General features: G+C 45.8%; 1 protein-coding gene across 7 annotated transcripts; it reads right to left on the minus strand.

Annotated features, from left to right (window-relative positions):
* Positions 1-288: 288 nt before the first annotated feature.
* On the minus strand, positions 289-17,089 carry hopx (HOP homeobox). Of its 7 annotated transcripts, none has more exons than XM_072495472.1 (3): positions 17,040-17,089; positions 5,234-5,435; positions 289-776 (listed from the first exon to the last, which is right to left on the minus strand). In XM_072495472.1, exons 1-3 carry the CDS (start codon positions 17,072-17,074, stop codon positions 699-701), a joined length of 315 nt encoding a protein of 104 aa, XP_072351573.1. In that variant the 5' UTR covers positions 17,075-17,089; the 3' UTR covers positions 289-698. The 7 variants fall into 7 exon arrangements, with proteins under 7 accessions (XP_072351573.1, XP_072351572.1, XP_072351571.1 ...); XM_072495471.1 differs by lacking the exon at positions 17,040-17,089 and adding an exon at positions 6,485-6,558 and having other exon boundaries at positions 5,234-5,432; XM_072495470.1 differs by lacking the exon at positions 17,040-17,089 and adding an exon at positions 6,485-6,558.
* Between the last annotated feature and the right edge of the window lie 55,000 nt (positions 17,090-72,089).

Raw genomic sequence — 72,089 nt, forward strand, 5'->3', positions numbered from 1 at the left:
ACTGTGGGAGGAAACCGGAGCACCCGGAGGAAACCCATGCAGACACGGAGAGAAAGCGGAAACTCCACACAGTCACCAGAGGTTGGAATCGAACCCGGGTCCCTGCTGCTGTGAGGCAGCAGTGCGAACCACTGTGCTGCCCCATATAATAAACCTCATGACTCATAAGAGTAAATCTCATGGATCCTTTCCTCAGGTGTCCCCCTTAACAATCCCACATGTCCCGCCAGAGACTAGGCCAATGCCGATCTTTGTGACAGATAGCCTTTGTCACCAAAGTAGACTTGGTAAATGAAAACACAAGACTCATTTATTTAAAGGACATGAAAGATTTACAGTGCTCATCTTCAGTTTCAAGTTATATATTATTTAATGTCACACAGATAAATGATTTGATAATTGCACTTAAACCCCCAAAAAAATTCACTCACCTAATAATCACAATAAACTGAAATTAGCATGTAATTAAATGCAAATGAATTGGCCAACAACAATGGCACTCAATAAATTTTAAGCGAAAAATAAATCAAATATTCTTTGAATTCATAAAAAATAAACCAAAGTTACTGAAAGGAGGTATTATGATCAGATCCTAAACTAGGAGACATTCGTGCTGAATACAGCCTGTGAATTGAAAGGAGCTCTCTGCGTTGTGGAACGAACTCCATGGCGATGCTTTTTGCAACATGTACCAGTCTTCAGTCTTTGACAGATCCACATTGTGGAGGAAATCCTTCTGATTGTCTCCACTTTGCATAGCGCTGCTTAAACCATTGCTAAAGAGATACAAACAAAGCTGTGAGGTTGTCTTCAATCAACAACTTATATTCAGAGAGCACCTTCAATGCAGTAAACCATGCGAGGCAGGATGTTATCAAACAATATTTGACATTGAGCCACACAAAGGAGATACTAGGGCAAATGACTAAAAGCTTGGTCAGCTAGGTTTTAAGGAGCATTGTAAAATAAGAGAGATGAAGGAGGGAATTTCACCATTCAAAGGCCTTGGTAGCTGAAGGCACAACCATCAAAAACCATTAAAATCAAGGATGTTCAAGAGGCCAGAATTGGAGTAACACAGATGAGGACTGTGGGGCTGAAGGAGATCAGAGTGTAAGTACATGGAGGGATTTGAAAACAAGGATGATTTAAAAAAATATATTGAGACATTACTTAACTGGGAGTCAATGTGGGTCATTAAGCACAGGGTGGGGGGGGGGGGGGGGGGGGGGGGAATGAACAGGACATGGGCAGCAGAGTTTTAAATGACATCACGTTTGTAGAGGGTAGTGCGATGTGGGTAGGAATATGTTGGATTGGACATGCAGAGGTGACAAAGGTGTGAAACAGGCTTTCAGCACCAGATGATCGGAGGCAGGAGCAGATTTGGGCCGTGTTAAAGGTGGAAATAAGCAGCTTTATAGTGGCAATGCAGATAGGTGATCAGAAGCTCATTTCTATATCAAATAAGACGTCAAGTTTTCAAACACTCGTTCAGCTTCAAGTGATAATTGCTAGTGACTGAGGATGGAGTTTCAGGCCTTCCGATACTTAGCAGGAAAAAATACTCCCCACTCGGCCCTGGATGTCAGATAAGCTCGGCCCTGAATGTCAGATAAGCATTGTACAATTTACAGATAACAGTTGGGTAAAGAGAGGTGATGGTCAGGTATGGTTGGGTGTCATCCATGTACATGATGCTATGTTTTAGGGTGATGTTGCTGAGAGGCAGTATGTAGATGAGGAATAAGAGGGTGCCAAAGGTACATCCAGTGGTGGGGCAATGGCGGCAACAGTGCAAGGGCAGGAGGCGGAGTCTTTGCTGGTGATTCTCTAGCTTGAAATGGAAGAGTTCAATCCAACCTACCTAAATAATAGGGAGGTTCTGCAGGAGGATAATTAATGATTTATGGTTAATTGACAGCTTGTATTAGTTAGCTTCAGCAAATTGAGAATCATCACTTAATTGGCATTTGGATTAGACCATACAATAGAGGCCAACATCACCAGGCATGTCGTGAAGTCTACTAAAGCAGAACCGAAACAAGTTCTTTGCATGTCAAAGAGGATTATGCGTAACAGTATATTGTAATCAGGTTCAGAATTCCCATAAAATGAAGCAAATTACTGCAGATGCTGGAATCTGAAAGGACAACAGAAAATACTGGAAAAAGCACAGGCCTGACAATATCTGTGGAGAGAACACAAAAGCTAAGGTTTCAAGTCTGGGTGACTCTTAGTCAGAGCTGTGTTCCTATGTCGAAAGGTTAAACAGGAATTTAAAATGGTTTAAAGTAGGAGGCATTGCTAGGGTTAAGCAAGGATCGATAATAGTTGGGTGTGCATGGCACCAAAGTGGCTGCTGTGGTAAACCACGGAGAGAAGTTCAGGCTCAAACAGTTCTCATCTCTAGTCTGATTTCGGAGTTACAACCCAAGACACCTGCAAAACTGGATCATCTAAAATATAACCAGTTTGCTTATCTGTTCTGAGCATCTATTGCTGTTGCCATGATCTGCTATTTAAGATTTTCTGGGGAGCTTGATCCTCCATGGATCAACTTCCATTGGCAGTTTCCAAACTTGATTCTCCTGGGAGATGTGCAGACATTTCTAATCTCATGGCTTTATTAGTTGTATGCATCATGCAAGCGCTTGGTGCCACCTATTGGGATGATTCAGTGATCTGGCAAACCCATCTCAAAACACAAAGGAGGCAGGCAACCTATGATTTTCTGTCCATCATCAAAAGAATGTATTAAAAATTTGTGGACAGAAAATTATAACCTGGGTACCCTGAAATTCTTCAGATATGCTCCCCACGAATGGCAAAATCCACATTCCTATTTATTGCATTGCTCATAGCAACAGATCTTGGTGTTCAGCAAGAGTATATATCCAACAAGGAAGTAACAAGTTTTTTTAATAAGTCTAAAAAAATCCTTTCCAAAACTAGTGCAACACAACATTCAAAGAACACAAAACCATCAAACCAAAAGAAAAAAAAAGTAAAGGACGATTTGATGGAGGTGGACAAGGAAGACTAGGAGAAACTGTCCCTATTGGCTGATGGTCCAAGGTGTAGAGGACACAGATTTAAGGGGCGAAATTCTCCGGTATCGGCGCGATGTCCGCCGACCGGCGCAAATCAGTCGGGCATCGCGCCGCCCCAAAGGTGCGGAATCCTCCACATCTTGGGGGGCCGAGCCCCAACCTTAAGGGGCTAGGCCCGCGCCGGACTAATTTCCGCCCCGCCAGCTGGCGGAAAAGGCCTTTGGTGCCCCGCCAGCTGGCGCGGAAATGACATATCCTGGCAGCGCATGCACGGGAGCGTCAGCGGCCGCTCACGGCATCCCCGCGTATGCGCTGTGGAGGGAGTCTCTTCCACCTCCGCCATGATGAAGACCGTGGCGATGGCGGAAGGAAAAGAGTGCTCCCACGGCACAGGCCCGCCCACGGATCGGTGGGCCCCGATCGCGGGCCAGGCCACCGTGGGGGCACCCCCCCGGGGCCAGATCGCCCTGCGCCCCCCCCCCCCCAGGACCCCGGAGCCCGCCCGCGCCGCCTTGTCCCACCGGTAAGGTAGGTGGTTTAATCTACACCAGCTGGCCAGGCATTCTAGCAGCGGGACTTCGGCCCATCCGGGCCGGAGAATCGCCAACCGGCACGGCGCGATTCCCGCCCCCGGCGAATATCCGGTGCCGGAGAATACGGCAGCCGGCGGGGACGGGATTCACGCCAGCCCCCGGCGATTCTCCGACCCGGCAGGGGGTCGGAGAATCTCGCCCAAGGTTCTGGGCAGGAGATACAGTGGAATGAGGGGAAGCACAATTTGTTTTAATGCAGCAAGTGGCAATGACCTGGAACTCTGTCTTACGAAGCTGGTGGGAGCAGAGACAATCAACGATGCCAAAAGAAAATTCACTTGCAGTGGCAGGATTAAAGAGAGGGACTGGAACTGACTGGATTGGTGTACGGAGAACCTGTGTGGACTGAAGAGGTCAAATGGCCTCCATTGGTGTTGTAATAGCTCTATAAAAATATATATACAAAATAGAGAGTGTATTTATCCAGGTCTTGCAGTCAGTAAGCAATAGTTTTATATAGTCATTAATTAGCAAGGTCAAGAGGGCTAGAGTACAAGAGCAGGGATATACTGCTGAGGCTCCATAGGGCTCTGGTCAGACTCCATTTGGAATATTATGAGCAGTTTTGGGGTATCTAAGGAAGGATATGCTAGTCTTGGGAGTGGGTCCAGAGGAGGTTCACAAGAATGATCCCAGGAATGAAGGGCTTGTAAGATAAGGAGCAGTTGAGGACTCTGGGTCTGTACTCGATGGAGTTTGGAGGGGGGGGGGGGGGGGGGGAGCGGAGATAAATCTTATTGAAACTTACAGAATACCAAGAGGCCTAGATAGAGTGGATGTGGAGAAGATGTTTCCACTAGAAGGAGAAACTAGAACCCAAGGGCACAGCCTCAGACTGAAGGGACGACCCTTTAAAACAGATGTGGAGATGCCGGCGTTGGACTGGGGTGGGCACAGTAAGAAGTCTTACAGCACCAGGTTAAAGTCCAACAGGTTTGTTTTGAATCACAAGCTTTCGGAGCGCAGCCCACCCGAGGAAGGAGCTGCGCTCCAAAAGCTTGTGATTCGAAACAAACCGGTTGGACTTCAACCTGGTGTTGCAAGACTTCTTACTTTAAAACAGAAAGGAGGAATTTCTTCAGCCAGAGGCTGAAGATTCTGTGAAACACATTGCCACAGAAGGCTATGGGAGGCCAAAATCACTGAGCGTGTTTAAGACAAGAGAGAGATAGGTTCTTACAGGGAGAGATTCTTACTGGGAGAGGGCAGGCGGATGGGGATGAGAAGCACATCAGTCGTGGTGAATGGCGGAGTAGACGCGATGGGCCGAATGGCCCAATTCTGCTTTAATTGCTTCAACGTAGCTGGAGATTCTGAAGACCAAAGAATCGGTCACAATGAAATGCAGAATGGAATACATTTAAATAAAATCAGCAGAGTGCCTGCCTCTGGGCGACACCCAAGAATCGCAAAGTGCTAGAAAAAAAGTTGGTTGACGTAAAGCCAAATTCCTACTTATATTCAAAATTAAGAGGGTTTGGCGGTGGGGGGAATAGAGCGGTGCCTGTGGCAGGGGGAGAGGGGAGGGGGGGGGGGGGAGGGGGAGAGTTTTGGTGTCAGCTCCCGGCGCGAATGGGCTTCACCTACCGCTGCCTCCGCCTCTGACAGCCCGCATTCCGCCGCAATCAGCATCAGGGACGAGCCGTCCGGCTGCTTCATCCGGGAGAAATTCTCTTCCAGCAGCTGAATCTGATCGTCTTTCAAATCCAAAGTCGCCAAGTTGGAGCCGGCTCTGTTGTCGCCACCCCCCTGCTCCATCGCGCTGGGTCCCGAGAGAGAGAGTTTGCTGCTGACAGGAATAGGCGGGAGAGAGGGAGGGAGGCTGGGATGAGTATTTAATGAGTCTAATGCCACCGCCTTAAAAACACACGCCTGCCTCTGCCGAAAAAGTCCCAACGCTAACAATTATCACACTCTGGTGAAATAGTTTGTCTCACGCATCTGTGCTGAGAGGTATTGTGGAGCCACCCTCCCCAAGCAAAGACTGCCAGAGGCATTTCCTCGTTACACAGTGAATTTAACAACTTACCTGACTCCGCCGTTTAATTCTGCAATCACCCACAGCTGACTCCATAAACACAGACAAATGTGGGAGGGGGAAACTCGCCGTCTGCAGTTGCTTATGTCCCCAAGAATGAAGGAACAAGGTAATTAATGGCGATCTGTCCCTTACCCAAACCTTTTGCATCCAAAATTAAAACAACAGCCTTCACTCCACGTTGCTAGGCACGATGCAAAGCAGCAGTGGAGAATTGGAGGCCACCAGTTTCCTGAAGCAATTCCCAGGTCGTTCTGGTTACCATGCGGACTGATTATTTGCTGCAAACCTTCAACATTGCGAAAGAGAGGGAGAAAGGGGGCGAAAGAGAGAGGGACACCAAGTGAAAGTACAGCACGATATGGCAGGTACAGGTAGTGTTTTTTTTTCAGAGTCAGTTCAGGTTTATCAGATATTGGATCTCGTCCAAAACAAATGGCACAAGATCAGATGTCAATTCATCAGAACATTGTTTTCCCCCAGTGGCACAACAATGATAGAGTAACCTGATAAAGTGAAGGAAGACTTCAGTTACATCAGTGTTTTTCAAACTTTTTTTTCCAGGGACCCATTTTTACCAACCGGCCAAGCTTCGGGACCCAACCCGGCCGACCTTCAGGACCCACGCCAGCCGACCTTCGCGGCCCACGCCGGCCGACCTTCGCGGCCCACGCCAGCCGACCTTCGCGGTCCTCGCGGGTCGTCTTTCACGGCCCACGCCGGCCGACCTTCGTGGCCCACGCCGGCCGACCTTCGCGGTCCTCGCGGGTCGACCTTCGCCACCCACCATTTTCTCTTACCTTGTTTGCTGCTGACAAAATGGAGGAAATGGTTTTGGGTTCCTTCGGCCCTCGTACATACTCCTTCAATGGAACCTTGGATGAAGGTGAAGCCTTTCGGTGTCGGAAAGTATGGGGTCTCCATCTGTCCAAAGTTAAGCTCCACAGCACAATCGTGGCACAGAACACATGCAGAAATAAGGCTCTGTCAGCACGACTGTTTTTCCCAATCTTTTTAAAAAAATATATTTTATTAAATTTTTCAAACAAAAATATTTCCGTTTTTACAACTCAACAAAGGATTATACATTAACTGGTAGATAACATTATTTAAATAATATAGTGAATTTACAACAAAAACTAAAAAGAAAAAACAAATAGCAAAAACACAGAATAGTGCTCCCCCCCCCTCCCCCCTGGGTTGCTGCTGCTGTCATTTCTATCTTTTCATTATCGTTCCGCGAGATAGTCAAAGAACGGTTGCCACCGCCTGGAGAACCCCTGAGCCGATCCTCTCAACGCAAATTTTATTTGTTCCAATCCTATGAACCCTGCCATGTCGTTTATCCAGGCCTCCACGCCCGGGGGCTTCGCTTCCTTCCACATGAGTAGAATCCTACGCCGGGCTACTAGGGACGCAAAGGCCAAAATATCGGCCTCTTTTGCCTCCTGCACTCCCGGCTCTTCTGCAACCCCAAATATAGCTAACCCCCAGCCTGGCTTGACCCGGACCTTCACCACCTTTGAAATTATCCTTGCCACACACCCCCAGAACCCCTGCAGTGCTGGACACGACCAGAACATGTGTGTGTGGTTTGCCGAGCTTCCTGAGCACCTCCCACACCTGTCCTCGACCCCGAAAAACCTGCTCAGTCTTGCTCCCGTCATATGTGCTCTATGTAGAACCTTAAATTGAATCAGGCTAAGCCTGGCACACGAGGACGAGGAATTTACCCTACTTAGGGCATCCGCCCAAAGCCCCTCCTCAATCTCTTCCCCCAGCTCTTCTTCCCATTTTCCCTTCAGCTCCTCTATCATCGCCTCCCCCTCGTCCCGCATCTCCCGGTATATTTTGGACACTTTGCCCTCTCCAACCCATGCCCCCGAAATCACTCTATCTTGGATCCCCTGCGTCGGGAGCTGCGGAAATTCCCTCACCTGTTGCCTCATAAATGCCCTCTCTTGCATATATCTGAAGGCGTTCCCTGGGGGCAACTTATATTTTTCTTCTAGCGCTCCCAGACTTGCAAACGTCCCGTCTATAAACAGGTCCTTCAGCTTCCTAATTCCTGCTCGTTGCCAACACTGGAACCCCCCATCCATCCTCCCTGGGACAAACCTGTGGTTATTCCTTATCGGGGACCACACCGAGGCACCCGTCACTCCCCTATGTCGCCTCCACTGCCCCCAGATCCTCAAGGTTGCCACCACTGGGTTTGTGGTGTACCTTTTCGGGGAGAACGGCAGCGGCGCCGACACCAGCGCTTTTAGGCTCGTTCCCTTACAGGACGCCATCTCCAGCTTCTTCCACGCTGCTCCCTCTTCCTCCCTCATCCACTTACAGACCATCGACACATTGGCGGCCCAATAGTAGTCGCTCAAACTCGGCAGCGCCAGTCCCCCTCTGTCCCTACTGCGCTGCAGGAACCCCCTCTTTACTCTCGGGGTCTTTCCTGCCCACACAAAGCTCGTAATGCTCCTATCTATTTTTAAAAAAAAGGCCTTTGTGATCAGAATGGGGAGGCACTGAAACACAAAAAGAAACCTCGGGAGGACCACCATTTTAACTGCCTGCACTCTGCCCGCCAGCGACAGCGGCACCATATCCCACCTCTTAAAGTCCTCCTCCATCTGCTCCACCAGTCGCGTCAGGTTAAGTCTATGCAGGGTTCCCCAGTTCCTGGCCACCTGGATCCCCAGGTATCGGAAGTTCCTTACCACTCTCCTCAGTGGCAGAGCATCTATCCCCCTACCCTGTTCCCCGGGGTGCATTACAAAAAGCTCGCTCTTCCCCATATTTAGTTTATATCCCGAGAACTCTCCAAACTCCCTAAGTATCTGCATTACTTCTGGCATCCCCTCTACCGGGTCCGCAACGTATAGCAGTAGATCATCTGCGTAAAGCGACACTCGGTGTTCCTCTCCCCCTCTAAGCACCCCCCTCCACTTCTTAGAATCCCTCAGCGCTATGGCCAGTGGTTCAATTGCCAACGTGAACAGTAACGGGGACAGGGGACACCCTTGTCTTGTACCCCTATGTAGCCGAAAATACCCCGATCTTTGCCGGTTTGTGACTACACTTGCCATCGGGGCCCCATATAAGAGTCTGACCCATCTAATAAACCCCTCACCAAACCCAAACCTCTTCAGCACCTCCCACAGATAGTCCCACACCACCCTATCGAATGCCTTCTCTGCATCCATTGCCGCCACTATCTCTGCCTCCCCCTCCGGTGGGGGCGTCATCATCACCCCCAGCAACCTTCGTACATTAACATTCAGTTGTCTCCCCTTTACAAACCCTGTCTGATCGTCATGCACCACGCCTGGGACGCAATCCTCTATCCTTGTCGCCATCACTTTGGCCAGCAGTTTGGCATCTACATTTAGGAGTGAGATAGGCCTGTATGACCCGCATTGCAGCGGGTCTTTATCTCATTTCAGGATTAGCGATATCGTCGCCTCCGACATTGTCGGGGGTAGCATTCCCCTTTCCTTAGCCTCATTAAAGGTTCTCGCCAAAAGCGGGGCCAACAGACCCATATACTTCCTGTAGAATTCCACCGGAAACCCGTCTGGTCCCGGGGCCTTCCCTGCCTGCATGTTCCCCAGTCCTTTAATCACCTCATCCACCTCGATTGGCACCCCCAGACCTGCCACCTCCTGCCCCTTCGCTTTCGGGAACCTTAGCTGGTCCAGAAAGTGTAGCATTCCTTATTTTCCCCCCGGGGGTTGGGACTTATATAGCCTCTCATAAAAGGTCTTGAACACCTTGTTCACTTTCCCTGCTCTCTGCTCCATATTTCCCGTTTCGTCCCTAACTCCCCCGATCTCTCTCGCCGCCGCCGTCCTCTTCCAAAGTTGGTGGGCCAACTGCCGGCTCGCCTTTTCCCCATACTCATATTGCATCCCCTGTGCCTTCCTCCACTGTGCCTCTGCCTTTCCCGTGGTCAGCAGGTCAAACTCCGTCTGTAGTCTTCGTCTTTCTCTGTATAGCCCTTCGTCTGGGGCCTCCGCATATTTTTTATCCACCCTCAAAATTTCCCCCACTAATCTCTCTCTTTCTTTCCCCTTGTGGGCTCTGATTGGGGGGCCAATCACCCCCCCCCCTTTTTCGACTAGCCATCCCCTTTTTTAGGCCATCTCCTCATCCAGGTCCCGCGCACCCGTCTGTCCCCCAGGCAGCGCCTTCCCGCTCCGACCACCTCATCTCTTACCAGCTCCCCCTTGCACTCAGCAGCAGCAACCCAGTTAATCCCCGCCCCCCCCCCCCCCCCCCCCCCCCCGCTAGATCCCCCTCTAGCTTGGTTACTCCCCCCATATTGCTTCCGGAAGTCAGCTAACTCTGGCTGACCTCGGCTTCCCCCGTTCACTCTTTGACCTCCCTGCGTGTGGGGCTCCCTTCCTTCCTGCGCCCGTTTTCCCGCTATAATTTCCATAGCGCGGGAAAATACCCGCGCTTTCCTCTCGGCCCCGCCCCCTTTGGCGCAGTTCCCTCAGTCCCCTTCCCTGTCCCTTTTCCCACCGGTGCCCACATTTCTTTGTGTCCCCCCCATCGGGGGGGGGGGGAGAAAAATTCCCCGTCCAACATTGCTGTACAATAGCCCTCCCCTTTTCCCACTTTACATTTCTGTACCACCACCTCGCTGCTTCTCTCCAAGCATCAAACTCTCAAATCTAGTCCAGTTTCTCTTCTTGGATGAATGTCCATGCCTCACCCGCTGTCTCAAAGTAGTGGTGCTTGCCCTAGTGCGTGACCCACAATCGCGCCGGCTGCAGCATCCCAAATTTTATTTTCTTCCTATGGAGCACCGCCTTGGCCCGGTTAAAGCTCGCCCTCCTTCTTGCCACCTCCGCACTCCAGTCCTGATACACACGTATCACCGCATTCTCCCATTTGCTACTCCATGCTTTCTTGGCCCAGCTCAGGACCACGTAGCGATGGAACTTCACCACTATTGCTCTTGGTGTTTCACCTGCCTTTGGTCTTCTCACGAGGACCCGGTACGCTCCCTCCACTTCCAGGGGGCCCGTTGGGGCCTCAGCTCCCATTAGTGTGTGGAGCATCGTGCTCACATAAGCCCCAATATCAGCTCCCTCTGCTCCTTCGGGGAGACCTAGAATCCGTAGGTTTTTCCTCCTCGAGCTGTTCTCCAGGGCTTCCAGCCTTTCTATGCACCTCTTGTGTAGTGCCTCGTGTGTCTCCGTTTTTACCACCAGGCCTTGTATCTCATCTTCATTTTCGGCTGTCTTTGCCTTCACTCCACGGAGCTCCATCGCCTGGACCTTTTGTGTTTCCTTCAGTCCCTCGATTGCCAGTAGCATCGGCGCCAGCAACTCTTTCTTGAGCTCCTCCACACATCGTCGGAGAAACTCCTGTTGGTCTGGGCCCCATACCATCTGGGCTCCATCCGCCGCCATCTTGCTTCTCCCTTCTCTTCTCTGCCGCTGCTCCAAAGGATTCTTCGCAATCTGGCCACTACCGCCGTTCCTTTCCATACATACCCGGGGGGACTCCTTCCTTCGTCACCCCACACTGGGTTAGGTCGAAAAAAATTCCGTTGGGGCTCCCGATGAGAGCCCAAAAGTCCGTTGGAACGGGAGCTGCCGAAACGTGCGGCTTAGCAGTGCATCACCGCAACCGGCAGTCTGTTTTTCCCAATCTTAAATGCGACACCCAGATACTGACCAGTCTTGGAGTAAGAGACTTCCATTTCATCAGCATCGAAGTTCAGAAAGCAACCAATCACATAATTCTCCCCCAATCTTTTTTAGCCGGCTTTTAATAATGCCGGCTGCAAACGGCCATCAAAAAGGCTACGACCATATGAAAAAAATGTGGCCGCACTGCGCATGCGTGCCTGCTGATCGGTGAGCATGCGCAGGGTTTTGTGCATGCGCACCGATGAGCGGGCACGCATGCGCAGTGCGGCTGCATTTTTTGAAGGCCGCTCGCAGCCGGCATTGTTAAAAGCCGGCTGCTGCGGCTGTTGTGCGCAAATTTGCGCAATCAGGAGCGCCGCGATGGATGGCACGACGACCCTCCCGGCACCCGCTCACGACCCACTCGCGGATGGCGCCCCTAACTTTGAAAATGCCTGAGTTACATAGATTGGAGAAGCTGGGCCCCTTTTCCTTGGAGAAGAGAAGGTTGAGAGGAGATTTCATACGGGTACATTCAAAACCATGAGGGGTCCCGATGGGCTGGAGTGGGAGGAAACTGTTCCTATTGGTGGAAAAATGAAGGAGAGCGCGCAGATTTGGCAAAAGAAACAATGGGGACTTGAGAAACGTTTTCACACAACGAGCGGTTAGGATCTGGAATGCGGAGCGTGAGAGAGTGGCAGAGGCTGATTCAATCGAGACTTTCAAAATTATCATCTGAAAAGGAAGAATGTGCAGGGTTACGGGAAGAAGGTGGGGGAATGGTACGAGCTGTGTTGCCCATTCGGACAGCCAGTGCAGACATGATGGGCTGAATGGCCTCCTATGCTCTCAGTTCAATTGGGGTGGCACGGTGGCACAGAGGTTAGCACTGCTGCCTCAGAGTGCCAGGGATGCTGGTTCAATTCCGAACTTGGGTGACTGTGAAGTTTGCACTTTCTCACCGTGTCTGCCTGGGTTTCCTCTGGGTGCTCCGGTTTCCACCCACAGTCCAAGGATGTGCAGGTTAGGTAGATTGGCCATGATAAATTGCGCCTTATTGTCCAAGAAAAAGGTTAGGTGGTGTTCTGGGGATAGGGCAGGGGCATTGGCCTGGGTGGGGTGCTCCTTCAGAGGGTCAGTGCAGACTCGATGGACCGAATGGCCTCCTTCTGCACTGTAGGAATTCTATTAATGCTGCAATTCTGTAATTGCATTTTTACAGAGCCTTCCATGACTACAAGATGTCTCACGGCACCGAGGTCCCAGGTTCGATCCTGCTCTGGGTCACTGTCCATGTGGAGTTTGCACGTTCTCCCCATGTTTGCGTGGGTTTCGGCCCCACAACTTAAAGATGTGCAGGGTAGGTGGATTGGCCATGCTAATTTGCCCTTAATTGGAAAAAATGAATTGGGTACTCTAAAAAAAATTTTTTAATGACTGCAAGATGTCTCAAAGCACCTAATAGTGCTTTAGATATGTGGCCATTGTTATGTGAAGTAAAATCCCAGGTGATGTTTTGTTTTGCTTTACTGAAAGAAAGTGTTTCCTAATCATTTTTTTCACCTTTAAAAGTTATGCCCTAATTTATATTCCTCTTTCCCACTTCCAGCTGCCCTACAGCATCGTACCCCACAGGTTCAGAAGTTTGGGCAGTTAGGGCACAGGGAAGACCTGAGTGCAGTGGTAATGTTACTGGACTAGTAATCCAATGATCTGGCTCAATATTCTGGGGAAAAGAGTTCAAATCCCACCAGGGGCAGCTGGGTAAATTTAAATTCAGTTCTCTAATAAATCTGGAATAAAAAGCTACTTTCAGTAAGGATGATCATGAAACTACCAGAGTTTTATGAAAACCCAACCGGTTCACTAATGCCCTTCAGAGAAGGAAATCTGCCATCCTTATCTGGTCTGGCCTACATGTGACTCTAGACTCACAGCAATGTGGTTGACTCTCCATATTGATCTAGCAAGCTCCCCCCAGTTGGGCAATATTTGTTGGCCTTGTGAATGGCTCCCATATCCCAAGAACAACCAAAAAAGAGTTTATGCACAGTTTTCAATAACGGCCTTGCTCATGGACGAAGAATTAGAAATGAGTCATTGACACAAATGGAAGTATTTTGACGAAAAAACAAAATAAATAAATGGGGCTTTAAAAGGTCTGAAGTGTTTACTGGTCTCCTAAGGATCCCGCAGACATTCATCCCATGGTTTCGAAGAAATCTGCTGAACACTTGGCATCCAGCATGTGGACTGAAAATAGATGGGTGGCCTATTTCTCCCCCCTCTCCTCTATGCACAGGCAACTTAAACTCCTGCCGGCTTTTGAATTTAAATGGCCTTGAGAAAAAGGCCAACATTCTATTAACCGACTTGATTACTTTTCATACCGTGTGCTTGCAACTTAATGATTTGTGCACATGGACATATACATCCCTTTTCTCCTCCTTAGTTCCTAGACTCTCACCATTAAGAACATTTTCTGATTTGTTAGATCCCCCAAATTGGATTACCCCCCAACTTCACTACTTTGAACTCAGTTTGCTATAGTTTTGTCCACTCACTTAATCTTTGACCCTTTGTCACTTCTGTCTCTATCTACACAATTTACAGTGCCTTCTAACTTAGTCTTCTCTGCAAACTTCAATGTACAACTTCCTGTTCCTTCATCTAAGCCATTTATACATATATATATATGTGTGGCAAATTGCTGAGACCTCAGTACTGTGCACTTACCATATCCTGCCAATCAGAGAATGAACCTCTTAGCCCTACATCCTGTTTCCTACAACCAATTAGCAACTCATGCCACAAGGTTGCTTCCAAGTCCATGCACTCCCATTTTTATTAATCTGTTGTGCGGAACTGCAACAAATGCCTTTTATAGACAATACATTCTCCTATCCACCAAGTGATCTCAAAAGATTCAACTAAGTTAGTCTGAGAGAATTGTAGATGCAATAGGTGACAAGAGAGTGAAGCTTATAGCTTCCTGGTGCTCAGTTATGATTCATCACATCCTGATGTAGGACCAGCAGGCTGTCCCTACAGAAATAATCAAGAGATTTTGAGAATTCTGCGATGTGGAGATGCTTAGAGAGAGACTGGCAGACTGGCGGATATGCTAAAGCTGACCTGTGCTTGTAGATGATGTCACCCAGGGACAGAATGCAAATAAGGAAGAGAAGGCTAGGGATAAAACTGTGGCTGTCCTAGAGGTAGTATCATTGGCTAGGCAGCCCTTCCTCCAGCGTTAATCCCTTAACATTTGGAGCACAATCAACATCAAAAAGGGACTAGATGTGTCAGGCAAACACATACACAAGTAGAAGTGCCCCACTATATAATATTGATACATTTTTATTACACGTTGCACTCTGTCATCTTTCAATGGTGCAAGCAAGAATCAGAGAATTGAAAACCTGCTCCCAGGTGTGGTCACAGGGAATGAGAATTCACGGAAATAGCTTCAGAATCTTAAATGCCAAACAAAACGGCAAACTTCCAAGATGTTCCTAGAGGTTGGCAAGAAGATGCTTGTGGTATAAAACATAAAGGCAGCAGTGACCTTCACTATCACTGCAATATGGATAGTTGAGTTGACTGGGTTTCATGGACCAGATGGGAGGTCTCAGTTATGGCCTCCCTGGTGAGCGCCAGCATGTCCATGTTGCTGACTCGTGCATTGATCACACTTCCTGGTCAGTACTTCATGTGAATGGGAGCCATATGCCTCCCATTCTATTTGCTTTCTTGGTCAATCCACTGATGTAACACACCTCCCAATTGATGCAATCCTTGTCCTACCACATATATTTCATTTTGTTCCCCACTGTGAAATGTATCCCGTCATTGAACTCACTGCCTCCTCCTCTTACCCTTCAAAGCTAAGGAAATCTGCACGGGTTTACTGTAAGGCACCTTAGAGCTCTATAATCCTCTCCCTAAAGTTCTTCATCTCTCCACCTTACTTTCATCCTGTAGGACTCTCCTCAAAACATACTCCTTTGGTCAAACCTGTGGTCATCTGACCACATAATCTCCTTATATGGCTTGATATATTTTGTTCTATAATATTCCTGTAAAACCATTTTGGGATTTTATAAATTCTTTCAAGGATGTCACTGACAAAGTCAGCATTTTTTTGCCCATCCCCTAGTCCCTTGAACTGAGTGGCTTCCGAGACCATTTCAGAGGGCAGATAAGAGTTAACCACATAGCTGTGGGTGTAGAGTCACATGTAGGCCAGACCGGGAAAGGACGGCAGATTTCCTTCCATAAAGCACATTCGTGAACCTTGGTGAAAACGGTGAATAGGTTTTTATAACCAAAAAAAAATGGTTCTCGTGTTCACCATTACTGAGACCAGCTTTATATTCCAGATTTATTGATTACATTTCAATTCCACCGGCTGCCGTGGTGGGATTCAAACCCATGTCCCCAGACTATTAGCCTGGGCGCAGGGGTTACTAGTCCAGTGACATTACCACAACGCCACTATTAAAGATGCTATATAAATATGTTGTTGTTAGCGTGGCTTGAAGAAACAAAAATGATCCTATTTATGAAATTTTTGCTACCTTTCAGAGGTGAAAGAATCCTGAGATTGACAATAAGTGCCAATGAACAGTCCAGTGGCATTTTTAATTGATTTGAGTGCTGCTCCATCACATCTGCCTTCTCGGGAAGAAAAATGACAAGGGGAATGTCAGGCCGCTGAGCATAATCCTGTGGGTTTAAATATCATTTTATTCATGGGCTACGCAAGCTATGCCAGCATTTATTGCCCATCCCTAATGGCCCTTCAGGAGCAGTTAAGAGTCACCCACATTGCTGTGGGCCTGGAGTCACAAAAAGGCTAGACCAAGTAAGGATGGCAGTTAAGGCGACACGGTAGCACAGTGTTTAGCACAGTTGCTTCACAGCGCTAGGGTCCCAGATTCGATTCCTGGCTTGGGTCACTTTCTGTGAGGAGTCTGCAGGTTCTCCCCATGCCTGCGTGCGTTTCCTCCAGGTTCTCCGGTTTCCTCCCACAATGTCCCGAAAGACATGCTTGTTAGGTGAATTGGACATTCTGAATTATCCTTCTGTGTACCCGAACGGGTGCCGGAGAGTAGCGACTAGAGGATTTTCACAATAACTTCATTGCAGTGTTAATGCAAGCCTACTTGTGACAATAATAAAGATTATTTTTATTTCACTAAAGATTAGTGAACCATATGGGTTTTTACAACAAATGTCATTAATTCCAGATTTTGTTTAATTGAACGTTTTCTTGAATTCAAATTTCACCATCTGCAGTGGCAGGATTTGAACTAGGGACCCTCGGGATTACAATACCTCTTCGCCACCGCCTCCCTGTCTTGTAGGATCCAGCTTTAAAAAACCGCCTTGGTCCATCATTTTCCCATTTTTACAACTTGTTTATACAGTGAGAGGTTAGATTGTGGTGTTCTTTGCCAGAAACACAAGTTGAAACACATTCCATGTAGCTTTTAGCAAGGGAGTTAGAGACTTGCTCTAAGAAGCGGAATATCAAAAGGTTTCAATACCCAGCGCCAGTGTGGGATCAGTGTAGAGGTTTATCTTCGGAGGCTTGATTGATTGAATAAACGGTTTTATGCCGGACTCATTCTGGCTCAGCAGATTCTACTGTTGCTATGGAAACCCCCAGAGAGTAAACATCCAGGCCCCATCTTCCCCTACTTACTTAAAGGAGCTGTCTTTACCCAGTGGAGGAATCATGATTCGACTCTGCTGCGGGTCTACAATACCATCACTTCGTGAGACGTGGGCTTTTTTCAGTAGAGATTTGTGACTGAGGGAGACCTCATGGAGTTGAATGTGTGGCTGCAATGTAAAAGCACCTCTGACAAACTGGAGAGGGAGCTACGAGCAGCCGATTGGAAAGCATATGAAACAGGATCTACAAACACTGACTCATATCAAGTTTTTGTTTAACTTGCTCACCCTTTGAGGGATTGCGTTACTCTTTCAGCTGAATTGATCTGCTGCCAATAGTGCTGTCATTGTCCAGCCTTTTGCATAAAGCTTCTGGGATCCGAGGAACGAACAGTCATTAGATCATTCGCTTTTCCCAGGGCATGCTTTCAAGAAGCAATTAATGTTTCTGAGAAAATCAAAGCCTTTGTGCTTTGCACTCCTGGATAATGTTTTGAAAAGTCCGCTGAGTTGAAAATGGGACCCAGCTGGAGTGCGTCTTCTCTTGTCCGCCGACTAGACTCAGGGTGTAAATGCTGGGGCCGCTGTGACAGCAGAGGAATGCAAATTCTGAATGTTTAGATGAGTTCCAATGCAGAAAAACCTGCAGCACAGTGTGGGTGTAGAACATGTCACAGATCCAAAATATCTGGAAAGCTAAACGGCTTAAACGAGGTTCATAAGCTCCATTTCAGCACCTGAGGTGTAGTGACAAGCTGATACTTTGTGGGCGCTCAATTATTCAAGTGGTGATCATTTTTAAAGTGATCGCACAGGTTGAACAACAACAGTAAGGCAGCTGACAGCTGTGACCGTGGAGTTTATACTCAGCCCTGTGGCAACACCACTGAGCAAATGCACTGGATTGAAGAGGGAGCGAGCATTTATATATATACCTATAGCTATATAAGCATTATGTAAATACCTGTGGCGGCAGAGTGACACAGTGGTTAGCACTGCTGCCTCACAGCGCCAAGGACCTAGGATCAATTCCGGCCTTGGGTGACTGTGTGCAGTCTGCACGTTCTCCCTGTGTGTGCGTGGGTTTCCTTCGGGGGCTCCGGCTTCCTCCCACAGTCCGAAGATGTGCGGATTAGGTGGATTGGCCGTGCAAAATTGCCACTTAGTGCCCAGGGATATGCAGGGTAGGTTACAGGGATAGGACGGGGAGGGGTGGACTTGGGTAGTGTGCTTTTTCAGAGGGGGTGGGGGGGGTGTAGACTTGATGGGCTGAATGGCCTCCTTCTGCGCTGTAGGGATTCCATGATCCTGTGACAATCTCAGGACATCCTCAAAGCAATGGAGCAGTTTTGAGGTGTGGTCATTGCTGTAACTTCAGTCAATTTGGAACATAGCAAATTGTGATGTTGGTTGAGGAAGAAATATCGGTCAGGATCCTGGGAGAAGTTCCTTGCTAAAATAAAAACAAAATTTTTGCAGATGCTGGAGTTCAGCAATAAAAATAGAAAGTGCTGGAAAAATTCAGCAGGTGTGGCAGCATCTGTGGCAAGAGAAAAAGAGGTAGCTTTTCAAGTCCAACATGAATCCAAAGAAGTCGTACTGGATTTGATATGTTAACTCTGTTTCCCTCTCTACCGATGCTGCCAGACCTGCTGAGTTTTTCCAGTATTTTCTATTTTTAGTTGAGAATTCCCGTGTTCTTTTTTAAATGTTGCCATGTGGTCTTTGACATCCACCTGACAAGACAGATGGAGCACCTGGCAAGGCAGATGGAGTCGCATTCCAGATGTTCGCTGGTGGCGGAAATCTCTGGTCCGGTGGGTTTCCCAGCGGCATGGGGTGGTTTTAATGGGAATTCCTGGGAGCAAAGAATCCCGCCGTTTGTAAATGGCGCCCTGCCTCCCACTGCCGATAAACATGCAGCTAGGAGACTGGCGAATCCTGCCCCACACTTCCGATCTCGCTCCACTGAATTCAGCCGCAATTATGTGCGCGGATCTCTGGAGTGGGGCTCGAGTCAGCAATCCTTTGACTCGAAGGTGAGAATGCTACCACTGAGATAAGACAGACACTTTAGGGTGGCTGTGAATTTCTATCAGCCCATGCTCAAGAAGGTGCCAGAGGCCAGTCAGTGCTTTCTCTCCCATGGAAGAGTTGACTCCAGCTCTAGTGGCAATCGGGAACAATTAGATATTGCCCTTTATACTGGCTTCGAGACCTTGGTATCCATGATTGTCTTTCAAGACTTTCCAAATCTGATAGCTGCCTTCGGACCATCCATCCAACTGATGTATTTTCATTAGGGATGGGTGTGGGATAACTTGAGGAGACCATCCTCCTCAAATGCAACCTTACTCTTCTGTCTTTCATTTTCTCCTGCTGCTTCTCCTTCAGTATGATGAATGTTATTTGGGAACTCCATAGCTGGAATCTCTCACCGCAGGTGGGGGCAAAAATATCCTGAGCTCTCAGCTTTCATTAGGCAGGCAGGTCATTCGGCACTGAGGTCCCTTAATTATATTCCATTGCCGTGCAAATGGACTGCCGCGTTGCTACACATTTTGCCCTTTTAAGTAGACAATAAGCTGTGACCTGATATGTCTATCAAGATTTGAGATGCAAACAGCTCTTTCCTAGCCCCAGTGATCAGTTGCTATAAGTACCCCCACTCTTTGAGCTCAAAAACTCCCCATTTGGATCAGTATAAACTGATCCTGGCAACTGTTACACCTTATACCTCTAAGGGTAAAATTTCTCCCAGGCCTCTCCTGACCGACTGCTGAGAGGTTGGCGCAAGATCTGGATAAACAGTGAGTGTGGTGTTTCTCCACGGTTTCTGCTGATTTTCCAGTGAGGTTCCAGCAGACAATTGGGAAACAAGCATCAAACCATGGAAATTTGAGGCAGCCACTGTATTACCAGTGCATTGCAAGTATCCAGAATTGCAATGCCCTCGGGCTCAACTAGAATCCCTACAGCCCAGATGAAGGCCATTTGGCCCGTCGAGTCTGCACCGAATCTCCGAAAGAGCACCCTATCGCCGTAACTCTGTGTAACCTTGCACACTGAGGTCCAATTTAGCAAGGCCAGTCCACATGGGGTGGCACGGTAGCCCAGTGCTCAGCACTGTTGCTTCACAGCGCCAGGGTCTGAGGTTCGATTCCTGGCTTGGGTCACCGTCTGTGCAGAGTCTGCAAGTTCTCCCTGTGTCTGCGTGGGTTTCCTATGGGTGCTCCAGTTTCCTCCCACAAGTCCCGAAAGATGTGCTTGTTTGGTGAATTGGACATTCTGAATTTTCCCTCAGTGTACCCGAACAGGCGATGGAATGTGGCGACTAGGAGCTTTTCACACTAACTTCATTGCAGTGTTAATATAAGCCTACTTGTGACAATAAAGATCATTATTATTATAACCTGTACATCTTTAGACTGTGGGAGGAAACTGGAGCACCCAGAGAAAACCCACGGAGACATGGGGAGAACGTGCAAAGTCCACACAGACAGTCACCCAAGTTTGGAATCGAACCTGGGTTCCTGGCGCTGTGGGGCAGCAGTGCTAACCACTGTGCCACCGTCCTCCTAGTTGACTAAAATGAGCTCTGTTTGGGATTTGATGGCTGCAGATCACAGAATGAACGAATCGGTGATTGCAAATGTGGCTCCATCACACACATGACAGAAAATCAGCAGAAACAGAAACTGCCCTAATTTCCAGGCTAAAAATACATCCAATTGTGCGGCATGTTTGCTGAAAACAGCAAGAAATATTTGGACTAGGAATGGCAAAACCTTTCACATGGAATTCTGATGGTAGACAGCAAGACTAGTTGCACAGATAATGCCAGCAACAAACTGCAAATAGCTTTCTTCATGAGAAACAGGTGCCCCCCCACCCCGCTCACTGTGCGTTCTATTTATATAATCGACAATTATTACCATTATTACTTCCAGAAAGATGAATTCCAAGTTCTCGGTATGAATGCCATTTGATCAGTGCATAAATATGTCAGCTTGTTGTTCCAATTTCTGCAAAACGTTAGCTGACTTTCAGAAATGTCTTTGAAATTAAGTTTCTCCAGAAATCTGCTCTGAATTTCTTACCTCAGAAAGAAACCTTTCAGCGAGAGAGACAGTGAAAACCTGTTTTCTGCTTTGTTTATGTTTATAAATTCCTAAAATATCAGACGTTTGCATAAAGTCTTTATCCAGCTGCATTTTCGAAATAATTATTACCTACATTTTTTCCCACATCTCTCCTTCACTCTTCCCCGACTTCCACACCCTCATGAAAATGATGGAAAACATGAATGTTTAATATTTAATAATAATAATAATCGCTTATTGTCACAAGTAGGCTTCAATGAAGTTACTGTGAAAAGCCCCTAGTCGCCACATTCCGGCGCCTGTTCGGGGAGGCCGGCACAGGAATATTTCATAGAAACCAGGAGCAGGAGAAGGCCATTCAGCCCTTCGGGTTTGCTCCACCATTCAATATGATCATGGCCGATTCTCAATCTCAATGCCATATTCCCGTGTTCTCCCCATATCTCTTGATATCATTAAAATCTAAAACATTATCCATCTCTTTCTTGAATATATTTAGGGACTTGACCTCCACAGCCTTCTGTGGTAAAGAATTCCATAGGTCACTACCCTTTGAGTGAAGAAATTTCTCCCCCTCAGTCCTAAATGGTCCACCTGTTACCCTGAGACTGGTTCCCCTGGCTCTGGAGTCCCTAACCAGTGAAAAAACCTCCCTGCATCTAGTCTGTCCAACCCCCCAACCCCATTGGAATTTTATACGCTTCTATCAAATCTCCTCTCCTCCTTCTAAACTCTAGTGAATACTGGTCCGGTCAGTCTAATCTCTCCTTCTAGGGCAGTCCCGCCAATCATAAGGTAATGTTTGACTTTTTGGCATTATGGGGCAGAATTTGCCTGGGCATACTCACAGATTTCCAGCATAACTTTAGCGGAAAATTGCAGCAACTCTGAAGGTTCGAGCACGGGGCGATTTCCCTGAACAAGTGCTTTTATGGCAACCTGAACTGCAGTTACCAACTTTGGTTATACATATACCTGGAGGCTTCCTCCCATTGTCAACCATTGTAAATCAACCATTTTTCCCTTCTTCAATATTTGAGTTCTGAAGGAAATGAAAAAGTGAGCAGAATGTTTGATACCCCAATGATTTTCTTTTGTTTGTTTTGGTCCTAGTGTTACAACATCCTGGGTTATTGCATGATCACTTCCAGCACCCCTTGACCCGGAGTCGCAACACAATTAAATTAACCAATGATTCTTAGAAAAAGGTGAAAATAATATATGAAATAAAAAGATAAGAGTCTTTGTTTCAGATGGTTGTTCTGGCACTTTTCTTCAATATAGGCTTTCAGTTCAAGGTCTTCTGTTTCCAGTTTGGAATGATTTTCACTGTAGATTCAATCAGGTCTCTACAGTTTCAGAGATACAGCAGCTATCCAGCTTTTCTGGAGAAAACACAATGGAGAGAGAGCGAGAGAGAGCAGGTCCTTGTCTCTCAGTGCCCAAATCTGTTTCCATGAGTCTCTCGAAATCATCCCACTCAAGTAGGACACAATCACCACCTGTTACCAGGCAGAATACAGCCTTTTGGTCAATTCATTGGCCGCCAGTCAACCATTCAAACCAAATCCCACCCGACAAAGTCTGAGTTCCATTGCTCGAAAACTAGCACCTTACACAATGTTGCAATTCCTCTTCTCTCTGCTGCTTGACTTAAAGATACATGTCCATTAAGCATCCATGGATCAAAATGATAATGGCAAAAGATAAAGAAAGGGGAAATAAAGGAAGCATCAGGAAGGAGCCTTACACATAGTAAAATGCAGGAGATTAATTTTTAATTCCTGGAGACTATAGGACAACCACAGAGAGTTGGCATCCCTCACCCGAGCTTCAGTTTATTTTCTCTTGAAGAACAAAATGTACGGCACTTAAGCAATCCTTAGTACAGATCTGAAATGTCATCTGAGGTTAGGAACGTCAACCCTCACAACGTTCTCACCCTGGGATGGGAATGCTACAAATTTAGTCACCAAGACAGATACTTTTTCCCTCACTTTCATGGATTCTTCTCACCGCAGTTGATATATTTAAATATTACAACAATGGGCTTACTGTCAGAGGGGCAGTCTCCTCAGCTGTCTTGTACTTTTGGTCTGTCAGGATTTTGAAATGAATGCAGGTCTGCATTAGAGGCAGGCAGATACACAATTTGGTGCCATCAGCTTCCAATTCCCATTTACGCAACAATCCCAAGCCATTCTCCATGAGGGCAGCTCAAGGTTGAATCAGCTGCCCGCTGCATCCTGGCAGATAGGCAATTGCTAATAATTACAGATTTATTTAAGTCCCCATTTGGGTACTGACTGAGATTTTCATGTGGCAATGCAGGCAGTCCACATAGGCCACATCCAGGTCAACATGGCAGGCTCAGGGTGCGTAGTAGGGGTGGTGTTGGTGGGGGGAGGGGAGCCGGTGGTGCAGTGAATCACATGAAGGAATCGCACCTTTTTCTCTGGCAGCAGAGTACTTTCAGCCCGAGGTATGCGACTTTGCATGACAAGAGATAGTGAACCACCTTTAGATTCCAGCTTCCAGCGCAAATCAGAGGCGATTCATCTCCAGCGGGAGAACATTGTCCCCAGACAAAGAATCTAGCCCTCTGTTAATATTAACACACAAAATAAAATCATGTTAGACAGCCCTGCTGTGACAATAAATATCAATCAAATAAAATCATGTTAGATAGTCCTGCCTGGTATAATCCTCTTTCCATCTCTTCTTGACCCCATTTCCACGTTTAATTGTCCATATTTCTAAAATATTCTGTGGCTGATTGTGCTAACACAGAATACTTGCCAAGTCTGCTGAGGTAAAGAAAGTGTTAACATTAATTGGAACATTACTTGTAGTTGCTTTCTTGCCATGTGGCCTACAAAGAAAAAGCAAGACCATGAGGCATTGCAGCACTTCTATGATGATGTATACTGTCTCATTACACAGTGAGGATTAATCCCTTATACTACTTCTCACCCCAAGTCTCTGATACACCCCATTATACTACACTTCCTATTAATCTTGATCTTTGACTCTGCAGTTCTTGGCTTTCATCTTTTAATAGTTTGTCCTTTCTTAACAACAATGTCTTTGTCAGTGTGTCTCCTTTCTCCAGCACATTTCCCATCCTTTCATGAACATTTTTGTTCATGAGGAGGCAGCCTAGCCTCAGCATGGCAGCACGCTTGTCTCTGACTCTGAAGGCCAAGGGTTCAAACCTCACTCCAGTGAGTTGTCACATCATCTAAGCTGACACTTCAGTGCAATGTCAAGGGAGTGTTGTTTTGCCAGATAAGCGTTTGGATGAGACATAATACCAAGCTCCAGCTTCATTGGATATAAAAGACCCAGTAGCTCTTTTTACAGATGAACAGGGGAGATGTCTTCATGGCCAACATACTTAAATCATCCCAGAAAAACAGATGATCCGATCATTTATCTCATTATTGCTTGTGGGACCTTGTGAAACATAATTTGGCTGCTGTGCTTCTTTTTGTTAGAAGAGCGACTACATTTCAAAAGAACGTTATTGTCTGTGAAGTACTTTGGGACATCCTGGGGTCATTAGAGGCACGATATAATAATAATAATAATCTTTATTGTCACAAGTAGGTTTACATTAACAATGCAATGAGGTTACTGTGAAAAGCCACTAGTCGCCACACTCCGGCACCTGTTCAGGGAGAATTCAGAATGTCCAAATTACCTAACAGCATGTCTTTCAGGACTTGTGGGAGGAAATCGGAGCACCCGGAGGAAACCCACACAGACACAGGGAGAACATGCAGACTGCAGACAGACAGTGACCCAAGCCGGGAATCAAACCTGGGACCCTGACGCTGTGGCACAACAGTGCTAACCACTGTGCTACCATGCCGCCCATATAAATACAAGGGGCTGGATTCTCTGTCAGCGTGATTCTCCATTTCGACAGCAGCACACTCATGCCTGCGGATTTTCCGACGGTGTGGGCGTGCCCACAACCGGAAACATGATTGGCCGTCTGGCGGGACAGAAGATCCTACTGCCAGCGGGGGCACGCCACACCCGAAAATGGGTGGGGCAGGATGGAGAATCCTGCCCAAGATCTTCCAACTCTCAGTGGCTCCTCCATCCATCAGCTCACCCTGACAGGGTATTTTTGTGTTTATAAATGCATTCATTTTTATTGAGTTTTACAGGGTAACTAATCTTGGATGTAATTTTTGCCTGGTTGCTCATCGAGGCATCTTAGCCAAGAACGTGTCTATAATTATCTTCAAGTACTGCTCTCCTGGGATTGCAGCTGCGGAACTCACAGCAGGAAGTTAAATTTAGGGTTAGAACTTTAACAAGGAGCAGATGTGCCTCTTGACTGTACGAGTCACCAAGCGGTGGGTAATTGCGATGTGCTGACTGAAAAAAATCATGATGTATGATAAATTGGGTGAGGTACTTACTGGGGTGGGTCTGTAGCCTGTCCAGGACTGTATCTCTTGGATTCTTGCTCAAGGAAGCAGCTCCGGGGTAAAATGATAAGGTGGCTGAGTGCAATCCTGATTCACAGACTGTTCATGAATCACAGGTAAAATGGAATTCCTGAAAAGAAAGCACAGCTTGACAGACGTTTGCCCACTCATTGCTTTACTTGACAAGTTCCTCCATTCAGGAACCAATTGGTTAAATCTCAGCCTCTTCTCCACCATTGCTTTCTCCTCAGTGGAATATATGGAACCATACAGTTTCAGGTAAACATTGGAATAAATGTTGACTCATTTGCTGATCAGACAGGTACAGCCTGAACAATTGCATTCATTCATTGGAAAAGATAGACAGCTTTGAAACCATCAGCTTGGTATCACAGTGGAACCTGCAGTTTTTGCATGAATCCTTTCCATCTCGAAGGGCAAGGGCAACTGATTCCTGTTAACATCACCACCTGGAGTCACTCCAAGTCACTCACCACCCCTACTTGGAAATATGTTGCCATTCCTTCACTGTCACTGGGTCAAAATCCTGGAATTGTCTCCCCAACATGACTATGGGTGCACCTGCCCCTCAGGGACGGCAGTGGTTCAAGAAGGCAGCTCACCACCACCTTCTCAAAGGCATTTAGGGATGGACAATAGATGCTGGCCCAGCCAGCTCCGTGACATCCGCAAATTAATTTTTAAAAAATTATCCACTTAATCTTGATCCAAACCAATGAAATAATGCTAAAGGTTGAAGAATTCTGAGCCCAAGTAAGGAATGCCCATAGCCACTTTATGTTGGAGTTTCCACGATCTTTTACATTGGTTCAAAGTCCATTCACCTGAAGCAGCCCCACCCCCACAAAACTGGCCCATTTCTTCAGATCAGAATGACAATTTTCTCTGACTGTTCAGGAGATGTTCTTCACATTGTGCCCACATTCTCAGGTGTACAGGGCAGGCATGGTCAACTGAATCCAGAGTTAGTAATCTGACCAGTCTGCATGACCAGTACTCAATTGAACCTGGGAACATAGGGGGCGCGATTCTGCCAGCCCCGGGCGGAGGTGCGGAGAATCGGCGCCATTTGCGTCAGCGCAGTCGCGGGCCGCCGAATGAGGCCGGGCCGCCGATTCTTCGGCGCGGAAAAAGCAGAGTCCCGCCAGCGCCGTCCACACCTGGTCGCTGCTGGCGGGAACTCGCCGCAAAGGGTCAGGGGGGTGGCCTGTGGGGGGGGGGCTCCTCCCTGGGGGGGGCCTCCGATGGGGTCTGGCCCACGATTGGGGCTCACCGATCGGCGGGCCGGCCTCTCCCCCCCCCCCCCCCCCCCCCCCCCGGGCCTACTTTGTTTTGCGTCCGGCCCCAGAAACCCAGCGCCATGTTGCGTCGGGGCCGGCGCGTTCCGTAAAGCCACCCCGCATGCGCGGGTTGGCGCCGCCCCCAGTGCACGCCAGGAAGTGAACAACTCCAGCGCCATGCTGGCCCCCAAGAGGGGACAGAATCGCAAGTGCCCGTTTTGCCCCATCGTGGAACGCGACGGTGTTCAGGACGGCGCGGACACTCTGTTCCGCGATCGGAGAATCGCACCCCATAACCGGAATATTTACCTTCCAGATTCTATTCTGCAACCAGTGTGATCTCCCGCTGTTGCAGCAATAGTTGCGATTCAATGGGCAAAAGTTCAAATCTGCTTTTGAGTGCTTTTGCCGGGGCCGCCGAGAATCACCCCGCTATTAAATGGCACTTTGCCGGTTTTTGGGGACTTGGGAATTTCTCCCAGTTGAGGCCACAGTCAGAGGGATTTCCTGCTATCTCCTCGCAGGAGCCCCGATCTACTCCCTGCCCCGTCCCACCCCACCCCGCCTTTCAGGCCCTTCCCATTTTATTGACCCCTGTCATTTGCCCCCCCCCGTCCAACCTTGACGAGGCCCCTGGGAATACCCCTCACTACCCCTCCAATGGGCAAGGTCTCCCTAGGCCCAAAACTTGGCAGTGCACCTGGCACCTGGGTCAATTAGAAATTGAAGGCAGTAGTTGAGCAGCAGCCAATTCTAAGTATCTTATTTAATAATCTTCAGCTTGGTCTGAAGGAAAAGTAGCGGGGGGGGGGGGGGGGGGGGGATTCTCTGATCCTGAGGCTAAGTGTTAACACCGTCAACATTGCCTCTCGATGGCGTCAACATGGCCTCAGGAGCAGCAATTCGGACACCTACAGGGGGCCAGCACGGCACTGGAGCGACCCATGCCGCTCCAGCTGCCGATCCCCGGCGTCAGATGGGCGCCACAGGTCTGCGCATGCGCAGTGGGACCGGCGCCAACCCGCGCATGCGCGGTGGCTTTACGGAACGCGCCGGCCCTGATGCAACATGGTGAGGGGGTTCTGGGACCGGACATGCAACAAAGTAGGCCCAGGGGGGGAGAGGCTGGCCCACCGATCGGTGGGCCCCAATCGTGGGCCAGACTCCATCGGAGGCCCCACCCAAGGACGGAGCCCCCCCCCACAGGCCGCCTCCCGACCCTTCGCGCAGAGTACGAGGTGTGGACGCCGCTGGCGCGACTCTGCTTTTCCCGCGCGGCCGCTCGGCCCATCCGTGCCGGAGAATCGGCGACCCGGCTTCTTGCGGCGACCGGCGGCGCACCAAACGCGCCGGCGCAAATGGTGCCGCTTCTCCGCACCTTGGAGAATCGCGCGCCGGCGTTGGGGTGGCGTGGTGCGGTTGCGGCGATTCTCCGGCCAGGCGCGGAGCTGGGAGAATCGCGCCCAGGGTTCTGCATGGGCTGGTTTAGCTCAGTTGGTTGGACAGCTGGTTTGTGATGCAAGGCAAGGCTAACAGCGTGGGTTCACTCCCCGAACCGGCCGATGTTATTCGTGAAGGCTCTGTCTTCTCAACCTTGCTTCACACCTGAGGTGTGGTGAACCTTGCCACCAGTCAGCTCTCCCCCTCAAAAGGGAAAGCAGCCTATGGTCATCTGGGACTACGGTGACTTTACTTACTTACACTAAAAACACATATTAAATACAATAGTATATACATTAAACACATTATGACATATTCTGTCATTTTCAGGCAAACATTTCAGTAACAATAACTAACAATATAAATAACAAAACAGGAACAAATTCACTAGCAATTGTAACTGAAAGAAAGAGCTTGGATTTCAATCACACCATACCATTACTGCATTACATACCAAAATACCAATGGACTACTTTTTGAAGATCATGCACTCTTGTCTATGCAAAATCAGCAAGCAAATCATCCACAGCAGGGCCCCAGAAATAGTTGGTGAATGAATAACCCAAGGTTTTGTTTTGGGTAATGCTGGTTAAGGGAAGAATGTTGTCCAGGATACTGGGAAAAATTGCTCATACTAACTGGAGCTTTAGTTTTGAATGTATCAACTGAAGAGATATCTCTCTGACAACACAGCGACCCCTCAGTATTGCCCTGTAGTATCAGGGTAGATTATATTCTCTAATCCTGGGGTGAAGCGGAAACCCACAACCTGGTTACTCAGAAGAATGCCACCAACTCAACCAAGCTGATGGCTGTACAATCTGTAAAATCTCAAATACAAAACGGCATCATGCTTTTCATCAACAATTGCTGAGTAATGTTTATGTGTTTGATAAATTGATTAGAAAACTGATGAAAATCCAATCTGGAAGCAAACGTTTTAACTTTCAATCTGTGGGAACTGTAGATTTCAATGGGGCCTTTAGAATTGACGCAGCACCAAAGAGAATCAATTGTTCTTAACAGTTGTAACATTTCCAAAATTGTACTTCGTAATTGTCAATATCCTTTACATGTGAAAATAACTCATGGTCAAAAAGGGTAAAAGATTTGCCAATTCTCTCTGATGCTGATGGAATAAAGTACCAAAAGTACCTTGAAGTAGCAAAAGTGTCAAATTTATACCCGTGAGATATTGTCCCTCTGTCAAAGAGTGAATTTTTAACCCAGTCAGTAACTGAACATAAATAGACACTGCACTGTACGTTTTGGCTGTTAATGTTTTGCAATTCATTTTGTCAATAACTTTGCAAAGTGATGTTTTTCACTTGGTTCATCCTGTGAAACGTTTTTATGATTGGACCGCAGGAGATGACATTTTTGATATGTTATTTGTAGAACTGGAATCTCACACTTTGCAGTGATCCAGAATTGTTTGATTTTCGTCTCCATCTCAGCATCTCGACATTTTTGCAGCGCTTTAACTTTCTGGAGGCTTTTTGCTGTCTTTACAACTCTGGAGGTTAATGTTTTTGCGTGTGCCTTGTGTAGCTTCAATGTACGAAATGGGAGCAGGAAGTAGGCCATTTGGCCCCTTGAGCATGCTCTGCCTCTCAATAAGGTCATGACAGATTTGTCTGTGTTGAGTTCCACATTCGCCATCTACCTCTTTGTGCAGATCCATTCCGTTCACCGTGCCAGTGCCAGTGTCAGCTCTTTGCTCGAGAAATCAAAATCTAACCCTATTGCCCTGCTCTTTTCTCTATTTGCCTTCAGCACACATCAGTGTGACTGTGTTTGGCAGCTCAACAGAATGCTAAGCAATAGGCACAATGCCAGATCTTATCTCCTGGTGCAATATGTGGGAGCTTCAAAATCCTATGCGTTCATACTGCTGTGCTCAAATTTTCATTTCGATGAGTTCTAATTGCTTTAGCTTCAAACTCCTGCTTTATGGAACATTTGTTGCAGGCACCTGTAGCATTATGAGCTGTCATCATGTAAAAATGTGAGACCCACACTTTTACATTTTCATGTCACGCTCCTGGTATACTACGCCTGAAGAAGAGTGGCACGTTATCTGGCACCTGCAGGGTACTGGTTAAAGGGCTACTGAACATCTTAAAGTAAGTGCAGAAGATGCTTCCTGGTCTCTGGAATGTCACCAATATACATGCACTCAATCTTTGTTTAGCATTACAATGTTGTCTGCCAGTGCATCTTAACAGCTGTTAGATTGGAAAGCATTACCGGGGGTGAATGCTTAGCACTCGGGCAGCTGCCTGCTTGTTTCCCGAATGTACAGTTGTGCCCATGTTTTAGCATTGTACTCTTGTATTACTGCCACGTCAATGGATTTTCATTGAGACCAATGCAATGTGGCAGGCAGCAAACAGTGAGCACATTGCCAACAAAAGTTGCTGTGAACAAAACAGAAAACTCCGGAAGCACTCAATCAGCAGGTCAGACGTTGTGTTCTGAGCCAGCCATTTCATTGATTATTTCACAGTGACCTCCTTGAATTTCACTACTGCCTGAAAAAGCACAGCTTCACAGGAGTGTCCTTCACCTGTAAACTGCATGTTCACAGGCTCTTGTAAGGAAGCTGAGGATCCTCTACTGGTTGAAGCAGATTTCTCTTCTTGCAGTGTTCTATAGCAATCTCCCATTATACAGCATGGTTGTGTATGTTGCAGTAGTTTGCAATATACTTGGAAGAATGGACAAGTTGGTGCCGCTTCTTTCTTCCTCCTGGAGAAGCAGAGAATAGAGAGGGATGTTGTCCAACGGGGCTGCTCACAGATTTTATGAAAGCAGTGGTCAATCAAAATTCTACTGGATTACATCCACAGATATAGTGTGGGGTACACCTTGAAGAGGGTGTGTATGAGACTGGTGAAGCACAAGGACAAATAAACAGTGAAATGGCTGGATCAACATTCAGTAACTTGCTGCAAGTATCAGTTGGACTTCCAACTGAATGGGGCAACCGGCCAGTACTTGTCTATGGGGTTTAGCAGCGCCATTCGCATTCTGATGGCAACTATGGGCACAAGGTCTCGTTTACATTTTATTTGAGGCCTCAATGAGCATTCCCACATTTCCATCACAGTGCTATGTTCAATGAATGCACAGATGGCGTCAGCATCTGATAGCACAGGTCACTTGAGCCCAATGCACTTCAACTCTATAGGTTCCTAACATTGGATTATGAATTCACTTATATTAAAAATGTGGGGCTGGATTCTCTGTCCCGCCAGCTGGTCAATGGGGTTTCCCATTGTGGGGCAGCCCCACGCTGTCAGGAAACCCCCGGGCTGCCGGCAAAACGCACAATCCCGACAGCGGAGAATCCAGCCCATGAATTGCAACATGTACGATTGTCACCTGAACACTCAAATTATAATTGATGAAAGCATATACATGTTCAATTAGAACTGAACTCACGGCACAGCTTGGCTTTATTTTAGCTCACACCATAAGACCGTAAGACAAAGGAGCACAGAATTAAGTCACTCGGCCCATCGTGACAGCTCCGCCATTCAATCAAGGCTGATATTTTTCTCATCCCCATTCTCCTGCCTTTTCCCCATAACCCCTGATCCCCTTATTAATCAGGAACCTATCTATCTCTGTCTTAAAGACACTCAGTGATTTGGCCTCCACAGCCTTCTGCGGCAAAGAGTTCCACAGAACAGCTGAGATGTACTTGTGCAACCATCAATTTAGGTATTTCAATAACTGGCAGGTTGCACAACCTTCACCAAGATATTGCTTCCTGCATACCAGGCGTGCGTTGTGCCTGATTAAGTTTGGTGGTGATTGGACAAGAATTTGCTGATGTCATCCACCCTGGACAACTGTTCTATATATCAATAACCCCAAATAAAATATTGCAAAACTGAGGAAATGTAATTGAGCATTTAGCAAAGGTAAGTAGGTAATTAATAGTGATAATGGAAGAGATGAATGCCAGTGGGAAAAATTACATTAGAGTGCCTGCCAGCAGAAGAACAAAAAACACATTACAAAGTAAAGAATGAAAGAGGGTTCAGAACATTTTCAAAACTAGAACATATTCTTGGAATTTGGATACGATTTAAAGAATGTTAAGGCTTCTTTATGATAGAACATAAAAAAATAATAATAACATTTGAATGTATTGAAGAACTAGATATTCAGCCCACTCTCTCTAACTTACTATGTATAAATTGCTGGGGCCTCTTATTATTTAAAAAAATCCCATTAATCTCCCTTCAGTGCTCTGGGATGTGTAGTATCTCATCCTGCCCACTACCCTTATCAAAGTCAATAAGTCTTAATAATGCACATAGCTAATGATTGCTTTTCCACTTAATCTTGTCGGCGGTTCCTTCTATGTGCACTGAAAACATTGAAGCAAACTTTCTAAGTGTTATAACCCTCTATGGGACTCATCCAGCTGGGAATGATTGTTCCCTAGTGCTGATTGGGTTGTGAGTTAACCAGCACCAGTATAACACGTAGCAGCTTACAGAAAGGAGTGAGGACCTTGAGATGTGTAACTGCGTCCTGTATAAATACTGCTGTCATGCTGAATAAATGTCTTTATTATGAATTCTTCAAACTCTCCTTTGCCATTTACTTCACTTGGCTACCATAATAATCTCCTACTGCTCATTTCTGACTGACCCACCCTCCTTCCCTAATGATTCCTTTTTAAAATTCCATCATGGGTCGTTAGCATTGCGGGCAAGGCCAACATTATTCATCCATCCCTAATTGCTCTTGAGAAGGTAGTGGTGAGCTGCCTTCTTAAGCTGCTGCAGTGCTTATTGGTTTGTTCTGTTGTTGCTACCTGTGGTGTATATTGCTTGGACTCCATGAAGCAGGCTTGCTGCAGTTATGAGCTAATCTTTATTAACAGTAAGGAACTATGTACATAAAAGGTAAAGGAATAGAGAGGACCCCATATTAGGTCATTACATGTAGCTACCTATCTCTAGACAGGTCATATCTATAGGTCATGTGACTACTTAGATCACCATGTGCGCGGTACTGTACTCAGTCCCATGTTAACCTTTCTACGACACTTATGATAAAAGTAGTCTGGCTATGCTGTTAGGTATGGAGTCCCAGAATCCTAAACCAGGGATGGTCATACATTTCTAAGTCAGGATGACGTGTGACTTGAAGGGGAGCTTGAACTTAATGGTGATGCCATAGGTCTGCTTCCTTGATCCTTTATGTAGTAGAGGCTGTGGGTTCAGAATGTACGGTCGAAGGAGCCTTGGTGAGTTGCCACAGTGTATCTGATAGATGACACATGCTGATGCCACTGTGCATCAGTGGTAGAAGAAGCAAATGCTTAAGGTGATGGATGGTTGCCAATCAAGTGGGCTGCTTTGTACTGGATGATATTGAGCTTCTTGAGCAGTGATGAGCAACCTAGACTAGTGAGTGGGCCACTTGATTAACCCTAATCATTCCAGTGGGCTACAAGTTTGAAATTGAGCATTTGCACTAAACATGACCACATGAATAAGATTAAATACATTTAATATGCACCAAATATTTCAGAACCAGTTACAGAATACGCATGAATAATCATTCATATATTAATAGAACTGTCATCAACTTCAAATGGCAAAAACAAATCAAATATTTACGCTTACCAGACCTACGGGCAGCACGGTAGCACAAGTGATTAGCACTGTGGCTTCACAGCGCCAGGGTCCCAGGTTCGATTCCCCGCTGGGTCACTGTCTGTGTGGAGTTTGCACGTTCTCCCCGTGTGTGCGTGGGTTTCCTCCGGGTGCTCCGGTTTCCTCCCACAGTCCAAAGACGTGCAGGTTAGGTGGATTGGCCATGCTAAATTACCCGTAGTGTCCATAGGGGTTGGGAGGGGTTATTGGGTTGCGGGGATAAGGTGGAAGTGAGGGATTAATGTGGGTCGGTGCAGACTCGATGGGCCGAGTGGCCTCCTTCTGCACTGTATGTTCTATGTATACATTAATGCAACTTCTGGTTGGATCTGTGTTCTGCGTTTTCACAACTTCCTTCAGATTTGAAAGCTGATGAGCATGTTGGGCAGAACCCACCGGAATGTTTGCCGAGAGGAATGGCATGTTTCATAATGTTCTTAACATTGTGTTTGGAATTGATTGCACCACATGAAATGAAATGAAAAAATGAAAATTGCTTATTGTCACAAGTAGGCTTCAAATGAAGTTACTGTGAAAAGCCCCTAGTCACCACATTCCGGCGCCTGTTCGGGGAGGCTGTTACGGCAAATTAAGCACAATGGTCTCCTTTTCTGATCAGTAAATGACCTGGCTTGCAACTCCCTTTCACAATACTGCCCTCATCTATTTCCCTCTTGTTGGCAACATCTTCGAACTCTGCATTTTTGATTTAACACTTGGCTCTCCTTTTACACCACATCACTTAAACACAAAGCGATCCATTAGGCAGGGACAAAGATACAACAGCCAAAAAGTATTGTCAAGAACCGCAACCTCCAACATGTTTGTGACTTTGTAAGCAAGACGGTCGCCATGTGCTTCCAGAACCAAAATACACTGGACATGCTGTTTGAACTGCAGCATGTGTAGCAGTGTAATCACACCATGAACAGTCACAGTGAGATTCCTGCAGGAAATGTCACAGTGAGAGTCCTGCATGAATTGTCACAGAGAGATTTCTGCATGAACTGTCACAGAGAGATCCCTGATTGAACTGTCACAGTGAGATTCCTGCATGGACTGTCACAGTGAGATTCCTGCATGAACTGTCACAGTGAGATTTCTGCATGAAATGTCACAGTGAGATCCCTGCATGAACTGTCACAGTGAGATTCCTGCATGGACTGTCACAGTGAGATTCCTGCATGAACTGTCACAGTGAGATTTCTGCTCTAACTGTCACAGTGAGATTCTTGCATGAACTGTCACAGTGAGATTCCTGCATAAACTGTTACAGTGAGACTCCTGCATGAACTATCACAGTGAGATTCCTGCATGAACTGTCACAGTGAGATTTCTGCATGAACTGTCACAGAGAGATTCCTGCATACACTGTCACAGAGAGATTCCAGAATAAAATGTCACAGAGAGATTTCAACATGAACTGTCACAGTGAGATTTTTGCACGAACTGTCACAGTGAGATTTCTGCATGAACTGTAACAGTGAGATCCCTGCATGAACTGTCACAGTGAGACTACTGCATGAACTATCACAGAGAGATTCCTCCATAAACAGTCACAGAGAGATTTCTGCATGAACTGTCACAGAGAGATTCCTGTATGAACTGTCACAGAGAGATTCCTGCATAAACTGTCACACAGAGATTTCTGCATGAACTGTCACAGAGAGATCCCTGCATGAACTGTCACAGTGAGATTCCTGCATGAACTGTCACAGTGAGATTCCTGCATGAACTGTCACAGTGAGAACACTGCATGAACTGTCACAGTGAGATTCCTGCATGGACTGTCACAGTGAGATTCCTGCATGAACTGTCACAGTGAGATTTCTGCATGAAATGTCACAGTGAAATCCCTGCATGAACTGTCACAGTGAGATTCCTGCATGAACTGTCACAGTGAGATTTCTGCTCTAACTGTCACACTGAGATTCCTGCACAAAGTGTCACAGGAGATTCCTGCATGAACTGTCACAGTGAGATTCCTGCAAGAACTGTCACAGTGTGATTCCTGCATGAACTGTCACAGTGAGATTCCTGTACAAACTGTCACAGGAGATTCCTGCATGAACTGTCACAGTGAGATTCCTGCAAGAACTGTCACAGTGAGATTCCTGAATGAACTGTCACAGTGAGATTCCTGCATGAACTGTCACAGTGTGATTCCTGCATGAACTGTCACAGTGAGATTCCTGCACAAACTGTCAAAAGAGATTCCTACATGAACTGTCACAGTGAGATTTCTGCTCTAACTGTCACAGTGAGATTCCTGCACAAACTGTCACAGGAGAGTCCTGCATGAACAGCAGAGTGAGATTCCTGCAAGAACTGTCACAGTGAGATTCCAGCATGAACTATAACAGCATGATTCCAACTGAACTGTAACAGCAAGATTCCAGTTGAACTATAACAGCAAGATTTCTGCATGAACTGGAACAGCATGATTGCAGCTGAGCCGTAACGGCAAGATTCCAGTTGAACTAAAATAGTGTGATTCCAGTTGAATTGTAACAGCGTGATACCAGTTGATCTGTAATAGTGAGATTCGTGCATGAACTGTAACAGTGAGATTCCTGCATGAACTGTCACAGTGTGATTCCTGCGTGAACTGTCACAGTGAGGTTCCTGCATGAACTGTCACAGTGTGATTCCTGCATGAACTGTCACAGTGTGATTCCTGCATGAACTGTCAAAGTGAGATTACTGCATGAACTGTCACAGTGAGATTACTGCACGAACTGTCACAGTGAGATTCCTGCATGAACTGTCACAGTGAGATCCCTGCATAAACTTTAACAGTGTGATTCCAGAATGAACTGTGACAGTGAGATTCCTGCATGAACTGTCACAGTGTGATTCCTGCATGAACTGTCACAGTGTGATTCCTGCATGAACTGTCACAGTGAGAACACTGCATGAACTGTCACAGTGAGATTCCTGCATGAACTGTCACAGTGAGATTTCTGCTATAACTGTCACAGTGAGATTCCTGCACAAACTGTCACAGGAGATTCCTGCATGAACTGTCACAGTGAGATTTCTGCTCTAACTGTCACAGTGAGATTCCTGCACAAACTGTCACAGGAGATTCCTGCATGAACTGTCACAGTGAGATTCCTGCAAGAACTGTCACAGTGAGATTCCTGAATGAACTGTCACAGTGAGATTCCTGCATGAACTGTCACAGTGTGATTCCTGCATGAACTGTCACAGTGAGATTCCTGCACAAACTGTCAAAAGAGATTCCTACATGAACTGTCACAGTGAGATTTCTGCTCTAACTGTCACAGTGAGATTCCTGCACAAACTGTCACAGGAGATTCCTGCATGAACAGCAGAGTGAGATTCCTGCAAGAACTGTCACAGTGAGATTCCAGCATGAACTATAACAGCATGATTCCAACTGAACTGTAACAGCAAGATTCCAGTTGAACTATAACATCAAGATTTCTGCATGAACTGGAACAGCATGATTGCAGCTGAGCCGTAACGGCAAGATTCCAGTTGAACTAAAATAGTGTGATTTCAGTTGAATTGTAACAGCGTGATACCAGTTGATCTGTAATAGTGAGATTCGTGCATGAACTGTAACAGTGAGATTCCTGCATGAACTGTCACAGTGTGATTCCTGCGTGAACTGTCACAGTGAGGTTCCTGCATGAACTGTCACAGTGTGATTCCTGCATGAACTGTCACAGTGTGATTCCTGCATGAACTGTCAAAGTGAGATTACTGCATGAACTGTCACAGTGAGATTACTGCACGAACTGTCACAGTGAGATTCCTGCATGAACTGTCACAGTGAGATCCCTGCATAAACTTTAACAGTGTGATTCCAGAATGAACTGTGACAGTGAGATTCCTGCATGAACTGTCACAGTGTGATTCCTGCATGAACTGTCAAAGTGAGATAACTGCATGAACTGTCACAGTGAGATTACTGCACGAACTGTCACAGTGAGATCCCTGCATAAACTTTAACAGTGTGATTCCAGAATGAACTGTGACAGTGAGATTCCTGCATGAACTGTCACAGAGAGATTTCAGCATGAACTGTCACAGTAAGATTTCTGCACAAACTGTCACAGGAGATTCCTGCATGAACTGTCACAGTGAGATTCCTGCATGAACTGTCACAGTGAGATTCCTGCATGAACTGTCACAGTGTGATTCCTGCATGAACTGTCACAGTGAGATTCCTGCACAAACTGTCACAGGAGATTCCTGCATAAACTGTCACAGTGAGATTTCTGCTCTAACTGTCACAGTGAGATTCCTGCACAAACTGTCACAGGAGATTCCTGCATGAACTGTCACAGTGAGATTCCAGCATGAACTATATCAGCATGATTCCAACTGAACTGTAAGAGCAAGATTCCAGTTGAACTATAACAGCAAGATTTCTGCATGAACTGTAACAGCATGATTGCAGCAGAGCCCGAACAGCAAGATTCCAGTTGAACTAAAATAGTGTGATTCCAGTTGAATTGTAACAGCGTGATACCAGTTGATCTGTAATAGTGAGATTCCTGCATGAACTGTCACAGTGAGATTCCTGCAAGAACTGTCACAGTGAGATTCCTGAATGAACTGTCACAGTGAGATTCCTGCATGAACTGTCACAGTGTGATTCCTGCATGAACTGTCACAGTGAGATTCCTGCACAAACTGTCAAAAGAGATTCCTACATGAACTGTCACAGTGAGATTTCTGCTCTAACTGTCACAGTGAGATTCCTGCACAAACTGTCACAGGAGATTCCTGCATGAACAGCAGAGTGAGATTCCTGCAAGAACTGTCACAGTGAGATTCCAGCATGAACTATAACAGCATGATTCCAACTGAACTGTAACAGCAAGATTCCAGTTGAACTATAACAGCAAGATTTCTGCATGAACTGGAACAGCATGATTGCAGCTGAGCCGTAACGGCAAGATTCCAGTTGAACTAAAATAGTGTGATTTCAGTTGAATTGTAACAGCGTGATACCAGTTGATCTGTAATAGTGAGATTCGTGCATGAACTGTAACAGTGAGATTCCTGCATGAACTGTCACAGTGTGATTCCTGCGTGAACTGTCACAGTGAGGTTCCTGCATGAACTGTCACAGTGTGATTCCTGCATGAACTGTCACAGTGTGATTCCTGCATGAACTGTCAAAGTGAGATTACTGCATGAACTGTCACAGTGAGATTACTGCACGAACTGTCACAGTGAGATTCCTGCATGAACTGTCACAGTGAGATCCCTGCATAAACTTTAACAGTGTGATTCCAGAATGAACTGTGACAGTGAGATTCCTGCATGAACTGTCACAGTGTGATTCCTGCATGAACTGTCAAAGTGAGATAACTGCATGAACTGTCACAGTGAGATTACTGCACGAACTGTCACAGTGAGATCCCTGCATAAACTTTAACAGTGTGATTCCAGAATGAACTGTGACAGTGAGATTCCTGCATGAACTGTCACAGAGAGATTTCAGCATGAACTGTCACAGTAAGATTTCTGCACAAACTGTCACAGGAGATTCCTGCATGAACTGTCACAGTGAGATTCCTGCATGAACTGTCACAGTGAGATTCCTGCATGAACTGTCACAGTGTGATTCCTGCATGAACTGTCACAGTGAGATTCCTGCACAAACTGTCACAGGAGATTCCTGCATGAACTGTCACAGTGAGATTCCAGCATGAACTATATCAGCATGATTCCAACTGAACTGTAAGAGCAAGATTCCAGTTGAACTATAACAGCAAGATTTCTGCATGAACTGTAACAGCATGATTGCAGCAGAGCCCGAACAGCAAGATTCCAGTTGAACTAAAATAGTGTGATTCCAGTTGAATTGTAACAGCGTGATACCAGTTGATCTGTAATAGTGAGATTCCTGCATGAACTGTAACAGTGAGATTCCTGCATGAACTGTCACAGGGTGATTCCTGCGTGAACTGTCACAGTGAGATTCCTGCACGAACTGTCACAGTGAGATTCTTGCATGAACTGTCACAGTGAGATTCCTGCATGAACTGTCACAGTGAGATCCCTGCATAAACTTTAACAGTGTGATTCCAGAATGATCTGTGACAGTGAGATTCCTGCATGAACTGTCATAGTGTGATTCCTGTGTGAACTGTCACAGTGAGATTCCTGCATGAAGTGTCACAGTGAGATCCCTGCATAAACTTTAACAGTGTGATTCCAGAATGAACTGTGAAAGTGAGATCCCTGCATGAACTGTCACAGTGAGATTCCTGCACAAACTGTCACAGGAGATTCCTGCAAGAACTGTCACAGTGATATTCCTGCATGAACTGTCACAGTGAGATTCCTGCATGAACTGTCACAGTGTGATTTTTGCATGAACTTTCACAGTGAGATTCCTGCACAAACTGTCACAGGAGATTCCTGCATGAACTGTTACAGTGAGATTCCTGCAAGAACTGTCACAGTGAGATTCCACCATGTACTGTCACAGTGAGATTCCTGCATGAACTGTCACAGTGTGATTTTTGCATGAACTGTCACAGTGAGATTCCTGCACAAACTGTCACAGGAAATTCCTGCATGAACTGTTACAGTGAGATTCCTGCAAGAACTGTCACAGTGAGATTCCAGCATCAACTATAACAGCATGATTCCAACTGAACTGTAACAGCAAGATTCCAGTTGAACTATAACAGCAAGATTTCTGCATGAACTGTAACAGCATGATTGCAGCTGAGCCCGAACAGCAAGATTCCAGTTGAAATAAAATAGTGTGATTCCAGTTGAATTGTAACAGCGTGATACCAGTTGATCTGTAATAGTGAGAGTCCTGCATGAACTGTAACAGTGAAATTCCTGCATGAACTGTCACAGGGTGATTCCTGCGTGAACTGTCACAGTGAGATTCCTGCATGAACTGTCACAGTGAGATTCTTGCATGAACTGTCACTGTGAGATTCCTGCATGAACTGTCACAGTGAGATCCCAGCATAAAGTTTAACAGTGTGATTCCAGAATGATCTGTGACAGTGATATTCCTGCATGAACTGTCACAGTGTGATTCCTGTGTGAACTGTCACAGTGAGATTCCTGCATGAACTGTCACAGTGAGATCCCTGCATAAACTTTAACAGTGTGATTCCAGAATGAACTGTGACAGTGAGATTCCTGCATGAACTGTCACAGTGTGATTCCTGCATGAACTGTCAAAGTGAGATTACTGCATGAACTGTCACAGTGAGATTACTGCACGATCTGTCACAGTGAGATCCCTGCATAAACTTTAACAGTGTGATTCCAGAATGAACTGTCACAGTGAGATTCCTGCGTGGACTGTCACAGTGAGATTCCTGCATGAACTGTAGCAGTGAGATCGCAGCATGAACTGTCACAGTGTGATTCCTGCATGAACTGTAGCAGTGAGATTCCTGCATGAACTGCCACAGTGAGATTCCAGTATAAACTTTAACTGTGATTCTAGCATGAACTGTCACAGTGAGATCCCTGCATGAACAGTCACAGTGAGATTCCTGCACAAACTGTAGCAGTGAGACTGCAGCATGAACTGTCACAGTGAGATTCCTGCACAAACTGTAGCAGTGAGATAGCAGCATGAACTGTCACAGCGAGATTCCTGCAGGAACTGTCACAGTGAGATTTCTGACAAACTGTAGCAGTGAGATTCCTGCATCAACTGTCACAGCGAGATTCCTGCAAGAACTGTCACAGTGAGATTCTTGCATGAACTGTCGCAGTGAGATTCCTGCATGAACTGTCACAGTGAGATTCCAGCATGAACGATAACAGCATGATTCCAACTGAACTGTAGCAGCAAGATTCCAGTTGAACTATAACAGCAAGATTTCTGCATGAACTGTAAGAGCATGATTGCAGCTGAGCCGTAACAGCAAGATTCCAGTGGAACTAAAATAGTGTGATTCCAGTTGAATTGTAACAGCGTGATACCAGTTGATCTGTAATAGTGAGATTCCTGCATGAACTGCAACAGTGAGATTCCTGCATCAACTGTCACAGTGTGATTACTGCGTGAACTGTCACAGTGAGATTCCTGCATGAACAGTCACAGTGAGATTCCTGCATGAACTGTCACAGTGAGATCCCTGCATAAACTTTAACAGTGTGATTCCAGAATGAACTGTGACAGTGAGATCCCTGCATGAACTGTCACAGTGAGATTACTGCACAAACTGTCACAGTGAGATCCCTGCATAAACTTTAACAGTGTGATTCCAGGTGGTCTGTGACAGTGAGATTCCTGCGTGAACTGTCACAGAGTGATTTCAGCATGAACTGTCACAGTGAGATTTCTGCACAAACTGTCACAGGAGATTCCTGCATGAACTGTCACAGTGAGATTCCTGCATGAACTGTCACAATGAGATTCCTGCACAAACTGTCACAGGAGATTCCTGCATGAACTGTCACAGTGAGATTTCTGCTCTCACTGTCACAGTGAGATTCCTGCACAAACTGTCACAGGAGATTCCTGCATGAACTGTCACAGTGAGATTCCTGCAAGAACTGTCACAGTGAGATTCCAGCGTGAACTATAACAGCATGATTCCAACTGAACTGTAACAGCAAGATTCCAGTTGAACTATAACAGCAAGATTTCTGCATGAACTGTAACAGCATGATTGCAGCTGAGCCGTAACAGCAAGATTCCAGTTGAACTAAAATAGTGTGATTCCAGTTGAATTGTAACAGCGTGATACCAGTTGATCTGTAATAGTGAGATTCCTGCCTGAACTGTAACAGTGAGATTCCTGCATGAACTGTCACAGTGTGATTCCTGCGTGAACTGTCACAGTGAGATTCCTGCATGAACTGTCAAAGTGAGATTACTGCATGAACTGTCACAGTGAGATTACTGCACGAACTGTCACAGTGAGATCCCTGCATAAACTTTAACAGTGTGATTCCAGAATGAACTGACACTGTGAGATTCCTGCATGAACTGTCACAGTGAGATTCCTGCATGAACTGTCACAGTGAGATTCCTGCGTGAACTGTCACAGTGAGGTTTCGGCATGAACTTTAACAGTGAGATTCCTGCGTGAACTGTGACAGTGAGATTCCTGCATGAACTGGAGCAGTGAGATTCCTGCATGAACTGCCACAGTGAGATTCCAGTATAAACTTTAACTGTGATTCTGGCATGAACTGTCACAGTGAGATCCCTGCATGAACTGTCACAGTGAGATTCCTGCACAAACTGTAGCAGTGAGACTGCAGCATGAACTGTCACAGTGAGATTCCTACACAAACTGTAGCAGTGAGATTGCAGCATGAACTGTCACAGCGAGATTCCTGCATGAACTGTCACAGTGAGATTCTTGCATGAACTGTTACAGTGAGATTCCTGCATGAACTGTCACAGTGAGATTCCTGACAAACTGTAGCAGTGAGATTCCTGCATGAACTGTCACAGTGAGATTCCTGACAAACTGTAGCAGTGAGATTCCTGCATGAACTGTCACAGTGAGATCCCTGCATAAACATTAACAATTTGATTCCAGAATGATCTGTGACAGTGAGATTCCTGCATGAACTGTCACAGTGTGATTCCTGTGTGAACTGTCACAGTGAGATTCCTGCATGAAGTGTCACAGTGAGATCCCTGCATAAACTTTAACAGTGTGATTCCAGAATGAACTGTGACAGTGAGATTCCTGCATGAACTGTCACAGTGTGATTCCTGCATGAACTGTCAAAGTGAGATTACTGCATGAACTGTCACAGTGAGATTACTGCACGATCTGTCACAGTGAGATCCCTGCATAAACTTTAACAGTGTGATTCCAGAATGAACTGTCACAGTGAGATTCCTGCGTGGACTGTCACAGTGAGATTCCTGCATGAACTGTAGCAGTGAGATCGCAGCATGAACTGTCACAGTGTGATTCCTGCATGAACTGTAGCAGTGAGATTCCTGCATGAACTGCCACAGTGAGATTCCAGTATAAACTTTAACTGTGATTCTAGCATGAACTGTCACAGTGAGATCCCTGCATGAACAGTCACAGTGAGATTCCTGCACAAACTGTAGCAGTGAGACTGCAGCATGAACTGTCACAGTGAGATTCCTGCACAAACTGTAGCAGTGAGATAGCAGCATGAACTGTCACAGCGAGATTCCTGCAGGAACTGTCACAGTGAGATTTCTGACAAACTGTAGCAGTGAGATTCCTGCATCAACTGTCACAGCGAGATTCCTGCAAGAACTGTCACAGTGAGATTCTTGCATGAACTGTCGCAGTGAGATTCCTGCATGAACTGTCACAGTGAGATTCCAGCATGAACGATAACAGCATGATTCCAACTGAACTGTAGCAGCAAGATTCCAGTTGAACTATAACAGCAAGATTTCTGCATGAACTGTAACAGCATGATTGCAGCTGAGCCGTAACAGCAAGATTCCAGTGGAACTAAAATAGTGTGATTCCAGTTGAATTGTAACAGCGTGATACCAGTTGATCTGTAATAGTGAGATTCCTGCATGAACTGCAACAGTGAGATTCCTGCATCAACTGTCACAGTGTGATTACTGCGTGAACTGTCACAGTGAGATTCCTGCATGAACAGTCACAGTGAGATTCCTGCATGAACTGTCACAGTGAGATCCCTGCATAAACTTTAACAGTGTGATTCCAGAATGAACTGTGACAGTGAGATCCCTGCATGAACTGTCACAGTGAGATTACTGCACAAACTGTCACAGTGAGATCCCTGCATAAACTTTAACAGTGTGATTCCAGGTGGTCTGTGACAGTGAGATTCCTGCGTGAACTGTCACAGAGTGATTTCAGCATGAACTGTCACAGTGAGATTTCTGCACAAACTGTCACAGGAGATTCCTGCATGAACTGTCACAGTGAGATTCCTGCATGAACTGTCACAATGAGATTCCTGCACAAACTGTCACAGGAGATTCCTGCATGAACTGTCACAGTGAGATTTCTGCTCTCACTGTCACAGTGAGATTCCTGCACAAACTGTCACAGGAGATTCCTGCATGAACTGTCACAGTGAGATTCCTGCAAGAACTGTCACAGTGAGATTCCAGCGTGAACTATAACAGCATGATTCCAACTGAACTGTAACAGCAAGATTCCAGTTGAACTATAACAGCAAGATTTCTGCATGAACTGTAACAGCATGATTGCAGCTGAGCCGTAACAGCAAGATTCCAGTTGAACTAAAATAGTGTGATTCCAGTTGAATTGTAACAGCGTGATACCAGTTGATCTGTAATAGTGAGATTCCTGCCTGAACTGTAACAGTGAGATTCCTGCATGAACTGTCACAGTGTGATTCCTGCGTGAACTGTCACAGTGAGATTCCTGCATGAACTGTCAAAGTGAGATTACTGCATGAACTGTCACAGTGAGATTACTGCACGAACTGTCACAGTGAGATCCCTGCATAAACTTTAACAGTGTGATTCCAGAATGAACTGACACTGTGAGATTCCTGCATGAACTGTCACAGTGAGATTCCTGCATGAACTGTCACAGTGAGATTCCTGCGTGAACTGTCACAGTGAGGTTTCGGCATGAACTTTAACAGTGAGATTCCTGCGTGAACTGTGACAGTGAGATTCCTGCATGAACTGGAGCAGTGAGATTCCTGCATGAACTGCCACAGTGAGATTCCAGTATAAACTTTAACTGTGATTCTGGCATGAACTGTCACAGTGAGATCCCTGCATGAACTGTCACAGTGAGATTCCTGCACAAACTGTAGCAGTGAGACTGCAGCATGAACTGTCACAGTGAGATTCCTACACAAACTGTAGCAGTGAGATTGCAGCATGAACTGTCACAGCGAGATTCCTGCATGAACTGTCACAGTGAGATTCTTGCATGAACTGTTACAGTGAGATTCCTGCATGAACTGTCACAGTGAGATTCCTGACAAACTGTAGCAGTGAGATTCCTGCATGAACTGTCACAGTGAGATCCCTGCATAAACATTAACAATTTGATTCCAGAATGATCTGTGACAGTGAGATTCCTGCATGAACTGTCACAGTGTGATTCCTGTGTGAACTGTCACAGTGAGATTCCTGCATGAAGTGTCACAGTGAGATCCCTGCATAAACTTTAACAGTGTGATTCCAGAATGAACTGTCACAGTGAGATTCCTGCATGAACTGTCACAGTGAGATTCCAGCATGAACTATAACAGCATGATTCCAACTGAACTGTAACAGCAAGATTCCAGTTGAACTATAACAGCAAGATTCCTGCATGAACTGTCACAGTGAGATTCCTGCATGAACTGTCACAATGAGATTCCTGCACAAACTGTCACAGGAGATTCCTGCATGAACTGTCACAGTGAGATTTCTGCTCTCACTGTCACAGTGAGATTCCTGCACAAACTGTCACAGGATATTCCTGCATGAACTGTCACAGTGAGATTCCTGCAAGAACTGTCACAGTGAGATTCCAGCGTGAACTATAACAGCATGATTCCAACTGAACTGTAACAGCAAGATTACAGTTGAACTATAACAGCAAGATTTCTGCATGAACTGTAACAGCATGATTGCAGCTGAGCCGTAACAGCAAGATTCCAGTTGAACTAAAATAGTGTGATTCCAGTTGAATTGTAACAGCGTGATACCAGTTGATCTGTAATAGTGAGATTCCTGCCTGAACTGTAACAGTGAGATTCCTGCATGAACTGTCACAGTGTGATTCCTGCGTGAACTGTCACAGTGAGATTCCTGCATGAACTGTCAAAGTGAGATTACTGCATGAACTGTCACAGTGAGATTACTGCACGAACTGTCTCAGTGAGATCCCTGCATAAACTTTAACAGTGTGATTCCAGAATGAACTGACACTGTGAGATTCCTGCATGAACTGTCACAGTGAGATTCCTGCATGAACTGTCACAGTGAGATTCCTGCGTGAACTGTCACAGTGAGGTTTCGGCATGAACTTTAACAGTGAGATTCCTGCGTGAACTGTGACAGTGAGATTCCTGCATGAACTGGAGCAGTGAGATTCCTGCATGAACTGCCACAGTGAGATTCCAGTATAAACTTTAACTGTGATTCTGGCATGAACTGTCACAGTGAGATCCCTGCATGAACTGTCACAGTGAGATTCCTGCACAAACTGTAGCAGCGAGACTGCAGCATGAACTGTCACAGTGAGATTCCTACACAAACTGTAGCAGTGAGATTGCAGCATGAACTGTCACAGCGAGATTCCTGCATGAACTGTCACAGTGAGATTCTTGCATGAACTGTTACAGTGAGATTCCTGCATGAACTGTCACAGTGAGATTCCTGACAAGCTGTAGCAGTGAGATTCCTGCATGAACTGTCACAGTGAGATCCCTGCATAAACATTAACAATTTGATTCCAGAATGATCTGTGACAGTGAGATTCCTGCATGAACTGTCACAGTGTGATTCCTGTGTGAACTGTCACAGTGAGATTCCTGCATGAAGTGTCACAGTGAGATCCCTGCATAAACTTTAACAGTGTGATTCCAGAATGAACTGTCACAGTGAGATTCCTGCATGAACTGTCACAGTGAGATTCCAGCATGAACTATAACAGCATGATTCCAACTGAACTGTAACAGCAAGATTCCAGTTGAACTATAACAGCAAGATTTCTGCATGAACTGTAACAGCATGATTGCAGCTGAGCCATAACAGCAAGATTCCAGTTGAACTAAAATAGTGTGATTCCAGTTGAATTGTAACAGCGTGATACCAGTTGATCTGTAATAGTGAGATTCCTGCATGAACTGCAACAGTGAGATTCCTGCATCAACTGTCACAGTGTGATTCCTGTGTGAACTGTCACAGTGAGATTCCTGCATGAACAGTCACAGTGGAATTCCTGCATGAACTGTCACAGTGAGATCCCTGCATAAACTTTAACAGTGTGATTCCAGAATGATCTGTGGCATTAAGATTCCTGCATGAACTGTCACAGTGTGATTCCTGTGTGAACTGTCACAGTGAGATTCCTGCATGAAGTGTCACAGTGAGATCCCTGCATAAACTTTAACAGTGTGATTCCAGAATGAACTGTGACAGTGAGATCCCTGCATGAACTGTCACAATGTGATTCCTGCATGAACTGTCAAAGTGAGATTACTGCATGAACTGTCACAGTGAGATTACTGCACGAACTGTCACAGTGAGATCCCTGCATTAACTTTAACAGTGTGATTCCAGATGAACTGTGACAGTGAGATTCCTGCGTGAACTGTCACAGAGTGATTTCAGCATGAACTGTCACAGTGAGATTTCTGCACAAACTGTCACAGGAGATTCCTGCATGAACTGTCACAGTGAGATTCCTGCATGAACTGTCACAGTGAGATTCCTGCATGAACTGTCAAAGTGAGATTACTGCATGAACTGTCACAGTGAGATTACTGCACGAACTGTCACAGTGAGATCCCTGCATTAACTTTAACAGTGTGATTCCAGATGAACTGTGACAGTGAGATTCCTGCGTGAACTGTCACAGAGTGATTTCAGCATGAACTGTCACAGTGAGATTTCTGCACAAACTGTCACAGGAGATTCCTTCATGAACTGTCACAGTGAGATTCCTGCATGAACTGTCACAGTGAGATTCCTGCACAAACTGTCACAGGAGATTCCTGCATGAACTGTCACAGGAGATTCCTGCATGAACTGTCACAGTGAGATTCCTGCAAGAACTGTCACAGTGAGATTCCAGCGTGAACTATAACAGCATGATTCCAACTGAACTGTAACAGCAAGATTCCAGTTGAACTATAACAGCAAGATTTCTGCATGAACTGAAACAGCATGATTGCAGCTGAGCCGTAACAGCAAGATTCCAGTTGAACTAAAATAGTGTGATTCCAGTTGAATTGTAACAGCGTGATACGAGTTGATCTGTAATAGTGAGATTCCTGCAGGAACTGGAACAGTGTGATTCCAGAATGATCTGTGACAGTGAGATTCCTGCATGAACTGTCACAGTGTGATTCCTGCATGACTTGTCAAAGCGAGATTACTGCATGAACTGTCACAGTGAGATTCCTGCACAAACTGTCACAGGAGATTCCTGCATGAACTGTCACAGGAGATTCCTGCATGAACTGTCACAGTGAGATTCCTGCAAGAACTGTCACAGTGAGATTCCAGCGTGAACTATAACAGCATGATTCCAACTGAACTGTAACAGCAAGATTCCAGTTGAACTATAACAGCAAGATTTCTGCATGAACTGAAACAGCATGATTGCAGCTGAGCCGTAACAGCAAGATTCCAGTTGAACTAAAATAGTGTGATTCCAGTTGAATTGTAACAGCGTGATACGAGTTGATCTGTAATAGTGAGATTCCTGCATGAACTGTAACAGTGTGATTCCAGAATGTTCTGTGACAGTGAGATTCCTGCATGAACTGTCACAGTGTGATTCCTGCATGACTTGTCAAAGCGAGATTACTGCATGAACTGTCACAGTGAGATTACTGCACGAACTGTCACAGTGAGATCCCTGCATAAACTTTAACAGTGTGATTCCAGAATGAACTGTCACTGTGAGATTCCTGCATGAACTGTCACAGTGAGATTCCTGCATGAACTGTCACAGTGAGATTACTGCGTGAACTGTCACAGTGAGATTTCGGCATGAACTGTAACAGTGAGATTCCTGCGTGAACTGTGACAGTGAGATTCCTGCATGAACTGTAGCAGTGAGATTGCAGCATGAACTGTCACAGTGCGATTCCTGCATGAACTGGAGCAGTGAGATTCCTGCATGGACTGCCACAGTGAGATTCCAGTATAGACTTTAACTGTGATTCTAGCATGAACTGTCACAGTGAGATCCCTGCATGAACTGTCACAGTGAGATTCGTGCACAAACTGTAGCAGTGAGACTGCAGCATGAACTGTCACAGTGAGATTCCTGCACAAACTGTAGCAGTGAGATTCCTGCATGAACTGTCACAGCGAGATTCCTGCATGAACTGTCACAGTGAGATTCTTGCATGAACTGTCACAGTGAGATTCCTGCATGAACTGTTGCAGTGAGATTCTTGGATGAACTGTCACAGTGAGATTCCTGCATGGACTGTCACAGTGAGATTCCTGCATGATCTGTCACAGCGAGATTCCTGCCCATACTGTCACAGTGACATTCCTGCACAAGCTGTAGCAGTGAGATTGCAGCATGAACTGTCACAGTGAGATTCCTGACAAACTGTAGCAGTGAGATTCCTGCATGAACTGTCACAGTGAGATCCCTGCATAAACTTTAACAGTTTGATTCCAGAATGATCTGTGACAGTGAGATTCCTGCATGAACTGTCACAGTGAGATCCCTGCATAAACTTTAACAGTGTGATTCCAGAATGAACTGTGACAGTGAGATCCCTGCATGAACTGTCACAGTGAGATTCCTGCACATACTGTCACAGGAGATTCCTGCATGAACAGTCACAGTGAGATTCCTGCAAGAACTGTCACAGTGAGATTCCTGCACAAACTGTCACAGGAGATTCCTGCATGAACTGTCACAGTGAGATTACTGCACGAACTGTCACAGTGAGATCCCTGCATTAACTTGAACAGTGTGATTCCAACTGAACTGTAACAGCAAGATTCCAGTTGAACTATAACAGCAAGATTTCTGCATGAACTGAAACAGCATGATTGCAGCTGAGCCGTAACAGCAAGATTCCAGTTGAACTAAAATAGTGTGATTCCAGTTGAATTGTAACAGCGTGATACGAGTTGATCTGTAATAGTGAGATTCCTGCATGAACTGTAACAGTGTGATTCCAGAATGATCTGTGACAGTGAGATTCCTGCATGAACTGTCACAGTGTGATTCCTGCATGACTTGTCAAAGCGAGATTACTGCATGAACTGTCACAGTGAGATTACTGCACGAACTGTCACAGTGAGATCCCTGCATAAACTTTAACAGTGTGATTCCAGAATGAACTGTCACTGTGAGATTCCTGCATGAACTGTCACAGTGAGATTCCTGCATGAACTGTCACAGTGAGATTCCTGCGTGAACTGTCACAGTGAGATTTCGGCATGAACTGTAACAGTGAGATTCCTGCGTGAACTGTGACAGTGAGATTCCTGCATGAACTGTAGCAGTGAGATTGCAGCATGAACTGTCACAGTGCGATTCCTGCATGAACTGGAGCAGTGAGATTCCTGCATGGACTGCCACAGTGAGATTCCAGTATAATCTTTAACTGTGATTCTAGCATGAACTGTCACAGTGAGATCCCTGCATGAACTGTCACAGTGAGATTTGTGCACAAACTGTAGCAGTGAGACTGCAGCATGAACTGTCACAGTGAGATTCCTGCACAAACTGTAGCAGTGAGATTCCTGCATGAACTGTCACAGCGAGATTCCTGCATGAACTGTCACAGTGAGATTCTTGCATGAACTGTCACAGTGAGATTCCTGCATGAACTGTTGCAGTGAGATTCTTGGATGAACTGTCACAGTGAGATTCCTGCATGGACTGTCACAGTGAGATTCCTGCATGATCTGTCACAGCGAGATTCCTGCCCATACTGTCACAGTGACATTCCTGCACAAACTGTAGCAGTGAGATTGCAGCATGAACTGTCACAGTGAGATTCCTGACAAACTGTAGCAGTGAGATTCCTGCATGAACTGTCACAGTGAGATCCCTGCATAAACTTTAACAGTTTGATTCCAGAATGATCTGTGACAGTGAGATTCCTGCATGAACTGTCACAGTGAGATTCCTGCATAAACTTTAACCGTGTGATTCCAGAATGAACTGTGACAGTGAGATCCCTGCATGAACTGTCACATTGAGATTCCTGCACAAACTGTCACAGGAGATTCCTGCATGAACTGTCACAGTGAGATTCCTGCAAGCACTGTCACAGTGAGATTCCTGCACAAACTGTCACAGGAGATTCCTGCATGAACTGTCACAGTGAGATTCCTGCAAGAACTGTCACAGTGAGATTCCAGCATGATCTATAACAGCATGATTCCAACCGAACTGTAACAGCAAGATTCCTGTTGAACTATAACAGCAAGATTTCTGCATGAACTGGAACAGCATGATTGCAGCTGAGCCGTAACAGCAAGATTCCAGTTGAACTAAAATAGTGTGATTCCAGTTGAATTGTAACAGCGTGATACCAGTTGATCTGAAATAGTGAGATTCGTGCATGAACTGTAACAGTGAGATTCCTGCATGAACTGTCACAGGGTGATTCCAGCGTGAACTGTCACAGTGAGGTTCCTGCATGAACTGTCACAGTGAGATTCCTGCATGAACTGTCACAGTGAGATCCCTGCATAAACTGTAACAGTGTGATTCCAGAATGATCTGTGACAGTGAGATTCCTGCATGAACTGTCACAGTGTGATTCCTGTGTGAACTGTCACAGTGAGATTCCTGCATGAACTGTCACAGTGAGATTCCTGCAAAAACTGTAGCAGTTAGATTCCAGGATGAACTGTGACAGTGAGATTCCTGCATGAACTGTCACAGTAATATTCCTGCATGAACTGTCACAGTGAGATTCCTGTATGAACTGTCACAGTGCGATTCCTGCATGAACTGTCACAGTGAGATTCCTGCATGAACTGTCACAGTGAGATTCCTGCATGAACTGTCACAGTAAGATTCCTGCATGAACTGTCACAGTGAAATTCTTGCATGAACTGTCACAGTGAGATTCCTGCATGAAATGTCACCGTGAGATTTTTGCATGGACAGTCGCAGTGAGATTCCTGCATGAACTGTCACAGTGAGATTATTGCATGGACTGTCACAGTGAGATTTCTGCGTGAACTATAACAGTGAGGTTCCTGCATGAACTGTCACAGTGAGATTCCTGCATGAACTGTCACAGTGAGATTCCTGCATGAACTGTCACAGTGAGATTCCTGCACACACTGTCACAGTGAGATTCCTGCATGAACTGTCACAGTGAGATTCCTGCATGAACTGTAACAGTGAGGTTCCTGCATGAACTGTCACATTGAGATTCCTGCATGAACTGTCACAGTGAGATTCCTGCATGAACTGTCACAGTGAGATTCCTGCATGAACTGTCACAGTCAGATTCCTGCATGAACTGTCACAGTGAGATTCCTGCATGAACTGTCACAGTGAGATTCCTGCATGAACTGTCACAGTGAGATTCCTGCATGAACTGTCACAGTGAGATTCCTGCATGAACTGTCACACTGAGATTCCAGCATGAACTATAACAGCATGATTCCATCCGAACTGTAACAGCAAGATTCCAGTTGAACTATAACAGCAAGATTTCTGCATGAACTGGAACAGCATGATTGCAGCTGAGCCGTAACAGCAAGATTCCAGTTGAACTAAAATAGTGTGATTCCAGTTAAATTGAAACAGCGTGATACCAGTTGATCTGTAATAGTGAGATTCGTGCATGAACTGTAACAGTGAGATTCCTGCATGAACTGTCACAGGGTGATTCCTGCGGGAACTGTCACAGTGAGGTTCCTGCATGAACTGTCACAGTGAGATTCCTGCATGAACTGTCACAGTGAGACCCCTGCATAAACCTTAACAGTGTGATTCCAGAATGATCTGTGACAGTGAGATTCCTGCATGAACTGTCACAGTGTGATTCCTGTGAGAACTGTCACAGTGAGATTCCTGCATGAACTGTCACAGTGAGATCCCTGCATAAACTTTAACAGTGTGATTCCAGAATGAACTGTCACAGTGAGATCCCTGCATGAACTGTCACAGTGAGATTCCTGCACAAACTGTCACAGGAGATTCCTGCATGAACAGTCACAGTGAGATTCCTGCAAGAACTGTCACAGTGAGATTCCTGCACAAACTGTCACAGGAGATTCCTGCATGAACTGTCACAGTGAGATTACTGCACGAACTGTCACAGTGAGATCCCTGCATTAACTTTAACAGTGTGATTCCAGATGAACTGTGACAGTGAGATTCCTGCGTGAACTGTCACAGAGTGATTTCAGCATGAACTGTCACAGTGAGATTTCTGCACAAACTGTCACAGGAGATTCCTGCATGAACTGTCACAGTGAGATTCCTGCATGAACTGTCACAGTGAGATTCCTGCACAAACTGTCACAGGAGATTCCTGCATGAACTGTCACAGGAGATTCCTGCATGAACTGTCACAGTGAGATTCCTGCAAGAACTGTCACAGTGAGATTCCAGCGTGAACTATAACAGCATGATTCCAACTGAACTGTAACAGCAAGATTCCAGTTGAACTATAACAGCAAGATTTCTGCATGAACTGAAACAGCATGATTGCAGCTGAGCCGTAACAGCAAGATTCCAGTTGAACTAAAATAGTGTGATTCCAGTTGAATTGTAACAGCGTGATACGAGTTGATCTGTAATAGTGAGATTCCTGCATGAACTGTAACAGTGTGATTCCAGAATGATCTGTGACAGTGAGATTCCTGCATGAACTGTCACAGTGTGATTCCTGCATGACTTGTCAAAGCGAGATTACTGCATGAACTGTCACAGTGAGATTACTGCACGAACTGTCACAGTGAGATCCCTGCATAAACTTTAACAGTGTGATTCCAGAATGAACTGTCACTGTGAGATTCCTGCATGAACTGTCACAGTGAGATTCCTGCATGAACTGTCACAGTGAGATTCCTGCGTGAACTGTCACAGTGAGATTTCGGCATGAACTGTAACAGTGAGATTCCTGCGTGAACTGTGACAGTGAGATTCCTGCATGAACTGTAGCAGTGAGATTGCAGCATGAACTGTCACAGTGCGATTCCTGCATGAACTGGAGCAGTGAGATTCCTGCATGGACTGCCACAGTGAGATTCCAGTATAAACTTTAACTGTGATTCTAGCATGAACTGTCACAGTGAGATCCCTGCATGAACTGTCACAGTGAGATTCGTGCACAAACTGTAGCAGTGAGACTGCAGCATTAACTGTCACAGTGAGATTCCTGCACAAACTGTAGCAGTGAGATTCCTGCATGAACTGTCACAGCGAGATTCCTGCATGAACTGTCACAGTGAGATTCTTGCATGAACTGTCACAGTGAGATTCCTGCATGAACTGTTGCAGTGAGATTCTTGGATGAACTGTCACAGTGAGATTCCTGCATGGACTGTCACAGTGAGATTCCTGCATGATCTGTCACAGCGAGATTCCTGCCCATACTGTCACAGTGACATTCCTGCACAAACTGTAGCAGTGAGATTGCAGCATGAACTGTCACAGTGAGATTCCTGACAAACTGTAGCAGTGAGATTCCTGCATGAACTGTCACAGTGAGATCCCTGCATAAACTTTAACAGTTTGATTCCAGAATGATCTGTGACAGTGAGATTCCTGCATGAACTGTCACAGTGAGATCCCTGCATAAACTTTAACCGTGTGATTCCAGAATGAACTGTGACAGTGAGATCCCTGCATGAACTGTCACATTGAGATTCCTGCACAAACTGTCACAGGAGATTCCTGCATGAACTGTCACAGTGAGATTCCTGCAAGCACTGTCACAGTGAGATTCCTGCACAAACTGTCACAGGAGATTCCTGCATGAACTGTCACAGTGAGATTCCTGCAAGAACTGTCACAGTGAGATTCCAGCATGATCTATAACAGCATGATTCCAACCGAACTGTAACAGCAAGATTCCTGTTGAACTATAACAGCAAGATTTCTGCATGAACTGGAACAGCATGATTGCAGCTGAGCCGTAACAGCAAGATTCCAGTTGAACTAAAATAGTGTGATTCCAGTTGAATTGTAACAGCGTGATACCAGTTGATCTGAAATAGTGAGATTCGTGCATGAACTGTAACAGTGAGATTCCTGCATGAACTGTCACAGGGTGATTCCAGCGTGAACTGTCACAGTGAGGTTCCTGCATGAACTGTCACAGTGAGATTCCTGCATGAACTGTCACAGTGAGATCCCTGCATAAACTGTAACAGTGTGATTCCAGAATGATCTGTGACAGTGAGATTCCTGCATGAACTGTCACAGTGTGATTCCTGTGTGAACTGTCACAGTGAGATTCCTGCATGAACTGTCACAGTGAGATTCCTGCAAAAACTGTAGCAGTTAGATTCCAGGATGAACTGTGACAGTGAGATTCCTGCATGAACTGTCACAGTAATATTCCTGCATGAACTGTCACAGTGAGATTGCTGTATGAACTGTCACAGTGCGATTCCTGCATGAACTGTCACAGTGAGATTCCTGCATGAACTGTCACAGTGAGATTCCTGCATGAACTGTCACAGTAAGATTCCTGCATGAACTGTCACAGTGAAATTCTTGCATGAACTGTCACAGTGAGATTCCTGCATGAAATGTCACCGTGAGATTTTTGCATGAACTGTCGCAGTGAGATTCCTGCATGAACTGTCACAGTGAGATTATTGCATGGACTGTCACAGTGAGATTTCTGCGTGAACTATAACAGTGAGGTTCCTGCATGAACTGTCACAGTGAGATTCCTGCATGAACTGTCACAGTGAGATTCCTGCATGAACTGTCACAGTGAGATTCCTGCACACACTGTCACAGTGAGATTCCTGCATGAACTGTCACAGTGAGATTCCTGCATGAACTGTAACAGTGAGGTTCCTGCATGAACTGTCACATTGAGATTCCTGCATGAACTGTCACAGTGAGATTCCTGCATGAACTGTCACAGTGAGATTCCTGCATGAACTGTCACAGTGAGATTCCTGCATGAACTGTCACAGTGAGATTCCTGCATGAACTGTCACAGTGAGATTCCTGCATGAACTGTCACAGTGAGATTCCTGCATGAACTGTCACAGTGAGATTCCTGCATGAACTGTCACAGTGAGATTCCAGCATGAACTATAACAGCATGATTCCATCCGAACTGTAACAGCAAGATTCCAGTTGAACTATAACAGCAAGATTTCTGCATGAACTGGAACAGCATGATTGCAGCTGAGCCGTAACAGCAAGATTCCAGTTGAACTAAAATAGTGTGATTCCAGTTAAATTGAAACAGCGTGATACCAGTTGATCTGTAATAGTGAGATTCGTGCATGAACTGTAACAGTGAGATTCCTGCATGAACTGTCACAGGGTGATTCCTGCGGGAACTGTCACAGTGAGGTTCCTGCATGAACTGTCACAGTGAGATTCCTGCATGAACTGTCACAGTGAGATCCCTGCATAAACTTTAACAGTGTGATTCCAGAATGATCTGTGACAGTGAGATTCCTGCATGAACTGTCACAGTGTGATTCCTGTGAGAACTGTCACAGTGAGATTCCTGCATGAACTGTCACAGTGAGATCCCTGCATAAACTTTAACAGTGTGATTCCAGAATGAACTGTGACAGTGAGATTCCTGCATGAACTGTCACAGTGTGATTCCTGTGAGAACTGTCACAGTGAGATTCCTGCATGAACTGTCACAGTGAGATCCCTGCATAAACTTTAACAGTGTGATTCCAGAATGAACTGTCACAGTGTGATTCCTGCATGAACTGTCAAAGTGAGATTACTGCATGAACTGTCACAGTGAGATTACTGCACGAACTGTCAGAGTGAGATTCCTGCATGAACTGTAACAGTGTGATTCCAGAATGATCTGTGACAGTGAGATTCCTGCATGAACTGTCACAGTGTGATTCCTGCATGACTTGTCAAAGCGAGATTACTGCATGAACTGTCACAGTGAGATTACTGCACGAACTGTCACAGTGAGATCCCTGCATAAACTTTAACAGTGTGATTCCAGAATGAACTGTCACTGTGAGATTCCTGCATGAACTGTCACAGTGAGATTCCTGCATGAACTGTCACAGTGAGATTCCTGCGTGAACTGTCACAGTGAGATTTCGGCATGAACTGTAACAGTGAGATTCCTGCGTGAACTGTGACAGTGAGATTCCTGCATGAACTGTAGCAGTGAGATTGCAGCATGAACTGTCACAGTGCGATTCCTGCATGAACTGGAGCAGTGAGATTCCTGCATGGACTGCCACAGTGAGATTCCAGTATAAACTTTAACTGTGATTCTAGCATGAACTGTCACAGTGAGATCCCTGCATGAACTGTCACAGTGAGATTCGTGCACAAACTGTAGCAGTGAGACTGCAGCATTAACTGTCACAGTGAGATTCCTGCACAAACTGTAGCAGTGAGATTCCTGCATGAACTGTCACAGCGAGATTCCTGCATGAACTGTCACAGTGAGATTCTTGCATGAACTGTCACAGTGAGATTCCTGCATGAACTGTTGCAGTGAGATTCTTGGATGAACTGTCACAGTGAGATTCCTGCATGGACTGTCACAGTGAGATTCCTGCATGACCTGTCACAGCGAGATTCCTGCCCATACTGTCACAGTGACATTCCTGCACAAACTGTAGCAGTGAGATTGCAGCATGAACTGTCACAGTGAGATTCCTGACAAACTGTAGCAGTGAGATTCCTGCATGAACTGTCACAGTGAGATCCCTGCATAAACTTTAACAGTTTGATTCCAGAATGATCTGTGACAGTGAGATTCCTGCATGAACTGTCACAGTGAGATCCCTGCATAAACTTTAACCGTGTGATTCCAGAATGAACTGTGACAGTGAGATCCCTGCATGAACTGTCACATTGAGATTCCTGCACAAACTGTCACAGGAGATTCCTGCATGAACTGTCACAGTGAGATTCCTGCAAGCACTGTCACAGTGAGATTCCTGCACAAACTGTCACAGGAGATTCCTGCATGAACTGTCACAGTGAGATTCCTGCAAGAACTGTCACAGTGAGATTCCAGCATGATCTATAACAGCATGATTCCAACCGAACTGTAACAGCAAGATTCCTGTTGAACTATAACAGCAAGATTTCTGCATGAACTGGAACAGCATGATTGCAGCTGAGCCGTAACAGCAAGATTCCAGTTGAACTAAAATAGTGTGATTCCAGTTGAATTGTAACAGCGTGATACCAGTTGATCTGAAATAGTGAGATTCGTGCATGAACTGTAACAGTGAGATTCCTGCATGAACTGTCACAGGGTGATTCCAGCGTGAACTGTCACAGTGAGGTTCCTGCATGAACTGTCACAGTGAGATTCCTGCATGAACTGTCACAGTGAGATCCCTGCATAAACTGTAACAGTGTGATTCCAGAATGATCTGTGACAGTGAGATTCCTGCATGAACTGTCACAGTGTGATTCCTGTGTGAACTGTCACAGTGAGATTCCTGCATGAACTGTCACAGTGAGATTCCTGCAAAAACTGTAGCAGTTAGATTCCAGGATGAACTGTGACAGTGAGATTCCTGCATGAACTGTCACAGTAATATTCCTGCATGAACTGTCACAGTGAGATTGCTGTATGAACTGTCACAGTGCGATTCCTGCATGAACTGTCACAGTGAGATTCCTGCATGAACTGTCACAGTGAGATTCCTGCATGAACTGTCACAGTAAGATTCCTGCATGAACTGTCACAGTGAAATTCTTGCATGAACTGTCACAGTGAGATTCCTGCATGAAATGTCACCGTGAGATTTTTGCATGAACTGTCGCAGTGAGATTCCTGCATGAACTGTCACAGTGAGATTATTGCATGGACTGTCACAGTGAGATTTCTGCGTGAACTATAACAGTGAGGTTCCTGCATGAACTGTCACAGTGAGATTCCTGCATGAACTGTCACAGTGAGATTCCTGCATGAACTGTCACAGTGAGATTCCTGCACACACTGTCACAGTGAGATTCCTGCATGAACTGTCACAGTGAGATTCCTGCATGAACTGTAACAGTGAGGTTCCTGCATGAACTGTCACATTGAGATTCCTGCATGAACTGTCACAGTGAGATTCCTGCATGAACTGTCACAGTGAGATTCCTGCATGAACTGTCACAGTGAGATTCCTGCATGAACTGTCACAGTGAGATTCCTGCATGAACTGTCACAGTGAGATTCCTGCATGAACTGTCACAGTGAGATTCCTGCATGAACTGTCACAGTGAGATTCCTGCATGAACTGTCACAGTGAGATTCCAGCATGAACTATAACAGCATGATTCCATCCGAACTGTAACAGCAAGATTCCAGTTGAACTATAACAGCAAGATTTCTGCATGAACTGGAACAGCATGATTGCAGCTGAGCCGTAACAGCAAGATTCCAGTTGAACTAAAATAGTGTGATTCCAGTTAAATTGAAACAGCGTGATACCAGTTGATCTGTAATAGTGAGATTCGTGCATGAACTGTAACAGTGAGATTCCTGCATGAACTGTCACAGGGTGATTCCTGCGGGAATTGTCACAGTGAGGTTCCTGCATGAACTGTCACAGTGAGATTCCTGCATGAACTGTCACAGTGAGATCCCTGCATAAACTTTAACAGTGTGATTCCAGAATGATCTGTGACAGTGAGATTCCTGCATGAACTGTCACAGTGTGATTCCTGTGAGAACTGTCACAGTGAGATTCCTGCATGAACTGTCACAGTGAGATCCCTGCATAAACTTTAACAGTGTGATTCCAGAATGAACTGTGACAGTGAGATTCCTGCATGAACTGTCACAGTGTGATTCCTGTGAGAACTGTCACAGTGAGATTCCTGCATGAACTGTCACAGTGAGATCCCTGCATAAACTTTAACAGTGTGATTCCAGAATGAACTGTCACAGTGTGATTCCTGCATGAACTGTCAAAGTGAGATTACTGCATGAACTGTCACAGTGAGATTACTGCACGAACTGTCAGAGTGAGATTCCTGCATGAACTGTAACAGTGTGATTCCAGAATGATCTGTGACAGTGAGATTCCTGCATGAACTGTCACAGTGTGATTCCTGCATGACTTGTCAAAGCGAGATTACTGCATGAACTGTCACAGTGAGATTACTGCACGAACTGTCACAGTGAGATCCCTGCATAAACTTTAACAGTGTGATTCCAGAATGAACTGTCACTGTGAGATTCCTGCATGAACTGTCACAGTGAGATTCCTGCATGAACTGTCACAGTGAGATTCCTGCGTGAACTGTCACAGTGAGATTTCGGCATGAACTGTAACAGTGAGATTCCTGCGTGAACTGTGACAGTGAGATTCCTGCATGAACTGTAGCAGTGAGATTGCAGCATGAACTGTCACAGTGCGATTCCTGCATGAACTGGAGCAGTGAGATTCCTGCATGGACTGCCACAGTGAGATTCCAGTATAAACTTTAACTGTGATTCTAGCATGAACTGTCACAGTGAGATCCCTGCATGAACTGTCACAGTGAGATTCGTGCACAAACTGTAGCAGTGAGACTGCAGCATTAACTGTCACAGTGAGATTCCTGCACAAACTGTAGCAGTGAGATTCCTGCATGAACTGTCACAGCGAGATTCCTGCATGAACTGTCACAGTGAGATTCTTGCATGAACTGTCACAGTGAGATTCCTGCATGAACTGTTGCAGTGAGATTCTTGGATGAACTGTCACAGTGAGATTCCTGCATGGACTGTCACAGTGAGATTCCTGCATGATCTGTCACAGCGAGATTCCTGCCCATACTGTCACAGTGACATTCCTGCACAAACTGTAGCAGTGAGATTGCAGCATGAACTGTCACAGTGAGATTCCTGACAAACTGTAGCAGTGAGATTCCTGCATGAACTGTCACAGTGAGATCCCTGCATAAACTTTAACAGTTTGATTCCAGAATGATCTGTGACAGTGAGATTCCTGCATGAACTGTCACAGTGAGATCCCTGCATAAACTTTAACCGTGTGATTCCAGAATGAACTGTGACAGTGAGATCCCTGCATGAACTGTCACATTGAGATTCCTGCACAAACTGTCACAGGAGATTCCTGCATGAACTGTCACAGTGAGATTCCTGCAAGCACTGTCACAGTGAGATTCCTGCACAAACTGTCACAGGAGATTCCTGCATGAACTGTCACAGTGAGATTCCTGCAAGAACTGTCACAGTGAGATTCCAGCATGATCTATAACAGCATGATTCCAACCGAACTGTAACAGCAAGATTCCTGTTGAACTATAACAGCAAGATTTCTGCATGAACTGGAACAGCATGATTGCAGCTGAGCCGTAACAGCAAGATTCCAGTTGAACTAAAATAGTGTGATTCCAGTTGAATTGTAACAGCGTGATACCAGTTGATCTGAAATAGTGAGATTCGTGCATGAACTGTAACAGTGAGATTCCTGCATGAACTGTCACAGGGTGATTCCAGCGTGAACTGTCACAGTGAGGTTCCTGCATGAACTGTCACAGTGAGATTCCTGCATGAACTGTCACAGTGAGATCCCTGCATAAACTGTAACAGTGTGATTCCAGAATGATCTGTGACAGTGAGATTCCTGCATGAACTGTCACAGTGTGATTCCTGTGTGAACTGTCACAGTGAGATTCCTGCATGAACTGTCACAGTGAGATTCCTGCAAAAACTGTAGCAGTTAGATTCCAGGATGAACTGTGACAGTGAGATTCCTGCATGAACTGTCACAGTAATATTCCTGCATGAACTGTCACAGTGAGATTGCTGTATGAACTGTCACAGTGCGATTCCTGCATGAACTGTCACAGTGAGATTCCTGCATGAACTGTCACAGTGAGATTCCTGCATGAACTGTCACAGTAAGATTCCTGCATGAACTGTCACAGTGAAATTCTTGCATGAACTGTCACAGTGAGATTCCTGCATGAAATGTCACCGTGAGATTTTTGCATGAACTGTCGCAGTGAGATTCCTGCATGAACTGTCACAGTGAGATTATTGCATGGACTGTCACAGTGAGATTTCTGCGTGAACTATAACAGTGAGGTTCCTGCATGAACTGTCACAGTGAGATTCCTGCATGAACTGTCACAGTGAGATTCCTGCATGAACTGTCACAGTGAGATTCCTGCACACACTGTCACAGTGAGATTCCTGCATGAACTGTCACAGTGAGATTCCTGCATGAACTGTAACAGTGAGGTTCCTGCATGAACTGTCACATTGAGATTCCTGCATGAACTGTCACAGTGAGATTCCTGCATGAACTGTCACAGTGAGATTCCTGCATGAACTGTCACAGTGAGATTCCTGCATGAACTGTCACAGTGAGATTCCTGCATGAACTGTCACAGTGAGATTCCTGCATGAACTGTCACAGTGAGATTCCTGCATGAACTGTCACAGTGAGATTCCTGCATGAACTGTCACAGTGAGATTCCAGCATGAACTATAACAGCATGATTCCATCCGAACTGTAACAGCAAGATTCCAGTTGAACTATAACAGCAAGATTTCTGCATGAACTGGAACAGCATGATTGCAGCTGAGCCGTAACAGCAAGATTCCAGTTGAACTAAAATAGTGTGATTCCAGTTAAATTGAAACAGCGTGATACCAGTTGATCTGTAATAGTGAGATTCGTGCATGAACTGTAACAGTGAGATTCCTGCATGAACTGTCACAGGGTGATTCCTGCGGGAACTGTCACAGTGAGGTTCCTGCATGAACTGTCACAGTGAGATTCCTGCATGAACTGTCACAGTGAGATCCCTGCATAAACTTTAACAGTGTGATTCCAGAATGATCTGTGACAGTGAGATTCCTGCATGAACTGTCACAGTGTGATTCCTGTGAGAACTGTCACAGTGAGATTCCTGCATGAACTGTCACAGTGAGATCCCTGCATAAACTTTAACAGTGTGATTCCAGAATGAACTGTGACAGTGAGATTCCTGCATGAACTGTCACAGTGTGATTCCTGTGAGAACTGTCACAGTGAGATTCCTGCATGAACTGTCACAGTGAGATCCCTGCATAAACTTTAACAGTGTGATTCCAGAATGAACTGTCACAGTGTGATTCCTGCATGAACTGTCAAAGTGAGATTACTGCATGAACTGTCACAGTGAGATTACTGCACGAACTGTCAGAGTGAGATCGCTGCATAAACTTTAACAGTGTGATTCCAGAATGAACTGTGACAGTGAGATTCCTGCGTGAACTGTCACAGAGAGATTTCAGCATGAACTGTCACAGTCAGATTTCTGCACAAACTGTCACAGGAGATTCCTGCATGAACTGTCACAGTGAGATTCCTGCATGAACTGTCACAGTGAGATTCCTGCATGAACTGTCACAGTGTGATTCCTGCATGAACTGTCACAGTGAGATTCTTGCATGAACTGTCACAGTGTGATTCCTGCATGAACTGTCACAGTGAGATTCTGGCACAAACTGTCACAGAAGATTCCTGCATGAACTGTCACAGTGAGAATTCTGCTCTAACTGTCACAGTGAGATTCCTGCACAAACTGTCACAGTGAGATTCCAGCATGAATTATAACAGCATGATTCCAACTGAACTGTAACAGCAAGATTCCAGTTGAACTATAACAGCAAGATTTCTGCATGAACTGAAACAGCATGATTGCAGCTGAGCCGTAACAGCAAGATTCCAGTTGAACTAAAATAGTGTGATTCCAGTTGAATTGTAACAGCGTGATACGAGTTGATCTGTAATAGTGAGATTCCTGCATGAACTGTAACAGTGTGATTCCAGAATGATCTGTGACAGTGAGATTCCTGCATGAACTGTCACAGTGTGATTCCTGCATGACTTGTCAAAGCGAGATTACTGCATGAACTGTCACAGTGAGATTACTGCACGAACTGTCACAGTGAGATCCCTGCATAAACTTTAACAGTGTGATTCCAGAATGAACTGTCACTGTGAGATTCCTGCATGAACTGTCACAGTGAGATTCCTGCATGAACTGTCACAGTGAGATTCCTGCGTGAACTGTCACAGTGAGATTTCGGCATGAACTGTAACAGTGAGATTCCTGCGTGAACTGTGACAGTGAGATTCCTGCATGAACTGTAGCAGTGAGATTGCAGCATGAACTGTCACAGTGCGATTCCTGCATGAACTGGAGCAGTGAGATTCCTGCATGGACTGCCACAGTGAGATTCCAGTATAAACTTTAACTGTGATTCTAGCATGAACTGTCACAGTGAGATCCCTGCATGAACTGTCACAGTGAGATTCGTGCACAAACTGTAGCAGTGAGACTGCAGCATGAACTGTCACAGTGAGATTCCTGCACAAACTGTAGCAGTGAGATTCCTGCATGAACTGTCACAGCGAGATTCCTGCATGAACTGTCACAGTGAGATTCTTGCATGAACTGTCACAGTGAGATTCCTGCATGAACTGTTGCAGTGAGATTCTTGGATGAACTGTCACAGTGAGATTCCTGCATGGACTGTCACAGTGAGATTCCTGCATGATCTGTCACAGCGAGATTCCTGCCCATACTGTCACAGTGACATTCCTGCACAAACTGTAGCAGTGAGATTGCAGCATGAACTGTCACAGTGAGATTCCTGACAAACTGTAGCAGTGAGATTCCTGCATGAACTGTCACAGTGAGATCCCTGCATAAACTTTAACAGTTTGATTCCAGAATGATCTGTGACAGTGAGATTCCTGCATGAACTGTCACAGTGAGATCCCTGCATAAACTTTAACAGTGTGATTCCAGAATGAACTGTGACAGTGAGATCCCTGCATGAACTGTCACAGTGAGATTCCTGCACAAACTGTCACAGGAGATTCCTGCATGAACTGTCACAGTGAGATTCCTGCAAGAACTGTCACAGTGAGATTCCTGCACAAACTGTCACAGGAGATTCCTGCATGAACTGTCACAGTGAGATTCCTGCAAGAACTGTCACAGTGAGATTCCAGCATGATCTATAACAGCATGATTCCAACCGAACTGTAACAGCAAGATTCCAGTTGAACTATAACAGCAAGATTTCTGCATGAACTGGAACAGCATGATTGCAGCTGAGCCGTAACAGCAAGATTCCAGTTGAACTAAAATAGTGTGATTCCAGTTGAATTGTAACAGCGTGATACCAGTTGATCTGAAATAGTGAGATTCGTGCATGAACTGTAACAGTGAGATTCCTGCATGAACTGTCACAGGGTGATTCCAGCGTGAACTGTCACAGTGAGGTTCCTGCATGAACTGTCACAGTGAGATTCCTGCATGAACTGTCACAGTGAGATCCCTGCATAAACTGTAACAGTGTGATTCCAGAATGATCTGTGACAGTGAGATTCCTGCATGAACTGTCACAGTGTGATTCCTGTGTGAACTGTCACAGTGAGATTCCTGCATGAACTGTCACAGTGAGATTCCTGCAAAAACTGTAGCAGTTAGATTCCTGCATGAACTGTCACAGTGAGATTCCTGCATGAACTGTCACAGTAATATTCCTGCATGAACTGTCACAGTGAGATTCCTGTATGAACTGTCACAGTGCGATTCCTGCATGAACTGTCACAGTGAGATTCCTGCATGAACTGTCACAGTGAGATTCCTGCATGAACTGTCACAGTAAGATTCCTGCATGAACTGTCACAGTGAAATTCTTGCATGAACTGTCACAGTGAGATTCCTGCATGAAATGTCACCGTGAGATTTTTGCATGAACTGTCGCAGTGAGATTCCTGCATGAACTGTCACAGTGAGATTATTGCATGGACTGTCACAGTGAGATTTCTGCGTGAACTATAACAGTGAGGTTCCTGCATGAACTGTCACAGTGAGATTCCTGCATGAACTGTCACAGTGAGATTCCTGCATGAACTGTCACAGTGAGATTCCTGCACACACTGTCACAGTGAGATTCCTGCATGAACTGTCACAGTGAGATTCCTGCATGAACTGTAACAGTGAGGTTCCTGCATGAACTGTCACATTGAGATTCCTGTATGAACTGTCACAGTGAGATTCCTGCAAGAACTGTCACAGTGAGATTCCTGCATGAACTGTCACAGTGAGATTCCTGCATGAACTGTCACAGTGAGATTCCTGCATGAACTGTCACAGTGAGATTCCTGCATGAACTGTCACAGTGAGATTCCTGCATGAACTGTCACAGTGAATTTCCTGCATGAACTGTCACAGTGAGATTCCTGCATGAACTGTCACAGTGAGATCCCCGCATGAACTGTCACAGTGAGATTCCTACATGGACTGTCGCAGTGAGATTCCTGCATGAACTGTCACAGTGAGATTCCTGCACACACTGTTACAGTGAGATTCCTGCATGAACTGTCACATTGAGATTCCTGCATGAACTGTCACAGTGAGATTCCTGCATGAACTGTCACAGTGTGATTCCTGCATGAACTGTCACAGTGAGCTCCCTGCACACACTGTCACAGTGAGATTCCTGCATGAACTGTAACAGTGAGGTTCCTGCATAAACTGTCACAGTGAGATTCCTGCATGAACTGTCACAGTGAGATTCCTGCATGAACTGTCACAGTGAGATTCCTGCATGAACTGTCACAGTGAGATCCCTGCACACACTGTCACAGTGAGATTCGTGCATGAACTGTCACAGTGAGATTCCTGCATGAACTGGAACAGTGAGGTTCCTACATGAACTGTCACAGTGAGATTCCTGCATGAACTGTCACAGTGAGATTCCTGCAGGAACTGTCGCAGTGAGATTCCTGCATGAACTGTCACAGTGAGATTCCTGCACACACTGTCACAGTGAGATTCCTGCATGAACTGTCACAGTGAGATTCCTTCATGAACTGTCACAGTGAGATTCCTGCATACACTGTCACAGTGAGATTCCTGCATGAACTGTCACAGTGAGATTCCTGCATGAACTGCCACAGTGAGATTCCTGCACACACTGTCACAGTGAGATTCCTGCACAAACTGTCACAGTGAGATTCCTGCATGAACTGTAACAGTGAGGTTCCTGCATGAACTGTCACAGCGAGATTCCTGCATGAACTGTCACAGTGAGATTCCTGCATGAACTGTCACAGTGAGATTCCTGCACAAACTGTCACAGTTTGATTCCAGCATGAACTGTCACAGTGAGATTCCTGCATGAACTGTCACAGTGAGATTCCTGCATGAACTGTAGCAGTTAGATTCCTGCATGAACTGTCACAGTGAGATTCCTGCATGAACTGTCACAGTAATATTCCTACATGAACAGTCACAGTGAGATTCCTGCATGAACTGTCACAGTGAGATTCTTGCATGAACTGTCACAGTAAGATTCCTGCAGGAACTGTCACAGCGAGATTCCTGCATGAACTGTCACAGTGAGATTCCTGCATGAACTGTCACAGTGAGATTCCTGCATGAACAGTAGCAGTGAGATTGCAGCATGAACTGTCACAGTGAGATTCCAGCCTGAACTGTCACAGTGTCATTCCTGCGAGAACTGTCACAGTGAGATTCCTGCATGAAATGTCACAGTGAGATTCCTGTACACACTGTCACAGTGAGATTCCTGCATGAACTGTAACAGTGAGACTCCTGCATGAACTGTCACAGTGAGATTCCTGCATGAACTGTCACAGTGAGATTCCTGCATTAACTGTCACAGTGACATTCCTGCATGAACTGTAACAGTGAGATTCCTGCATGAACTGTCACAGTGAGATTCCTGCATGAACTGTCACAGTGAGATCCCCGCATGAACTGTCACAGTGAGAATCCTGCATGGACTGTCGCAGTGAGATTCCTGCATGAACTGTTACAGTGAGATTCCTGCATGAACTGTAACATTGAGATTCCTGCATGAACTGTCACAGTGAGATTCCTGCATGAACTGTCACAGTGAGATTCCTGCATGAACTGTCACAGTGAGCTCCCTGCACACACTGTCACAGTGAGATTCCTGCATGAACTGTAACAGTGAGGTTCCTGCATGAACTGTCACAGTGAGATTCCTGCATGAACTGTCACAGTGAGATTCCTGCATGAACTGTCACAGTGAGATTCCTGCAGAACTGTCACAGTGAGATCCCTGCACACACTGTCACAGTGAGATTCCTGCATGAACTGTAACAGTGAGGTTCCTGCATAAACTGTCACAGTGAGATTCCTGCATGAACTGTCACAGTGAGATTCCTGCATGAACTGTCACAGTGAGATTCCTGCATGAACTGTCACAGTGAGATCCCTGCACACACTGTCACAGTGAGATTCGTGCATGAACTGTCACAGTGAGATTCCTGCATGAACTGGAACAGTGAGGTTCCTACATGAACTGTCACAGTGAGATTCCTGCATGAACTGTCACAGTGAGATTCCTGCAGGAACTGTCGCAGTGAGATTCCTGCATGAACTGTCACAGTGAGATTCCTGCACACACTGTCACAGTGAGATTCCTGCATGAACTGTCACAGTGAGATTCCTTCATGAACTGTCACAGTGAGATTCCTGCATACACTGTCACAGTGAGATTCCTGCATGAACTGTCACAGTGAGATTCCTGCATGAACTGCCACAGTGAGATTCCTGCACACACTGTCACAGTGAGATTCCTGCACAAACTGTCACAGTGAGATTCCTGCATGAACTGTAACAGTGAGGTTCCTGCATGAACTGTCACAGCGAGATTCCTGCATGAACTGTCACAGTGAGATTCCTGCATGAACTGTCACAGTGAGATTCCTGCACAAACTGTCACAGTTTGATTCCAGCATGAACTGTCACAGTGAGATTCCTGCATGAACTGTCACAGTGAGATTCCTGCATGAACTGTAGCAGTTAGATTCCTGCATGAAGTGTCACAGTGAGATTCCTGCATGAACTGTCACAGTAATATTCCTACATGAACAGTCACAGTGAGATTCCTGCATGAACTGTCACAGTGAGATTCTTGCATGAACTGTCACAGTAAGATTCCTGCAGGAACTGTCACAGCGAGATTCCTGCATGAACTGTCACAGTGAGATTCCTGCATGAACTGTCACAGTGAGATTCCTGCATGAACAGTAGCAGTGAGATTGCAGCATGAACTGTCACAGTGAGATTCCAGCCTGAACTGTCACAGTGTCATTCCTGCGAGAACTGTCACAGTGAGATTCCTGCATGAAATGTCACAGTGAGATTCCTGTACACACTGTCACAGTGAGATTCCTGCATGAACTGTAACAGTGAGACTCCTGCATGAACTGTCACAGTGAGATTCCTGCATGAACTGTCACAGTGAGATTCCTGCATTAACTGTCACAGTGACATTCCTGCATGAACTGTAACAGTGAGATTCCTGCATGAACTGTCACAGTGAGATTCCTGCATGAACTGTCACAGTGAGATCCCCGCATGAACTGTCACAGTGAGAATCCTGCATGGACTGTCGCAGTGAGATTCCTGCATGAACTGTTACAGTGAGATTCCTGCATGAACTGTAACATTGAGATTCCTGCATGAACTGTCACAGTGAGATTCCTGCATGAACTGTCACAGTGAGATTCCTGCATGAACTGTCACAGTGAGCTCCCTGCACACACTGTCACAGTGAGATTCCTGCATGAACTGTAACAGTGAGGTTCCTGCATGAACTGTCACAGTGAGATTCCTGCATGAACTGTCACAGTGAGATTCCTGCATGAACTGTCACAGTGAGATTCCTGCAGAACTGTCACAGTGAGATCCCTGCACACACTGTCACAGTGAGATTCGTGCATGAACTGTCACAGTGAGATTCCTGCATGAACTGGAACAGTGAGGTTCCTACATGAACCGTCACAGTGAAATTCCTGCATGAACTGTCACAGTGAGATTCCTGCAGGAACTGTCGCAGTGAGATTCCTGCATGAACTGTCACAGTGAGATTCCTGCACACACTGTCACAGTGAGATTCCTGCATGAACTGTCACATGAGATTCCTGCATCAACTGTCACAGTGAGATTCCTTCATGAACTGTCACAGTAAGATTCCTGCATACACTGTCACAGTGAGATTCCTGCATGAACTGTCACAGTGAGATTCCTGCATGAACTGCCACAGTCAGATTCCTGCACACACTGTCACAGTGAGATTCCTGCACAAACTGTCACAGTGAGATTCCTGCATGAACTGTAACAGTGAGGTTCCTGCATGAACTGTCACAGCGAGATTCCTGCATGAACTGTCACAGTGAGATTCCTGCATGAACTGTCACAGTGAGATTCCTGCACAAACTGTCACAGTTTGATTCCAGCATGAACTGTCACAGTGAGATTCCTGCATGAACTGTCACAGTGAGATTCCTGCATGAACTGTCACCGTGAGATTCCTGCATGAACTGTAACAGTGTGATTCCAGAATGATCTGTGACAGTGAGATTCCTGCATGAACTGTCACAGTGTGATTCCTGCATGACTTGTCAAAGCGAGATTACTGCATGAACTGTCACAGTGAGATTATTGCACGAACTGTCACAGTGAGATCCCTGCATAAACTTTAACAGTGTGATTCCAGAATGAACTGTCACTGTGAGATTCCTGCATGAACTGTCACAGTGAGATTCCTGCATGAACTGTCACAGTGAGATTCCTGCGTGAACTGTCACAGTGAGATTTCGGCATGAACTGTAACAGTGAGATTCCTGCGTGAACTGTGACAGTGAGATTCCTGCATGAACTGTAGCAGTGAGATTGCAGCATGAACTGTCACAGTGCGATTCCTGCATGAACTGGAGCAGTGAGATTCCTGCATGGACTGCCACAGTGAGATTCCAGTATAAACTTTAACTGTGATTCTAGCATGAACTGTCACAGTGAGATCCCTGCATGAACTGTCACAGTGAGATTCGTGCACAAACTGTCGCAGTGAGACTGCAGCATGAACTGTCACAGTGAGATTCCTGCACAAACTGTAGCAGTGAGATTCCTGCATGAACTGTCACAGCGAGATTCCTGCATGAACTGTCACAGTGAGATTCTTGCATGAACTGTCACAGTGAGATTCCTGCATGAACTGTTGCAGTGAGATTCTTGGATGAACTGTCACAGTGAGATTCCTGCATGGACTGTCACAGTGAGATTCCTGCATGATCTGTCACAGCGAGATTCCTGCCCATACTGTCACAGTGACATTCCTGCACAAACTGTAGCAGTGAGATTGCAGCATGAACTGTCACAGTGAGATTCCTGACAAACTGTAGCAGTGAGATTCCTGCATGAACTGTCACAGTGAGATCCCTGCATAAACTTTAACAGTTTGATTCCAGAATGATCTGTGACAGTGAGATTCCT

This window comes from Scyliorhinus torazame, chromosome 3 (genome assembly GCF_047496885.1).
Source record: "Scyliorhinus torazame isolate Kashiwa2021f chromosome 3, sScyTor2.1, whole genome shotgun sequence".
Taxonomy (NCBI): domain Eukaryota; kingdom Metazoa; phylum Chordata; class Chondrichthyes; order Carcharhiniformes; family Scyliorhinidae; genus Scyliorhinus; species Scyliorhinus torazame.

Excerpts from the sequence above, each read along its gene's own strand:
- hopx (XM_072495470.1), bottom strand. The coding sequence starts at position 6,543 with ATGTACGAGGGCCGAAGGAACCCAAAACCATTTCCTCCATTTTGTCAG. Across the intron at positions 5,436-6,484 it reads TTTTGTCAGCAGCAAACAAG|CAGCAAACTCTCTCTCTCGG; the intron begins GTAAGAGAAAAT and ends TATTCCTGTCAG. Across the intron at positions 777-5,233 it reads TGTCAGAGGCGGAGGCAGCG|CAATGGTTTAAGCAGCGCTA; the intron begins GTAGGTGAAGCC and ends GTATCTCTTTAG.